The 58,393-nt window shown below is 46.8% G+C and overlaps 2 protein-coding genes across 2 annotated transcripts; one reads left to right on the top strand and one right to left on the bottom strand.

The window, feature by feature from the left end:
• Nucleotides 1-17,928: 17,928 nt before the first annotated feature.
• On the bottom strand, nucleotides 17,929-46,286 carry C7H2orf92 (chromosome 7 C2orf92 homolog). Its single transcript, XM_090336451.1, has 9 exons — nucleotides 46,124-46,286; nucleotides 36,079-36,141; nucleotides 33,500-33,601; nucleotides 31,735-31,818; nucleotides 28,496-28,597; nucleotides 26,401-26,469; nucleotides 21,725-21,862; nucleotides 20,086-20,236; nucleotides 17,929-18,312 (listed from the first exon to the last, which is right to left on the bottom strand). The coding sequence occupies exons 1-9, from the start codon at nucleotides 46,254-46,256 to the stop codon at nucleotides 18,180-18,182; spliced, it is 975 nt and encodes a 324-aa protein (XP_090192577.1). The 5' UTR covers nucleotides 46,257-46,286; the 3' UTR covers nucleotides 17,929-18,179.
• A 3,630-nt stretch (nucleotides 46,287-49,916) lies between these two features.
• Nucleotides 49,917-58,161, top strand: Actr1b (actin related protein 1B). Its single transcript, XM_090336452.1, has 11 exons — nucleotides 49,917-50,141; nucleotides 51,974-52,038; nucleotides 53,053-53,128; nucleotides 54,113-54,238; nucleotides 54,561-54,685; nucleotides 54,927-55,143; nucleotides 55,274-55,366; nucleotides 55,444-55,618; nucleotides 56,604-56,665; nucleotides 56,850-56,890; nucleotides 57,093-58,161. The coding sequence occupies exons 1-11, from the start codon at nucleotides 50,094-50,096 to the stop codon at nucleotides 57,193-57,195; spliced, it is 1,131 nt and encodes a 376-aa protein (XP_090192578.1). The 5' UTR covers nucleotides 49,917-50,093; the 3' UTR covers nucleotides 57,196-58,161.
• Nucleotides 58,162-58,393: the final 232 nt, after the last annotated feature.

Below are 58,393 nucleotides of genomic sequence, written 5' to 3'. Positions count from 1 at the left end.
TGGGCTTTCTCAAGGCTAGCACTCTATCCCTTGAGCCACAGCACCACTTCCAGCGTTTTCTGTGTATGTGGTACCGAGGAATTGAACCCAGTGCTTCCTGCACGCGAGATAAGCACTTTACCACTAGGCCACGCTCCCAGTCATAGCTACCCTTTCTTTACAGGCCTTGTAAAATTTAGGGTGCTGAAAAGACTTCTCTATGCAAGGTACTTTTTATCTGGGATGAGACAATAATGCCTAGTAGACTGAAATCATAGCATTAAAATTACATAGCCAAATGCCAGGGGCTCATGCCTGTAATCCTAGCTACTCAGGAAGCTGAGATCTGAGGATCGAAAGTTTAAAGTTCAGCTCAGGCAGGAAAGTCCATGACATTCCAATTCACCAACAACAACCACAAACAAAGCTGTGGCTCAGGTGGTAGAACTCTACCCTTGAGCACAAAAGCTCAGCGATAGTGCCCAGAGCCCTGAATGTAAGCCCTCAGACCAGCATAAAAATCAACCAATCACATCAACTACCATAGTAATAGTAGAAGTAGTACTAAATATGTCCAAACAATGTCAATTAATAACCCAGTTCTTTCAGAGAGGGTAAGTCAAGCCCAAAGCAGTAAATAACAGACGTCAAGTTGCCACACAGGATTGTCCTCAGAACCCACACAGGAGAAAACATTAGTTACAGAATAGCTTGGACGTGAGAGTAGACTCTCAGGATGCTGCTTGGCTAGCAGGCTGCCCACAGGCAGGAAGGGGAGTCAGCATTTAGGACTTGTGGGATGGGACTGATCTGGATGGGCAGGGGTTCTTAGTGTCTGGGGTCCCCTGAGCAGGGGATTCCCAGCCTCTGCAACCACTAGCCCTAGCAACCTCTGAGCCTCTTCCTGTCCCAGAGGCCACATCCTGAAACTGGAAAATATGAAGAAGCCGAAGAATGTAGTCTTTATTGAGACCTCGGGTATCTAAGATTGGTCCACAGATAAGGTCATCTGTTCCCCCACGTGAGGGAGGTGGGTGCATCTTCTAATGCTCAGGGGAAAGGGCCAACGGATGGAAACTGGGCTGGGAAAGTCCACATGCACTTGCACTGATGAGTTCAGGTAAATAGATAAAAGAACCCTGGAAGAAATTGCTGGCACACCCTCAGGCCTCCAGGTCTTACCCTAACTGAACTTTCTTCAACTACCAGACTGCTGGTCCTTTCCCAGGTCTCTGATTCAATGCAACTTCCTCCAGGAAGCCTCCTCAGTCCTCAGACTGGGCGAAGGTGGGTCTCTGTGTCCAGGTCTTCTGAAGTTGAGTGGCACAAGCTTTGCTCCCACTATTAAGGGGACCCATCTGGCCGGGTACCAGTGGCTGCAGTTCTAGCTATTTAGGGGGCTGAGATCTGAGGATCATGGTTAGAAGACAGAATGGGCAGGAAAGTCCAAGAGACTCTTATCTTCAATTAACTGCCAGAAAACCAGAAGTGGTTCTGAGGCTTCAAGCGGTAGAGCACTAGCCTTGAATGAAAAAGCTCACGGATGGTGCCCAGGCCTTGAGTCCAAGCCCCAACAAAAAAGAAGAAAAGCCAGGCCCAGTGTCTCACACCTGTAATCCTGGCTACTCAGGAGGCTGAGATCTGAGGATCATGGTTCAAAGCCAGCCTGAGCACTAAAGTCGATGAGACTCATCTCCAATGAACCACCAGAAAACAGACGGAAGTGGTGTTGTGGCACGTGTGTGTGTGTGTGTGTGTGCGTGTATGTGTGTGCGTGTGTGTGTGGTGTGGGGGAGACACATCTGGTAGGTAGACTAAGGGAGGAGGCTCTGGCCTTTCAAAGAAATGTCTCACTTCAGATGAAATGGGGATGAAAGCCTCTTCCACCCAGGGGCCCTACCAGATAACCTCCCCCACACCGAGAAACTTAACTGTCCTCCCTCAGCGGCCTCGCCCGTTGCTGCTTCCTGGTCCTTGAGGAAGTCACTTGGACTCTCTGTGTCTCCGGTTCCTCCTTTGGGAAATGGGGCGATGACAACAGTACCAACCTCAGGAGGCTGATGCCATCCTCATCCTCATCGTCTCCGACTTTCCTAATTTCTGCAGTGTGCTAGGAACTCTGCACACAGCCACTGAGTTCACAGCACTCCCCAGGGGCAGCTCTGGAGTACTGCAGTACAGCTCAGGAAGTTCTTAATTCCCGAATAAAGGGACTATCACCCTCCTCTAAAAAATCAACTCAAGCTGGCCAGGCATGGTGGCTCTTACCTGTTCAGTGTAGCTACTAAAGAGGTTGAATTTGGCAGGCCAGCTCAGGAAAAAAAGGCTCTAGAAACTTCCTCTCAACTAATATAAAGCTGTATGAAATGACATTCACCTGTCATCCCAGCTACAGGTGAAGTATAAATAGGAGGATCACTGTCCAAGCCAACCCAGACCACCCCCTCCAAAAAAAAAAAATAAGACCTTATTTGCTTTTGTAAGCCAAAAGGACATAGAGTGACTGCCTAGGAAGTGCAAGGCCCTGAGTTCAAATCCCAATACTGCCCCAAACAAAAGTTTACCCCAAGGTAGAAGCTAATCATCAGTAGCTTATACCTGGAATCCTAGCTCCTCAGACAGCAGAGACCTGAGGCTTGCTGTTCAAAGTCTGCCTAGGCAGAAAAGTCCTTGAGACTCTATCTCTAATTAACCAGCAAGATGCAAACCAGAGGGATGACTCAAATGATACAACATCAGCTGTGAGCAAAAAACCTAAATGAGAGCATGAGGCCCTGAGTTCAAGCCCTGGTATTACCCCTGGCCTCCACCCCAAATTCATTCTTACCCAAGTTGATTTAAAGCAGGTAGACTGGGTGGGGGAGGCTCCAATAGCTGGCTTCAACCTTCAAGCCTCCATTTCACCTAAGAGATGTCTGTTAGTTCGCTCTGGTCCTATGGGAGATGCTAGGGATTGTTGTGAGTACCACGTATAAAAATCCTTTCCTGCACTGACAATGTAGTGGGGACACATTCTGTCTAGCAGAGAACAGAGCCGATAGTTGCATGTTCTGAGAAGAAGCAGACACAGGAAATGAAGGGTGAGTTCTGTGAGCATGTCGTTTGGGACAGGGAGTGAAGATGTGAAGCACAACAGGGTAGCCCCTTCTTCATGCCAGTAATTCGAGCTACTTAAGCGCTTGAGATCTGAAGATCATGGTGATAAGCCAGGCAGGCTGGAAAAATCCATGAGGCTCTTATCTCCAATTAACCACCAAAAAGCCCGAAGAAGAGCTCGGACTTAAGTGGTAGATTATCAGTCTAAGGGCCATGCCCCTGAGTACCAGCCCTCTCCTCCCCCAAAACAAAAATTAAAGGAGGTACAAAACAGAGCCAAGTAGGTTTGGGTGGAAGAAGCAGTCCAGATAGGGAGTCACAACCACAAAAGCTCGAAGCAGTCAGGGCCGGGCTGTGTAGCACGCAGGAACTATCTTCTTCTGCTCTGTCCCAAGCAATTGAACATTCCTGATAGAAGCTTCAGGAATGGCTACTCTGAGCTCAGTTAGGGGCTTCTTTCTCCATCAGGTTTTCTCCTCAGGCTCCAAGACAGGGACTCAATTTTAAATCCCATGCAATTTGTAAGAACCTTGGCTCAGTTGTTCCCAGCAAAAGCCTCAATCCAGTATGACAAGTTAACAAGTTGGTGGTTTAATCTCTTGTCAGATATTGCCCTTCTCCGTGTGATGCTGTGTCTCTGAAAAAAGTCCTTGCTGGCCGGGCATTGGTGGCTCACACCTGTAATCCTAACTATTCAGGAAGCTGAGATCTGAGGATCGAGGTTCAAAGCTAGCCAGCCTGGGCAGGGAAAAGTTCATGAGCCTCTTCTCTCTAATTAACCACAAAAATCTGGAAGTGGCACTGTGGCTCAAGTGGTAGAGCACTAGCCTTGAGCTAGAGAGGTCAGGGACAGTGCCCAGGCTCAGAGTTCAAGCCCTACAACAGGCGCATGCGCACACACACACACACACACACACACACACACACACACACACACACGGATCTGCCTTGTAAACATGGGGCCTGAGTGGTCGGAATGAGAATACGATGAAGTGTTCACAGCCATTAAGAGCTGACGGGAGAATCCAATATGTATGATACGCCTACTGTATGTGCCTGCACATCTCTCATTCTAAGCTCAGACCCCAACCACCTGCTAAACAGAAGCTGTCCCACACCTTCTCCAATGTCTCCAGCACTCCGCATAGTGCAGTGCCTGGCACTCAATTAATGTGTGCTGCTGACAGAACCACCCAATAACCCTGTAAAAGGAGTCCATTTATGTTCCTCAGTTAAGGTGAGGAAGCTGAGGCTCAGAGCAGGCCAAAGCGAGATTATAATATCCCAGCCACTTTGGGAGTCCCTGAACCCTCAACAATAGAATCACCAACACTCAGTGAACCGAGCTAGGAGTCAGTTTAATAGCAGTGCAGAGGCTACTCTCCACCTTCAGACTGATAGAGAGCAGCCCTGAGCTTCAGTGGAGCTGAGCTTTTAAAGCTTAATACCTAGCTGGGTGCAATGGCTCATGCCTGTAATCCTAGCTACTCAGGAGGCTGACATCTGAGGATTGCGGTTCAAAGCCAGCCCAGGCACTAAAGTCTGTGAGACTCTTATATCCAGTTAACCACCAGAAAACCTGAAGTTGCACTGTGGCTCCAGGGTAGGGCGGTAGCCTTTTGCTGAAGAGCTCAGGGACAATACCCAGGCCCAGAGTTCAAATCCCACGGCTGACCAAAAAAAAATGATTAACACCACATGCAGGTGATCATAACTACACACAGGTGGCCAACAACGTGTGCTATCACCCTATGACGCCCACAGTCAATAACCACAAGGATACAACCACACGCAGGTGGTCCAGCAGGTTAAACATTTTGACAAAAACAAAAACCATTTGACAGCTAAGCCTGCCAGTTTATTACAAAGACCAGTACCAGAGACCAACTTGGCCCAGCTCCCTGATGCCCCAAGGTGGGTGGCATCCCAGAGAGCTGTCCCCACTCATGACCCCCTGCCGCAGCCAAGCGCTCAGAGACTGGAGGAGAATGGGACCTGGCTTTCACAGAACACCCACCCTTCCCTCTGGAACTTCTGTTTCTTTATGTGTGACATGGAAAGATCGTGTTCACAAGGAAGGGGCCAGAGCATGGATGCCAAGTAAAGGATCCGTCTCTTCCCTCTAGGCCCAATCTTCTTATGTATCTAAAGATGGAATATTTTCCATTCTCCTCCATTTTCCTCACACCACGGGCAGTCCCAAATAAGTCAGTCCAAGCAGTGGGCTCCAGGTAGGGTATACTTGTCCACTAGTGCACTATGCCTGGCGCACTGGACCTCCAATAAATGCTCATTCCAAACCCAGGTGCTGCTGGCTCCCACCTAGCACCCTAACTACTCAGGAAACTGAGATCTGAGGATTGTGACTTGAAGCCAGCCCTGGAAGGGAAAGTCTGTGAGACTCGTAACTCCAATTAACCACACTGGATCCTTCTCCTTCTTCTGCTGCCGGAAACTCAGTACAGTGTCGGGAGCAAGAGTGGAATCAAACTGTACTTTGATTTGCATCAGATAATTGCTTGATTGTCTTATTGTTTTTTGGCCTTCTCCTGTTCAATTGATCTGAGATTTACCATATGAATGTAACCCCCAACAGTTCCCTGATTAACCATCTGGATGTAACACCTGGCAGTGCCCTGGTCTCAAGAAGGGATATAAACTTTGAGTTGAGAATAAATGGCGCTGCAGTTTTTGCCTGGGCTGCAGACCTCCCGGACCCGATGTGTTTGTCTCTCTTCTAATTTTTCCAGTCCCTGCCCCCTATTTCAGGAACCCCAATTTGCTGCCGGTAGGCCCCGGCAGTACAGCTAATCAACTTCTGATCCATTATCAGCCAGAGAATCATTAAGACAAGATGCAAATGTAGTGAAAGTGATCAGAAAGTTTATTAGAAAAGAAATATGGCAGAGAAAGGTGATGACGTGGCACAAGGCCTCAGGGAGATGGCACTTCAGTTTTTCTTCAGCCATGCTCAGAACACAGCATTTGGATTAGGTAGAGGCAGAATTTGGAGCAGGGGGGCAAAGGTGTGCCTTGTTTAGGAGGCCGCGCTACAGTTCTGTTTCTCCTGGGTTCTGGGAAAGTTGTCCTCACCTGAGGGAGCAATCTGGGTTCTGTGAGGTGATCTAAGGCTTCAAACTGCAGCCAGATTATGAGTATTTATCCCATTGGAGATGATCTGTCCTGAAAGGCTCTGCAGGTCCTAAGGGGATGTTTTCTTTACTCAGATGTCAGTCCTGTCTTTCCTGGAACTCAAGGTGATTGCTAAGTGACTGTGGAGAGAATGGCTCAGAACAATGACAAACCCAAAATGGAGTCTGCGATGCCAGGCTTTTCTCCTGCTTTGATTTAATTCATAGCAGCGAAACAGTTTAAGCACAGGTTCCAAATGCACTTTCAATAGCTCCAAACCAGCTTGTCTCTAAGGTGAGAACAGCAGCATAAGCACTGGGGTTTGAGTGCTTAGTGAGACAGCCTGTGAGGAATTCCGATCCCTTAGTCTGGTATACAGACAGGGCTGAGGCCACCTGAGAGTCGGCAAGCCTTCATTATGTTTCTCTGTGACTTCACCCTCCATCCCATCACTTGTGGCTAGCTGCTATCATTCTTACTTCATCCCTTAACCCCCATATGCCTCATCCCCAACCCAACCCCACCACCAGTACCCCATCAATTCCCTCCCCTCCATTTTCCTCTCATCATAATTCTTTACCCCCCCCCCGTGCCCCCACTTCATTCTTTCCCATCATCTTTTCCACCTTATCCTTCCTCCCTTCACCCTTTCCCTTGTGTCATTCCTTCACTTCTCACAGTCTCCCTCACCCCACTCCCAAGTGGTACTCTGTCTGTCTGTCTGTCTGTCTGTCTGTCTGTCTGTCTGTGTCTCCCCCCACCTCTCTCTCTCCCTCTCCCTTTCCCTCTTCCTCTTCCTCTCCTTCTCCCTCTCCCTGGCAGACTGGACATGATAGCCAGGCTTCTAGGGAAGCATAGTCTTGGCATTTTGTAAAGACAATGAGTCTCCTTGTCTCCTTCCATGGGGTATAGGGTAGTGACACACCAGGACTTCACCTTGTGTGGCTGTGTCTCCTGGTTGGGCTAGGGGCTATAGTGACACAAAACACACTGAGTGACTGAGTAACCTGGCATTGGGGGAGCAGTGTGTGAGTTCCTGTTTGTGCTGGGGGGGGGGGTGTAGAGGGCATGATCAGGCTTTCTGTGTGTGTCTAAGCATCTGAGATTGAGTTTAGATGGGTGTGAATACATGTACGGAGGAAGACACAGCCACTAGGGTGAGGGCTGGGGACCCACAAGCAACTGCCAGGCAGTGAAAGTTGGGGAGACGCGAGGTGGCTAGAACTCTCCTAGGGCCAACAGGAGAGAGATGAACAAATATCTGAAGTGGGCAGAAGGTGCCTGAGAACCAGATCAGAATCTAGACTAGGATTCTTGCCTCTCTACCCCTCTGAATGGGAGCTGGGCGAGGCCACCCTCTGTCAGACACATTAGGACATATGTGGCTACCAGCAGAACCAAAATCCAAGATCACTAAAAGTGAAGTTTTGAACACAAAGGCCAGACTTGGTAGAAATGGATTTTCTAGGGACTAGGGTATCTTCCTGCCATCCTGTCTTCACTGATTGTCCATAGGGACAGGACTGGTGCAGGAGCACTCCCAGCCCTGGCTGGACTGCCTCTCAGCCTCCTGACTGCTGTCTCCCTGTATGTGCTACACTCGAAAGCCCAGGACATGCATAACTGATTACCACAGTGCCAAACGCTGTAGTCCTCGCTACCCACACTGCCTCACCCTGCCTTCCCCAGGGATTCCCTATTCCTGACGAGTGGCTTCGAACCTAGATGCCCTCAAGATCAAAGCATCGGAGAAAGGCCTCTTGCCTTGGCCACAGCTACTCTAATATGCTTCTAATCCTCTGTCTCCTCTAGCCATACACTTTGTCCGCAGGTCCCACTCTGGTGTGTCTGACCAGAAGAGATTTGCCGTATGAAACCTCAGCAGACCCCGGTAAGAGAACTGCTGCATGGATCCAGAGGTAAGACCTGGGCTCTGCAGACATCATCTTTTCTATTCCCAAGGCAGATCCTGGCGTATGAATGGGTTTGGGGAGATGACACTGGACCACAGCACAAGTGACTAGGATCCCCAGACTGCCCAAACAACCCGGACTGAGTATTACCTGACCCTCTAAATCGTATATTACACAGGAACCAGAAGTGATGTAGTCACACGCATCATCACGACAATGTACAGCAGAGGTTTCCACAGATTCATCAACTAATGAAGTCAGGTGCAGCTTGGTTTCTGGAAGTATACTCTTTAATGTTCATTAACAATGAAGTCAGAAGGGTCCCCGCAGCTGACCAGGCTTAGCAGTCCCGCAGGTCAAACCATCCTGTGTCAGCAGATGGGTTAGATCCCCAGTGCCTGATCCTATGATGTGGGGAGCCGGAGCAGCCAAGATGGCGCCTGTCCCCTGCCTCGCTCATTGTATACAAATTTCTTAGTTCCCCTTAGTGGGTGTGTGAGTGCAGAGCCTTTGCTCGCTCCGCTGCGTCTGCGCGTATGACGTCTGCGCGTATGACGTCAGAGGCCTGACCAATCCCGAGTTTTAAAAAGACCTTAGCAGCACAGCAGCCAATGGAAAAAGTCCCGCGTTCTTTGATTGTATATAAGCAGCTGCACTTCCCTGCCCCGCGCCCCTCTGCTTCAAGCCTTCCCTTCAAACGAGTTGCTCTTCATTAATAAAGCGTGATCGAGAAGGATCCTCGTGTGGTGTCCGTTCTTCCCTGCTGGTCAGGGGTGCCGGGCGCCGCAACTGGTGCCGAAACCCGGGACCTGCGGAGGGGCCGAAGAGGATCCAGAACTTGACACGTGAAGAGGACTCCTTCTAGGTATGTTGTTCTGAGAAGTTTTTGTCTGGGTGCTTGTTATCGTTCTTCCTCTGTGGTTTGTGTTAACTCGGTCTTTAAACATCAGTATGGGTAACTCTTCAGGAAGTGTGTGCCGTATAAGGGACTTCTGTGCCCCTTACAGGCCCTTCTTAAACAGCGTGGGCTGAGAATTTCCCGCGGCACAATACATAGAGTGTTAACAGATATTGAGATACACGCCCCATGGTTTGCGGAGTCTGGAGATCTCTCACTGGCCTGTTGGGATATATTAGGCGAGGACCTGGATAGAGCTCTAGAAAAGGGAGGGGTCTCCCGCGCCACGTTGCCCATATGGAGAATGGTGCGCGCTTGTTTGGAGGAGGGCAGAAATACTGAGATTATTAAAGAAGGGAGGAAGGTATTAATTAAGCACCAGGATAGTCTCTCGGAGTCATCGTACAAGGAAGGAGGGACCACCAAGAGTGGGGTAAAATGTAAGAGAAAACAAAAGAATGGAATTGAGGGACTGCAGCCCTCACAAAGTACAGTGCAGGAGGAGGAGAGAAGAGAAAAGAAAAAACAGGAGGGACCAAGGAGCTCCCTCTATCAGGATGCAGGAGAGTCAGATCAAAGCACAGATAATGAGGGGGAAGGGCCCCCGGAGGAACAAAGTTCAGTGGAGGAGGAGGAGTTACAGGAACAGGCTGCCAGGTATGAGGCTGACAGATACAGCCCCAGGGGAGGATTTGGTGCAGACAATGGCCAGGCTCGACCTGCCCCCTCTGCCCCGCCTCCCTACATCCCAAAGAAGGGAAGTTCCTTTATCAAAGCCCGCACCTGGTCTCGGTTGGCCTCTGCTTTTCCTGTTTTTGAAAATCCCATTACGGGACAGAGAGTTTTTGAGCCAGTTTCTTATAAAGCTTTAAAGGATCTCATGGCCGCTGTACAAAATTATGGTCATTCTGCAAATTACACCATTGCACTGGTTCGTCGATTGCAGACCGCCAGCATGACTCCAACGGACTGGTATGAGGTTGGACGTTCTTGCCTGACGCATGGCCAGTACCTTGATTATTGTGCTTCCGCAGCAGATTTGGCCGCTGCCAGACATAGGGAGAATGTACTGGCGGGCTGTCCTCACTGGTCAGCTGAAATGTTATTAGGAAAAGGCCCTTATGCAGCGGACCAGACTGGGTATCCTAACGAAGTCTATCAACAAATTAATAATATTTTTTACAGGGCTTGGAAGTCCCTTGCCAGTCGGGGGGAACGCCGTGGTAACCTTACTAAAGTTGTTCAAAAACCTACCGAGCCTTTTACAGACTTTGTTGGGCGAGTCCTAGAGACCGCAGATAAATTATTTGGGGACCTAGAGGATCACATGCTTTTTATCCAACAAATTATTTTTGAACAAAGCCTCCCTGAATGCCAAAAGGCTATTATTCCTATAAGAGACAAGCCCTTACAAGATTGGATTAGGGCCTGCCGGGAGGTGGGAGCCCCTGTGAGCTTGGATAAAATTGTTGCTGCAGTAGCTGAGACCACTAGAATTAATTCAGGACTATGCTTCAACTGTCAAAAGCCAGGACATTTTAAGAAGCAATGTCCCAATTTAAAATATTCAAAGCAGAGGCCCCCTCGCGAACCGGGACTTTGTCCACGATGTAAAAAAGGAAAACATTGGGCAAATGAGTGCAGATCAGTTAAAGATGTGAATGGACAGCCTATCCCACAACCTCAGGCCTTGGAGCCAAAAAACGGGTGGAGGGGCCCGCTGCCCCAGGGCCCGCAAAATCAGGGGATTCGGTGCCAGGAAACTTATCAGAGGCTTTCACCTCATCTCCAACAGCCATTTGTTCCCGCAGAGCAACCGCAGGATCTGCAGGGCTGGACCTCCGTGCCACCGCAGGAGTGGTCATAACGGAGGACATGGGGGCTCAACTCATAACTACTGACCTAATGGGCCCCCTCCCTGAAAATATGGTGGGAATAGTGTTGGGACGTGCTTCCAATACTATGAAAGGCCTTGTAGTGTTCCCTGGAGTTGTTGACCCTAATTACAGGGGAGCCATCCAAGTCCTCTGTTCAGTCTCTCGAGGGGTCATTTCAGTGGCTCCTGGAGATCGAGTTGCTCAATTAATCTTAGTGCCTTCCCATCATCAAGTTTCCCCGGTGCAAGAAAAGGAAAGAAGTTTAAGTACCTCAGGAGCAGACCTTGTCTGCTTGTCCATGGCCTTAAATAACCGTCCCATGTTAACATTAACAATTGAAGGAAGGACCTTTAATGGTCTGGTGGACACGGGAGCGGACCGGAGTATCGTCCAAATAACTCAGTGGCCAAAGACATGGCCCCTACAATTCTCTTCACAAACCCTGCAAGGTTTAGGTTATGCAGATACTCCTCGGGTCAGCGCAAAACAGTTGACCTGGTCCACAAAGGAGGGTCAAAAAGGAAAATTTCAGCCGTTTGTCCTCCAGGTCCCAGTTAATTTGTGGGGCCGGGATATCCAACAGCAAATGGGTTTAATTCTAACTACTGATTATTCTTCAACGGCACAGACTATATTGAAAAATCAGGGCTTTGTCCCTACTGATGGGTTAGGAAAATATTTACAGGGCCGGCATGCCCCTGTGGAGCCAGTAGCCAATAGAGATAAGCAAGGTTTGGGTTTTTCTTGGGGGTCACTGAAAATTTAGCCTCTGCCAGTCCAACACCCATACCCTGGTTAACAAATAAAGCGGTGTGGGTGCCTCAGTGGCCCCTGTCCCAAGAAAAATTGGAGGCTATAACTCAATTGGTACAGGAACAACTAAGGTTGGGACATGTGGAGCCTTCTGTTTCTCCATGGAATACCCCTATTTTTGTTATTAAAAAGGCCTCAGGCAAGTGGAGACTATTACATGATCTCAGAGCCATTAATGCTCAAATGCAAATATTAGGGTCAGTCCAACGTGGCCTCCCACTGCTTTCTGCTTTGCCCCAAAGATGGCCCATTATATCTATTGATATTAAGGACTGTTTCTTTTCTATTCCTTTGCATCCCAGGGATAGAGAACGTTTTGCCTTTACCCTGCCTTCTGTTAATCATGAACAACCTGATGCGCGATTTCAGTGGAGGGTTCTTCCACAAGGAATGGCTAATAGCCCTACAATATGCCAACTATATGTTGACACAGTTCTTTTCCCTGTGAGACAGCAATTTCCCATTGTTAGAATTCTTCATTATATGGATGATATTCTAATAGCTGCCCCTGAGCAGAATATCCTTTTTCAAGTATTTAGTAAATTGTCTAAACTCCTTGCAAAGGCAGGCTTAAACTTGGCACCAGAAAAGGTGCAATTTTCAGAAAAGGTTCAGTTTTTAGGTTCCATAATTTCTCCCACAGTTGTTACACCTCAAAAGGTGGTATTAAAAACGAAGCATTTGCATACCCTTCATGATTTTCAAAAATTAATGGGGGACGTAAATTGGGTGCGAAATTTTCTTAATGTCCCTCGCTCTGAATTGTTGCCCCTCTTTTCCTTATTGGAGGGAGATCCGGATGTTACTTCACCTAGAAAATTGACTGTTCAGGCTAAGAGTTCCATTCAGCGTCTTGAACAGGCCATAGAAAATGCACAACTCTTGCGTGTAAATCCATCAGCGCCAATCTTATTGTGCATATTTAAAACAAAAAATTATCCTACAGGAGTATTATGGCAAGAAGGCCCATTGTTATGGTTGCTTGGAAATTCTTATGGCTTAAAAACTATTCAGTATTTTCCAGAATTAGTTGCTTTGCTAGCTCTTACAGGTTGCAAGGCGTGTTTGACTCACTTTGCAAAATTTCCTGACAAATTAATTATTCCTTATACCCGGCAACAAGTACAAATATTGGCTGCCTCTGTTGACTGGTGGGCAGTTTTGGTGTGCTCCTTTCCAAATATAATTGACAATCATTATCCCAAACATCCACTGCTGAATTTTGTGTGTGAAGATTGGGTGTATTTCCCCAAAGTTACAAAAAAAACTGCCTCTGAGTAATGCCCTAATTATATTTACAGATGGGTCAAAAACAGGCCGAGGTGCCTATGTAGTTCAAGGAAAAGAGCCAGTAACTTTAAATTTTCAACCAGAAACTCCACAAGTAGTTGAATGTCTAACAGTTTTAGAAGTATTCAGGAAATTTTCTGAGCCTTTTAACCTATATTCTGATTCACAATATGTAGTTAATGCAGTGGCATCCCTGGAAGTCGCAGCCTCCATAAAAGGTAGCAGTACAGTTTCAAATATATTATCCCAACTTCAGAGTTTAATTTTACAAAGGAAAAATCCTTTTTTCATTGGTCATATTCGGGCACATACTGGCTTGCCTGGTCCCATGTCAGAGGCCAATGCCTTAGTGGATTTGACTGCCAGAGCCCTGGTGGGCCTTTCCCATAATTCTGTTCAATTAGCACGAGATTTTCATCAACTTTATCATGTTTCTGCAAAAACCCTTCGTTATAAGTTTTCCATTTCACGCCAACAGGCTAGAGAAATTGTTAAAGCTTGTCAATCCTGTGTAGTATATCATCCCTCTTTCATAATTGGAGTTAATCCTAGAGGCCTTTGCTCTAATGCCTTATGGCAAATGGATGTTACTCATGTGCCTGAATTTGGCAGGACAAAATATGTTCATGTTTCAGTGGACACTTTCTCTGGCATAATGCATGCCACGGCCCTTACAGGGGAAAGGGTGTCCAATGTTAAAGTTCATTGCTTGGAAGCATGGGCAGCATGGGGAAAACCATTAAAATTGAAAACAGATAATGGCCCTGCTTATGCCTCTGCCGGATTTCGCTCTTTTTGCACTCAAATGCAGGTAGTTCATTCTACTGGCCTTCCTTACAATCCCCAGGGTCAGGGAATTGTGGAACGCGCCAATAGAACACTTAAACAACTTTTATTTAAACAAAAGGAGGGAATAGGCCGAGATGCCTCCCCCAGAGAAAGGCTGGCCATTGCACTGTTTACCTTAAATTATGTAACAGTGGATGACAATGGACAATCAGCTGCTGATCGGCATGCTGGAAAAATGGCAATACCACCCACACAAAAAGTAATGTGGAAAAATGTTATCGATAACAAATGGTATGGACCGGATCCTGTAATTCAGAGATCCAGGGGAGCTGTTTGTGTTTTTCCACAGGGACAGGAATCCCCCCATTGGGTGCCGCAGCGCCTCGTAAGGATATTGGAGGAAAATCAAACGCCTAAAGAGGATGATGCGAAACAAAATCCTGGGAATAATCCTGTTAATAATTCTTCTGCTGCCACGACTTTGGATGAAGAGACAGAAGGGAAAAAGCAACAAAGAAAGGACGATGTGGGCAGTGATGAAGACCTTTCCATTACCAATGCCTGTGACTAATGCTTCTTCCATTTTCCCCTTTGTGCCACCAATTCTTCCTTGCAACTTCCCTAGGACTGCAAGGTTCCCTATGCCTTACCCTGTCAAAAAATCTGTCCTTCTGTGTTAGGCTGGTTTCTCAAAAATTGGGTCGCTCTGATTATTTTAAATTGTTCTGCCATAGAGTGTAAATTGAGTCAATGCTGGAGCCGTTGCCTACATTTGTTCCAGTTCCTGTGAATGTTTGTTGCAGTTTGTTTTGGGTTTTGTGTCTTTAGCCTTTGGTTGCTCTGCTGAATGAGGTCTCACAATAAGAGAGAGAGAGCAATGCTTGTTCATGCACTCACTGCCTTGGAGCAGGGACACTCCCCCAAAATTTGGCTTGCAGCTTTAAAGGCCAACTAAAACTGCCCTGTACTGCCTTTGCACCCTCGAGACCTTAGTCTATTGCACGAGGAATAGGAGTATAGGCAGCCAAGAGTTGTGAAATGTTGGACAAAGTACCACTCCTGATCCTAACAGGTCAGGGAGAGCATGTGCGTCAGCATATGGGTCTGCGCCCCTAGCCCATCTCCACAAAGGGAAAAGAGGACCTGGAGGGGAGGGATCCAGGGTTGGCCGCCTGGGTCACTCCTCTAGAGTAGGACCTCAAGTTTTACTTTGGAGGACAGCACCTCTACTCTCTTCACAACAGGTATGTTGGCCTGCTGCGTTAAAACAGAAAGGGGGAGATGTGGGGAGCCGGAGCAGCCAAGATGGCGCCTGTCCCCTGCCTCGCTCATTGTATACAAATTTCTTAGTTCCCCTTAGTGGGTGTGTGAGTGCAGAGCCTTTGCTCGCTCCGCTGCGTCTGCGCGTATGACGTCAGAGGCCTGACCAATCCCGAGTTTTAAAAAGACCTTAGCAGCACAGCAGCCAATGGAAAAAGTCCCGCGTTCTTTGATTGTATATAAGCAGCTGCACTTCCCTGCCCCGCGCCCCTCTGCTTCAAGCCTTCCCTTCAAACGAGTTGCTCTTCATTAATAAAGCATGATCGAGAAGGATCCTCGTGTGGTGTCCGTTCTTCCCTGCTGGTCAGGGGTGCCGGGCGCCGCACTATGATTTCACTGGGTTGCCATTATTCTTCTGGTTAGTGAGTAGAAAAGGAAAATATTCAGGTCTGAGTTACAAGTGATTCTACAAAACCTGCAAGCCCCAGATAGAAGTGGGCAGAAATTTATAGCAGGCTCAATGAGGAGGAGCCTTAAATGACAATGACAAGGGACATTGCAGTAAAGCTGTCCAGGAGCAAACCAGCCAGGGGCTCAGCCTCAGCACTACTGACCCTAAGCTGGATAATTCCTAATTCCTTGCTGGGTCAGTCTGCTCCTGTGCATCCTAAGATGAGTAACAGCCTGGCATGGTGGCTCACGCCTGTAATCCTAGCTACTCAGGAGGCTGAGATCTGAGGATCAAATTCAAAGCCAGTCCGGACATGACAGTCTGTGAGACTCTCGTCTCCATTTAACCACCAGAAAACCAGAAGTGGCTCTGTGGCTCAAGGGGTAGGGCAGTAGCCTTGGACTGACTGAAGAGCTCAGGGACAGCACCCAGGCCCAGAGTTCAAGTCCCACGACTGACAAAAAAAAAAAACTCACCAAGGGTTTGCTATGTACACCCAAGCCACAGGAATAGACAAGAGAATCAGCAATAGAAGCCTCTGCCCATCTAGCACCTGGTAACCAACACCACTGCGATTACTGCTTTGATTTTGATATTGAAAATCTCTCCACAAAGTTCATATGTTGAAAGTCAGGGTTCTGGCATGGCAATGCTGATATGGTGAAACATGAGAGGAAGAGGTTACAGCATTGACTGATCCTTCTCCCCTAAGGGAAACTGGGTTGATAAGTCTGTGAAGAGTCAGGAAGACCCGATCTAGATCCCAGAGATTCAGGAGGGGCACAAAAGTATCATAGCCAAGGGTCCATTGTCAACAGAAAACTGCAGCAAACTTTCCCCTTCCCCTATCTCCCCAACCAAAAAAAGAGAGGACTGGAACATTCCCCCAGGAAGTGAAGCCTGTGTGGCCAAAGTGCTGGAAGGCAGAGCAGCATGGGGTGGGCAGGGGCAACACAGAAGCAGGACTATAGCACTGTGTCATGCGCACTTGCCTCTCTCGGTTCCCCACAGGAAAAGTCATGCAATGGTGAGTGCTCTAAATTTCAGGCTGACCTCACTCTTCCATGGCATGTAGCTCTTAGGACTTATATTTGTCACTTGTGAGAGATAGAGCATGCAATTTTTCATTCATAAAAAAAGGACAGATGCCAGACGCCGGTGATTCATGCCTGAAATCCTAGCTACTCAGGAGGCTGAAATCTGAGGATCATGGTTCAAAATCCAGCCCGGGCATGAAAGTCTGTGAGACTCTTCTCCCCAATTAACCAGCAGAAAACGGGAAGTGGTGCTGTAGCTCAATGTGTAGAGCAGTAGCCTTGAGCTGGAGAGCTCAGGAGAACACCCAGGCCTACAGTTCAAGCCCCATGACGGTCCACCAAAGTGATGACTGTGCTAGGTATTTTCAGTTTGCCCTCCCCTCCCCTCCCCACCTGGTCTGTGTCTACTTGCCAAATGGATTCCAGTGACTTCTTTCTCCACCCTGAGTGTGGAGTGGGGAGTCCCCTGACCTCCATGTTGGGTTGTTACAATCCACTCACATTCCTCCCACAAAGGGCACAGCGTGTCAGAGACTGCCTCTTACCTCCTTTCGTTCTCAGCATTGGAGATGGAAGCCAGGGCCTCATGAAGGCCGGTGCTCCACCTTTGACTTAATCCCTAGCCCTCTTGGGTCTTTGCTTCACCCTTAAGGCTAACAGCTTCTCAGGCTGGCTTGCTCCAGGATGCTTCTCCGTTCTTCGGTGGTTTCCTCTTTCTGCCCATACATTTATCAATAAACCCCCTTCTTTTCATTCCCAATTACCCTATGTACTTTTCTTGTTAAAACTCTCCTGACCCAAGGCTGGGTGCTGGTGACGCATACCTATAATTCTTGCCACTTAGGGGGCTCAGATCTGAGGATCATGACTTGAAACCAGCCTGGACAGGAAAGTCCATGAGACCCTATCTCTAATTAACCACCAAAAAGCCAGAAGTAGAGGTGTGGCTCAAGTGGTGGCACATCAGACTTGAGCAAAATAATTCTGGGGCAGTGTCAACATCCTGCATTTAAGCTATAATACTGACACACAAAAAACTAAACCCTCCTGATCCTTTAAGTAGAAAATGCCCTCCATTGGTGAGTTCTCAAAATTCTTCCCAGTCATATGTTCTGACTGCAAAAGGATAGAAGAAGATATTTGGTCAGATCTTGTTCTCATTCCACTCCCATAGTGTGATTTTTTTTTTCTTTTGGTGGTACTAAGGTTTGAACTCAGGACCTCAATTCTCACTAGGCAGGCACTTACCACTTGAATTTCATCCCCAGCACAATACTGGAATCTTCCATAGGACAGAAACCATATCTGATTCATCTATAGTTCCCTCATATTTTGATATCTGTATATCAATTGTTCAATCAACATGTGTGCAATGAATGACTGAATAAATGAGTCCGTGCTTTATTAAATGCATAAATCCCCTTGTTAGGTTTGTCTTTGGGTAATGTGCTAAGTTCCCTACAACACCTGTGACACCATAAGCATCCATTGGCAAAGTGTTCTTTCTTGGGCCATTCAAATTTGGGAAAACATTTTCGTAGAGTCCACTTCACAGCCTGAATTGGCCTCTCTATAATGTCTGGGTCGAGTTTTGGCTCCCATTTCTGTTGTGAGGCCTGGACGGATTGGTCCCCTCCACTTGGCTTAGACACAGGAACAGTTCCTCAGCCTTTTCAGTTTTCCCCTAAATTTTTTGAGAGTCTTGTCCTCAGACTTTTGCCACCAAGTCTTTCCATTCATTATAAAAATATTGTATGTCATATTTGCTGGAGGACACCTAAAATAGAGCAACAACAACAACAACAAAGACACTTCTCACTACATACAGGAGTTCCCAGTACATATATGTTGGGCTGTGGAAGAGACTAGATATTTCCAGAGGATTCGCGTTCTCCTCTCGAGTTGTCAAATACAGAATCTATTTTGTCTCCCTCCCCACTTTCTCGTAACTAACTTAGGCTCTCCAAAGCTTTGATTTTGCTCTTTCAGATGGAACCACCATCTTTCTTTCAGTACATGAAGGGCTTTGAGGGAAGACACTGGGCCCAAATTGTGAGGTGGGCCAGCCTTGTTTTCAAGAGTACGTAAATCCTCGGTCCCCAATTTCTACCATACACAAGCTGCTCTCCCCCTTTGCTTCCCATTCCTGAGTCAGAGGAGGCAAATGGATGTAAGTCCTGGATGACCAGGAAAAGCAATTTCATTCTTTTTCATTTTTTTTCTTTGTTCTCTCTCTGTTTCTCTGTCCCTCTGTGTGTGTGTGTGTGTGTGTGTGTGTGTGTGTGTGTGTGTGTGTGTGTGTTCCTGCTAGTATGAGGGCTCTGACTCAGCACTTAGGTGCTATCCCTTAGCTTTTTCTGCTCGTCTAGTGCTCTGCCATTTGGGCTACAGTTCCATTTCTTTTTGCTGGTTAATTGGAGATGAGTCTCAAACTTTCCTGCTGAAGGTAATTTGGAGGCAATTCTCAGATCTCAGCTTCTTGAGTAGCTAGGATTATAGGCCTGAACCACTGGTATCCAGAGCAATGCCTTTAAAAAAAAAAATCAGCCCTGGGACTTAAACTCAGAGCTGGGCACTGTTCCTGAGCTTTATTGCTCAAAGCTGGTGCTTTTCCACTTGATCTATAGCTCCACTTTTGGCTTTTTGGTGGTTAATTGGAGACAAGAGTCTCATGGACTTTTCTGCCTTGCCTGGTTTTGAACTGCAGTCCTCAGATCTCAGCTTTCTGAGTAACTGGGCTTGCAGTCATGAGACACTTGAGCTTGGCTCAGCAATGCATTCCTATAAAGAAATGCAAACATTGTAGCTTCAGAACCAGAAGGAGACATATAAGTAGGAAATGGACAACATCCCTCATCATATAACTGATCCCCTTTTCCCTGTTCAACCCAGTGTGGGGCAAAAGCTGAGAGGCCTGAGGAAGCCTGTTCTTTCCTCTCTGTCCAGGAGGATAATCAGAATATTTGACATGGGAAGCGGAAGCCAAGTGGCCACAATTGCAATTTTATCTCTTAAGGGCCCTACTATGCGAAGCAGAGGATTATGGGAATTTCCCAGTCCCTGGGAAGTTACAGAAAGTGGCTGATGAACAATCAGCAACACTTGTCTTCTACAGTTTAACAACTAGTGCAGCTAACCCAGGAAGAACAACTGCATTTCCGCCCTATTCTCCTCTTTCCTCCCTCTCCTATCGAGGCAGGCAGCCTTTCTTTTCTATACCCATATTCCAATCTTTCAGCCAGAGGTTCTGCCATCAATTCCTGAGTAACCTTCAATATGGGGAGAGGGTGATCAAACCATTAGTGGCCGAAGGAGACCACCTTAGCTGGAGCCAGATTTCCCCAAACCTGGGTGAGCACCAGAATCACCAGGTGATGCCCAAAATCTATTGTTCCGGCATGGGAGCAGGTCAGGTGCTAAAGCACAAACGGAACGTGGTGACCGCTGCTCTCCTCCTCCAAGATCTGGACTCCCCAGGCAACTCTGGGGGCAGCTTTAGTCCAAGTACCCCTGTGTTCTTGGAAGAAAGGGAGTGTGAAGAGCCACTCACACGGGGCGTTTCCTCCTGAGGTATGCAGAGAGCATGAGCAGCAGCAGCACCACGATGGCCAGAATGCAAGCCACTGCAATGGCAGCTGTAATGATGTTCTTCCGCAGGAAGTGCAGCAGGGGCCCGCATGGCTGGCTCTTAGATAGAGCCTCTAAAGAAGAAGGGACAGGGCAGAACAGGCTGAGGGCTGACCCATGTACATCCCTGCCCGCCCACCCACAAGCAGGAGCAGACACAAAGACAACCTGCTGGCTAAATAGCACCGCAACTGCTAGCTGCAGAAAGGACTGGCATGGCTTGGCCCCCAGATGCTGTCCAGAGGTGAAGTGAGATGCCAAGACTATGTGTGACAATCAACCAAGCAGCCAAAAAGAAGGTGCTGGGGACTCCCCTGTCATCCTAACTACTCAGGAAGCTGAGATCGGAGACTCAGAGTTGAAGCAGTCTGGACAGGAAAATCCAAGAGACTCTTATCTCCAATTAACTACCAAAAAGCTGGAAGTGGAGCTGTAGCTCAAGTGGTAGAGTGCTAGCTAGCCTTGAGCAAAAGGATAGCATCCAGGACCTAAGTTCAAGCTCTAGTACTGATACAAAAAAAAGAAAGAAAGAAAGAAAGAAAGAAAGAAAGAAAGAAAGAAAGAAAGAAAGAAAGAAAGAAAAAAGAAGGAGGAGGAGGAGGAGAAGGAAGAAGAGGAGGAGAAGGGGGTAGTGGTTCAATAAATCACAATTTTTAGGAGGTAAGGCCAGAAGAGTTTCCCCTGACATGCATAATGATCTGAGTTCTATCCTCAGCACCCTGAAAAAATAAATAAAACCAAACCAACTCTTCCTTGCCTCCCCCCTCCTCTGCCCCACCAGCTCCAGTAAATTCTATTATATCTACAGTACACATTAGTACACATTGTTGGGATGGATGTATGAATGTAATTATCAACTTGATTGGGCTGAGAGATGTCTAAGAGATTAGTTAATCACATCTCTGGGTACTGAAAACAACCTTGTCTGTGTAGAAACAACATAGAAATAGCATCTTTTTGAAAAAATGGTCAAAATGCTAGAGTTTATTTATTTCATATTTTGTGTGTATGTGTGTACCAACACTGGGACTTGATCTCAGAACCTAGGCACTGTCCCTTAGCTTTTTCTAGATCCACTTCTATCTTTTCACTGATTAACTGAAAAAGAGTCAAACAGGCTGAGCCCTGGTGGCCCACACCTGTAATCCTAGCTACTCAGGAGGCAGAGATCTGAGGATCTTGGTTCAAAAAAGTCCCTGTGAGACTCCTATCCTCAATTAACCACTCACAAACCACTCAAAAACTTAGAGCTCTAAGTGGTAGAGTGCTAGCCTCGAGCAAAAGAACTCAGGGACAGCACCCAGGCCATGAAGTCAAGCCCGGTGAAAAGAAGAGTCAAGCAGGCTTTCCTGCTACCCTGGCTTCAAACCACTATTCTCAGATTGCAGTCTTCCAATAGTTTAGGATTACAGGAGTAAGCCACATACACCCAACTTAATAAGTTTAACTGCAGGCAATATGCGTTTGTATGTCAATCGAAGACTTGCTGATGTCTCCTGGGGTAAAATATTGTGCAAGGTATCAGGCATTCTGCAATCATCTGTACTGCTAAGGATGATTACCTGGATTAACTGCTTCTTGAAACGTTTCTCTAGTTTGAGTAGTTAATTCATCTTTGTCATCTTTTTCATCTTTGTCGACTTTTACATCTCTGTCAAAGAGAGAGAATTCCTTATCCCTTGTCTCTTCTGAAATGTGATCTACAAAAGGCAAAAAAAAAAAAAGTAGTATGTTGCTGTCATTTATACCCTAAAAACTCCTGGCCTGCAGAGTGCTTCTATAGAACAGTGTTGGGTACTTTAAGAAGCAAGGGCTAATGGGTGGTATTTAGACCACTGGGGCAGGCCCTTGAAGAGGATTGTGAAACACCAGCCCACACTTCTCTCTTTTACTTCTCAGACATGAGCTGAGCAAAACTCCCACCATGATGCATCACAGGCCCAAAACAACAGAGTCAACCAATCATGAGCTAGAACCTCCAAAACTGTGGGCAAAATCAGTCCTGTATAAGTTGATTAAACTCAGATATTTCATTATAGAGACAGAAAGCTAACTACCACATCCATGGTCATATGCAACCAACCACAGGCCTGTGACTAATTTCATCTTTTATAAATTGCTTCTAGAGTCAACATGAACAGTGGAGGATTTTTGGAGCACTGATATACTACAGCCTATCTGTGGTTTAGATTTTTTTCTTTTTGCCAGTCCTTAGGCTTAAACTCAGGGCCTGAGCACTGTCCTTGGGCTTTCTCAGACTAAAGCTCTACCACTTGAGCCACAGCACCTCTTCCGGCTTTCCTATGTATGTGGTAATGAGGAATTGAACCCTGGTCTTCATACATGATAGGCAAGCACTCTAGCACTAGGCCAAACTCCCAGCCTACACATATATACATATATATATATATATATATATATATATATTATAACCAATCTGTGGATAACAAGTGGCCTGTGGCTAAGAGCAGTGGTAGAGTCATTGAAGAATGGCTTCATAGAAAGAAGACAGTGCTGGAACATAGCTCAATGATTGTAATAATTGGTACAAACCTTGGACTCTCCTAGCAGAGGATTACAATAGCTCAAACCCCAGATACATAAGGCCATATAGGATGAGGCCAAATGAAAGGACCTCCAGGATATGGAAACAAGAGCTATATAATGTGAGATTGTTGTTTTTAATGTACTATGTTATTTCTCATCTCTTTTGTTGTCCCTTGGTTATTCTCATATTGTTACAGTATCTTATCTTGTAATCTGGTATATTGTATATACGTTTGTTTATTTGAAATAGGAAAGGAAGGGGGGAAAACAAGATGAGGGGAAGGGGTGGGGAGAGGGAAATGGGGACAAAAACATGAGAAGTGGTATCTATATATGTGAAGTAATGTCCTTCTATCTGGCAAATATAATTGTAACCCCTCTATTAATTACAATTACAAATTTTTACAAGGACAGTGTTGGGGCCGAGAGTTTTGCCTAGTGGTAAGAGTGCTTACCTAGCATGCATGAAGACCCATGTTGAATTCCTCAGTACCACATACATAGAAAAAAGTGGTGCTGTGACTCAAGTGGTAGAGCTCTAGCCTTGAGGAAAGCCCAAGGACAGTGCTCAGGCCCTGAGTTCAGGCCCCAGAACTGGGGGGGAGGAGGAGGAGGAGGAGGAGGAGGACGAGGACGAGGAGGACGAGGAGGAGGAGGAGGAGGAAGAGGAGGAGGAGGAGAAGACAGTGTTAAAATGATAACTATTCGCCATTGGCTATCTTTGTCTTATTTCAGTAGGGGACCCAGCAAAGGGCCTGAGCAAGTTTGACATAGAAAACCAGGAGAGTTGTCTTTGTCAGACATAGAAATAGCCCTGGGAAAAGGCTGAGATGTTCTAAGAGATTCTAGGTAGCAAACTAACACTGATGGGTGAGAGCTCTAAGGAGATTTGTTTGAATTATTAGCAATTAAAAAAGCTCCCAAAGAAGAATGGAGGAGACTGAGAAACAGTGACCCTTCCATTCCCAGAAGACTTCATTGTCAGGATACCATAGCTATACATCCATGTTTACTGCAACCATGTTTACCATTGCCAAGTTCTAGGGTCAACCTAGGTGTCCATCGAAGGACAAATGGAGGAAGAAAATGTGGTATAAAGACTAGAATTGCCACTGACAGCAAAACTGGAACTGGAGAACATTATATTAAGCAAAATGAGCCAGATTCAGAAAGACAAATACTGAATATGTTCTCTCAGGTAGAATCTAGATTTTTTTAAGAATGCATGAAAGTAGAAGAGGGACTATTTATGGGGAGGGAATCCATAGCCTAGGAAGAGATGAGAGAGGATGATAAGGGATAAATATGACTAAAGAACCATAAATGCATATATGAATATATCGTAACAAAATTCATTATTTTAACTGAGTACTGGTAGCTCATACCTGTAATCCTAGATACTCAGAAGGCTGAGCTCTGAGGATCACAGTTCAAAGCCAGCCTTTGCAGAAAAGTCTGTGAGACTATTATCTCTAACAAATTACTCAGAAAAAGCTGGAAGTGGTGCTGTGGCTCAAGCACTAGAACACTAGCCTTGAGCACAAAGAGGCTCAGGGACAGCACCTAAGTCCTGAGTTCAAGTCCCAGGACCAACAAAAAAGAAAAAAGAAAAAGAGAAAGCCAAGTGATAGTGCAAGGCCTTGCGTTTGAGTCCCTGTACCACACACACACACACACACACACACACACACACACACACACACACACACACACCTTCGGTTGGAAGTGTAGCTCAGTGGTAAATATGAGGTCCTGGATTTGATCTCTAACCCTGCCCCACAAACACACACAAAAGCAAAGAGACCTGTCTCTCTTTTGTTCTCCCAAAGCTCAGGCAGATACAACCAAAGCATTTTCTAAATACTAATACAGTTTGACATATTAATATTTAATCATTGTTTATTGATTAGATTGATTATATTTAGCTGTGAGCTGTCAAGAGGACAAAAATGGTCATTTCCCTTTTAGCTTCCAGCACAATGCCTATGACCAAGTAGGAGGAATCAGCAGGAAGATCTTAAAAGTGAGAGAATAAATCCTGAAGAATCCTTTTTTTTTGTCAGTCTCAGGACTTGAACTCAGGGCTTGAGCACTGTCCTTGGACTTTCTCAAGGCTAAAGCTCTACCACTTGAGCCACAGCACCTCTTCCAGCTTTTTTCTATCTATGTGATACTGAGGAATTGAACCCAGATCTTTGTGAATGCTAGGCAAGCACTCTACCACTAAGTCAAATTCTAGGCCCCTTACCTCTTTTCTTTGTGTCACTAACTACTCATCCCTGGGATACAATCTGGGATTGTGTTATGATTTGCCTCGTGGACATTTCAATGCACAGACTACAATGATAGCAGTAAATATAAAGTGGGGAGCCGACAGATCAAGAAATGGGGGAAAGGCTTTAATTAGAAAATATTATTTTGTTTTGTTTTGTTTTGTTTTTAAAAAAAGGAAAGGGCTAGGATATAGCTCAGGGTAGCATGCACAAAACCCTTGGTTCAAACCATTGGGGGGGAAAAAGAGGGAGATTATAAATTAATACTAGAGTTAAAGAAAGTTTTGTTTCCTGGAGGCATAATAGAAGTTGGAAAGTAAGTTTATTCAAAAGTAATCAAATAGGGGCCGGGAGTTTGGCCTAGTGGTAGAGTGCTTGCCTAGCATGCATGAAGACCTGGGTTCAATTTTTTGGTACCACATACTTAGAAAAAAAAGCCAGAAGTGGTGCTGAGGCTCAAGTGGTAGAGCTCTAGCCTTGAGAAAGTCCAAGGACAGTGCTCAGGCCCTGAGCTCAAGCCCAGGACTGGCAAAAAAAAAAAAAAAAAAAAAAGTAATCAAATAGGGGCCAGGAGTTTGGCCTAGTGTTAAAGTATTTGCCTAGCATGCATGAAGACTCAAGTTCAATTCCTCGGTACCACATACATAGAAAAAGGCAGAAGTGGTGCTGCAGCAAGTGGTAGAGCTGCAGCCTTGAGAAAACCCAAGGACAGTGCTCCTGGCCTGAGCTCAAGCCCGGGACTGGCAAAAACAACAACAACCAAAACAATTATTTGATTACTTTTCTTTTTTCTTTTTGTCAGTCCTAAGAATCATCTAAGTCAATGTTTCCATTGGGTCCCTGGCTGAATTCAGGACTCACCCCGGGAGTGTGCACAAACGAGCAGCCTCCTGGCCTTCACTTACAGAACTGACAATCAGACCAGAGAACCAGTGTCCGTCCCTGTGCTTGTAGCTAGAAAGAACCTGTCTTTTCCAGCTTAAACAGTAACAGCGTTACAAAAGGAGAAACACCACCAGTTCCTCGCGGCGGGAGGGCCAAATTCACAAAATCAGGTCTTGTGGGCAGAGCCTTCCCCCGGCTCAGAAGGCTGCGATTCCACAGCCTTCCTCGAGGAGGCGCTGCCGGACTGCGCTCAGCCCCTCGCAAGCCCAACCCCGGGAACTGCAGCGTTTCCCCTGCCCTCTTGGCATGCCAAGGCCAGACGTGGGTCTGCTCACTTTACAGAAGCACATTTTCACCGGATGTCCCAGCTCCCTCAACCTGACCAGGGATTTCACACTCACCCCCAGGGCCCCCATCTGCCAGAGGACCCAGGGCCACAGCCTCATAATTGGTTCTGAACTTACAAGAGGGGGAAAAAAAAGGATAATTATTATGAATTGACCCCAATCCTAATTTCATCCATGTGTGTTTACCATTTCTCATTTCATCCACTGAGTCAAGAAAAGATTCTGGTTCTGGAGAGTTCCTGGTGACACTGATTCCTTTGATAAAAACACATGGAAAAGATTTTTGTCAGCTCATAGATATAAGCATTTTGCCTGCCACATTTTTCTATTTCTCTTTCTTTTTCATTTTTTTCTTTTCTCCCCCCCCCCACCCGCTCCTGGGGCTTGAACTCAAAGTGAAGGTTTTTTGTTCAAATGCTACCATTTCCATCTTTTTGTTGCTTAACTAGAAATGAGAGTCTCAACAGACTTTTCTGCTTGGACTGGCTTCCAACTGTGATCCTCAGACCACAGGCTCCTGAGTAGCTAGGATTACAGGCATGAGCTTGTAGCCAAGTTTAAATGCTTACCTAGAATCCCACTTATATATGGAAATGTGGGTTTGGAACGTAATAATGTAGAGAGATTGCACCCAACTGCTGATCGCAATGAAGCCTGGGCAGAGGTAATGAAATACAGGAAGGCACAACATACCAATGCTGCCACCAGAAACTCTTTTTCTCACTCTTGACAGCTGGCAATATATTACATAATTCCATCATAATCACTTGTTAACCACTGGGCTGTCTTAATTCTCTCTTTCACCCTCCCTTCCCCCTCACCTCTCTCTCTCCCCTTTAATCGGGGGACTTGAACTCTGGGCCTGATGGCTGTCCCTGAGCGCTATCACCCTACCCCTTGAGCCACAGCACCACTTCCAGTTTTCTGGTGGTTAGTTGAAGATTAGAGTTTCACACACTTTTTAGTGCCAGGTCTGGCTTTTGAACCACGATCCTTAGATCTCAGCCTCCTGAGTAGTTAGGATTATAGGCGTGAGCCATTGCGCCTGCCTCCTTGAGCTTTCTGTCTTGAGGGTAGCACTCTATCACTTGAGCCACAGCACCAGTTCCAGATTTTCTGTGTATGTGGTTCCGAGGAATTGAACCCAGGGCTTCTTGCATGCTAGGCAAGCACTCTACCACTAGGACACACTCCAGGACCCATCACCTTTGTTGTTTGGTTGGGGGCCTTGAACTCTAGTCCTAGGCACTGTCCCTGCGCTCTGGTAGTTAATTAGAGATAAGAGTCTCACAGACAAATATCAAAAAAAAAAAAAGAGTCTCACAGACTTTCATGCTCTGGCTGGCTTTGAACTGAAATCCTCAGATTTCAGCCTCCTGAGTAGCTAGGATTACAGGCGTGAGCCACTGGTGCCCAGCTCTTTATTTTTTAAGGTGGAAATAAACGTCTCACATACTTAGCTTCCCTGGGCCAAGTTCAAACTATCATCCTCAGATCTCAACCTCCTGAGTGGCTGGAATTACAAGCTTGAGCCACCTGTGCTCGGCTCGCGGTTCTCTTTTTTGAGGGTATGAAGCTGTTCTTTTCTTCATTTTTGACATTTCTCTGGGTATGCCCAGGGCAAGTCACTGATGTTTTCATTGTCCTTTGAAGGATGAAGGTATTAATGACTGCATGCGGCTCTCAACCCACTTCATGCTCAGGGAAATACAAAGCATATTGCAGGGGAAAAAATATTCTGCTACTTAAGGGTTCATGTGACCCAGGGAAATGAGAGCCACTTGCAAATCAGGTGCCTGTCCTCTGATCAATATGTAGAATGGCCCATCTCACCTGACCCTGCCATAGGGAATCACCCCCAAATATAGGGATAGCCATCTGACCCCCATAGTTAATGGAAAGTTGTAAAAAGGATTTTAAGCCAGGAACCAGGGGCTCTCCCCTGTAATCCTAGCTACTCAGGAGGCTGTAATCTGAAGATCATGATCCAAAGCCAGTCCAGGCACAGAAAACCAAGAAACTCTTTATCTCCAGTTAACTTCCAGAAAACAGGAAGTGGCACTGTGGCTCAGAGTGTTAGAACACTAGCCCTGAGTAAAAGAGCTCAGGGACAGTGTCCAGACCCAGAGTTCAAGCTCTATGACTGGGGCGCAGGGGGAAACATTTTAGATGTTTTTTTCCCTCCATATGTCAATATCTAGATGGTTTCCAGAATGCTGAAATGATAGCACTGCACACCTAATACATATGAGCATTTCCTGTGTCAACAATATGTACTTACCCTCATTCATGTTTCTCTTTGTAATCAGTCGGCCTGCTGTTCTGGCTTCATTGTTTAGCATGTGGTATGGATCTTTGGGAAACACCTGCAGTAGAATCTCATCTCAATGAAGCAAACAAAGACATGTTAATAATACCAGCAACGCAACACTGGTATATTTTGCTAAGTATCTACAGAGCAGTCCATGAAAAAGCAGGTATTCTTTTCAATCCTGAGTTTCATTCCAAAGACCTGTAAGAAGGGTATTATGAAGAAATTTCAAGCCAGGCACCAGTGGCTCACGCCTGTAATCTTAGCTACTCAGGAGGCTGAGATCTGAGGGACAGTTCCAAGCCAAAGTGAGACTTTTCTCTCCAATAAATTACTCAGAACAAGCTGGAAGTGAAGCTGTGACTCAAGTGGTAGCATGCTAGTCTTGAGCAAAAGAATCTCAGGGACAGGGCACAGGCCCTGTGTTCAAGCCCCAGGACTAGCAAAGAAACATTTTTTAAAAATGTTATCCTGGGGCCGGGAGTTTGGCCTAGTGGTAGAGTGCTTGCCTAGCAAGCATGAAGAGCTGGGTTCGATTCCTTGGTACCAAATACTTAGAAAAAGGTGGAAGTGGTGCTGAGGCTCAAGTGGTAGAGTTCTAGCCTTGGGAAAAATCCAAGGACAGTGCTCAGGCCCTGAGCTCAAGCCCAGGAATGGCAATATATATATAATCCTGTGCTTTATTTTTCATCAATTAAGTTAATCATATAGGGGTTTTCTTCATTCTTTTTTTTTCTTTTTGTCAGTCCTGAGACTTGAAATCAGGGCCTGAGCACTGTCCTTGGCTTTCTCAAGGCTAGTGCTTTTCCACTTAAGGCACAGCAGCACTTCCAGCTTTTTTTCCCTGTGTACGTGGCACTGAGGAATTGGACCCAAGGCTTCATTCGTGCTGGGCAAGCACTCTTCCACTAGGCCATGCTCCCAGCCCTTTCTTCATTCTTTTAATGTAGTATTCTGCATATACAGATTTTTGTGTGTTGACCCATTCTTAAATTCCAAGAATAAATCCCCAAATGTCTATTGTGCTAATATATTGTTGTAGATAGTTACATATCTGTTTACAAAGACATGCATTTTTTGTTTTCTTATGGTGTTTATGTGCTTGGTATCCGGCTTCTTAAAGTGAGTGAGGTACCAGTGGCTCATGACTGTAGAACTAGCTACTCAGGAAGATGAGATCTGAGGAGCATGGTTCAAAGCCAGCCGAGGCAGGCAAGTCCATGAAACTCTTATTTCCAAGTAACCAGCAAAACAGACAGAAGTGGAGCTGTGGCTCTCAAGTGGTAGACCAGCAACACTGAGTGGAAAAGCTAAGAGACAACACACACACACACACACACACACACACACACACACACACATACACCTACTGGCATCACGGTCTTGGGTCTGATATCCCTTTAACCAACACTGGGTACATATTACAGTATAAATAAGAACTCAAGGAAAATAAATACATCAGTTCCTCTGAGGTTAGACATAGTGTAGCCTGCAGGTTGTAGGAGCCATAGGGATGAGTGGGGAGCTTATACTGGGAGGGTAGGTGGATGGGTGGGTGGGTGATGAAGAAGCTGGCTCAGGAGCAGGCATTTGACCTAAAATAAAGCCACCTTGCAGGAGGGACACTGAACTCTCCCCTGTCCCCATCCATTTGCTCCTGGTCTCTTCTTGGCTGTGTGTGTGTGTGTGTGTGTGTGTGTGTGTGTGTGTGTGTGTGTGTGTGTGTGTCCTATTGCTGATATCAGATGTCAGTACTGCAGGAGAGTATTTTGTCTTTTCTGCCACAATGATTTCCTTGGTTGGTATTCCCATGTGAGCAGGTATACAGACAGGTATCAGTTCAAAGTTCTGTGCACAAAGTCAGCATGAAATTGGTTGAAATTGCTTTTGTTGTAGACAGGCAATCCTATCTATAAAAATCTGCCATCTTCAGTTTGCTCTGTTACCACCTCAGCCACAACCAGTACTGCTCAGATGTGGCCACACAGTCTCTTTTTTATTTTTCTTGCCAGTCCTGGGTCTTGAACTGAGGGTCTGGCACCACTGTCTCTGAGCTGCTTTTGCTCAAGAATAGTGGTCTACCCTTTGAGCCACAGCACCACTTTTGGCCTTTTCTGTTTATGTGGTACTGAGGAATTAAACCTTGCGCTTCATGCATGCTTATGCTCTATCACTGATCCATATGCCCAGCCCCTCTCCTTTTTATTCTTAAAGATAAGAATTTGTTAGAAGCCAGATGCCTGTGACTCGCACCTGTAATCCAAGCTGCTCTGGAGCCTAAGATCTAAGAATTGAGGTTTGAAAATCTACCAGGGCAGAAAAATCCTGCAACTCTTACCTCCAATGAACAACCCAAACCAGGAGTAGGGCTGTGGTTCAAGTGGTAGAGCACCAGGCTTAAGTGAAGTCAAGGGAGAACATAAGGCCCCGAGTTCAAGCCTTAGTACCAAGATACATACACACACAAAAAATTAACTTGTTAGTTTTATCTCCAAACGGGGAGGTCCTTTTTAATCCCCTTAACAATGGTAAGGGGATATGGACTGCTATCCAACCAAGTTGCCTGCTTCAGGGCTTGGGGATAGAAAATGGTACCTGAAGTTCACCAGGAATATACTAACCTCTTCATTCAGCTCACAAGTCTCCAGTGTTCCAGAATGATGGTTTACCATCGTTGATGCCAGTTCAACTGTTGTTTTGGTAAAGAGACCGATTCCCGGAGCTTCCCTACCCTACCTCCCCACCGCACACCCCACTTCCATCTGGATCTTAGTTTTTCTCAAGTACTAAAAGAGAGTTTTGGATTCAGTCAATGAAGCACAGCTAAGAATCCCCAGAGGGCTTTAAAAATTATTGATGTAAAGGTCTCCCGCACACACCACAGGGTCTGGTGGCTGTGGGAAGGATGGAACGGCTCATTTTAATTGTCCTCCAGAGAATTCTCGGGCTCCTAGAAGATGGCCCAGCATGCCCCTGCTTCTATTGGCTGCCGCAGCCACCACTGCTCCACTCTGAGAAGCAGGGCCAGAATCCTCCATATGTTTATCTTCTTGTATTTCACTTCATTTCTCAGAACTTAGAGGATCTGATTTTAGCCCCCAAAACAAGGCATTTATCTCACCCCCTCCCAAAGCAACAGGAGCGGATGGCCTGGGAGACAACTAAGGACAAGTCTTGAAATAGAGGTTTTACAAGAAGGGATGACTTACCAAATATTTTAGCCAAATGCTCCTCTCGCTTAACTGCACTTGATGCAACGTCAGAATTGTTTAAGCCACTAGTCTGGAAGTGACCTAGGGAATGAAATTTTGTGAAGAATCTGCAAGTGTTCCTGTGAAATCATATTCTTCTGCAAGGAATGTTAAGTGGAGCAGGCCACCTCTTCCAAATGACACAGAGCAGCTATGCATCTGTAAGCATCTCATTTCCAGCACAAAGCTCATGTTCATGTAGTTTCCCACTGGCCACATGCATAACAACCCAGTAATTTGTGCTCATGGCACTGTTAGCTCTACAAGAAAACTGGTAGAAGGATCTGTACAGAGAATGCCAAATGACGTCAAGTACAAATGCTTTGCTCAAATAAATGACAAAGGCACCGTTCCCTATTAATGAGACACTGACAAATCATTTGGAATAGCTCCTCTTAATTCTGCAAGCACTTAGCTAAAAAATGAGTTCCATATTGTGTTATCCAAGGGAACATAATAACACATAGTGTGGCACAAGCCAGCAAGATTATGCAGCCAAATATATTTCTTTGTCTTCAACAAATAGCTTCTGAAATGCATTGACAGGATCCTTAGTTATAAAATGGCTTTGGTCTTGTAATTTTAATACAGCACATCTGGTTTGTCCTGATAAGTAATACCCTATTTCCAAATTTCTTTATAATTTAAACAGCTTCTCTGCTATTTATGTCATTTGGAGCTAATAGACATGGGGGAGGGGGTAAGTTTGTTTTCATTAGTTTGTTTGCATATGGGGCCAGCTGCTTCACTCTGAGCACGAGTGTTGAAGGAAAAAACATCTCAACTGCCTTGGCCAAATAGTTTACAAAGGCTAAAGCAAAGGTGTGGATGAGGAGGAGGAATGTGAAAAGACCCTGGTTTCCCAGGCTGGTGAGTGCTACCTTCACAGGGCAGTAAACTATAAAGAACTGATGGGCCGGGGAGTTTGGCCTAGGGGTAGAGTACTTGCCTAGCATACTTGAAGACATGGGTTTGATTCCTCAGTACCACACACATAGAAAAAGCCAGCTCAAGTGGCAGAGTCTTGAGAAAGCCCAAGGACAATGCTCAGGCCCTGAGTTTAGACCCCAGGAGTGGGAAAAGAAAAAAAAAGAACTGATGGAAAGCAAGTTATTTCTCTGCATAAAGTTTGTGTAATAAAGAAATGATTAGTTGGGCACCAGTAGCTCACGCCTGTAATCCTAGCTACGCAGGAGGCTGAGATCTGAGGATCCCAATTCAAAGCCAGCCCAGGCACAAAAGTCCATGAGACTTTCATCTCCAATTAACCACCAGAAGATCAGAAGTAGCGCTGTGACTCAAAAAGTGGTAGCGCATTAGCCTTGAGCTGAAGAGCTCAGAGACAGTGCCCATGCTCAAGCCCCACAACCAACAAAAAAGAAAAAAGAAAAAAGGGGGGGGGGGAGAAAAAAAGAATGATAAGTCACTTCCAAATCAGGTGCCTGGTTCTCTGATCAGCATGGGGGATGACAGAACGCCCTCTCCCCCGACCCTGCACACCAGGGATCACCCCTAAAATGCAGGATAGCCAGAGGACTCCAGAGGTCATGGAAGATTATAAAAAGGATGTCAGACAATTCCTTCCTTTATACGTCAATCTGGACTTGCCCTATCACTAGCCAATTTTCGGAATGCTAAAATGGTAGCCATCACACACACACTTCATACAGTACACGGGCCTGTGCAATCCTGACCCCGCCAGTGCCAGCAAGCATAGACTTGCCTTCCGTCGTGTCGCTTCTTGTCATCAGCCTGCCTGCTGTTCTGGCTTCGTATTTGGATGTGTCATAGGGATCACTGGGAAACACCTGCAGCAGAATCTCATCTCAAGTGAAGCAAACAAAGACATGTCAATACCAGCAACACAGGACTGGTCCACTTTACCTTCTAAGCGCCTCCAGTACCCTGTGAGTGTGTGAATAAGTGTGGTAAGTCCATGAGAATGGAGTGCTGTGCTCTCAGATGCCCTGGAAACTCCAAATGCTTAATTCATTACTGAAAATTTGGGATTGCATTAGATAGTCTGTGCAGGTAACTTTTCCCACCAGAGATGTACTGCTGTGCCAAATTTCATGATAGCTAGGGCTGGATTTCCTCCTCCTTCTTCCTGATGGCCTTCTGACTCACCTCTAAAACTATCTGAAGCTGTCCCTATAGATGAACGCTTTTTCTCATTGTTATCTTTAGTGTGTGTGTGTGTGTGTGTGTGTGTGTGGTGTGCCAGTACTCGTGTTTGAACTTGGGGGCCTCAGTATTGTCCCTTAGTTTTTTCACAGAAGCCTGGCACTCTACTGCTTGAGCCAACCTCCATTTCAGGCTTTTTGTTGGTTAATTGCATATCAGAGTCTCACAGGTTCTCTTTCTTGTTCTGGCTTCTAATTTCAATCCTCAGATCTCAGCCTCTTGAATAGCTAATTATAACCATCAGCCGCCAGCGCCTAGCTCCTTTTTCTTGTTTCTATAAGATACTTATTATTTCTTCCTATAAGATCTTATTGCCTGTCTTAGGAGAGGCTAAATTTTTTGGCAGAATTGCCAAAATGTTGACTTTGTTGCTTGCAGAAACATGATCTTTCACAAGTGACTTCCCCTCTTTGATCTTCTCTCTAGCAGGATGAGGAGGCTATTATTTAGCTCAGAAGGCTTTTGTGGAAATTGAGTATAATGATATCTATAAAACATTTAACACAATGCCAGTGTGACTCTTACGCTTAAGGCGAAATGTCTCATCATCATCTTTCTTATAACAATAATCCCCAGATCAGCTAGTAAACCTTCCTAGCTGTCTACTCACTGGAGCCCTGCCCAAGTGGATATGTGTGTAAGGAAGAAGGAAGACATACAAGACAAAGAAAACAAAGATGTCACTAATGTAGAACAGAAAAATGAAGCCTCCACCACAGCCTCTGTGCGGTTCCAGCCCAAGGTTCTCCCACCAATGTATATGGCTGCTTGTGAGGGGCTCACCAGGGCAAGGCCAACAGAGGCACCACACATGGCTGCCTTAGGAGGCATCCTCTCCACAACCAGGCCCATGCCCACCTCCAGAGCACTCCCTCCCCTCTATTCCCTCCCCTCCACTCCCATGGGCCTGGGTGTGCACACTGAAGAGAACTCAGCTTCCTAGACAGTAACACTGGAGGGCAGCCCTGGCGGGCTAGAGGAGCTGGTTGGGTCATCTGCCATCAGGATGGCAGTGCAGGTGGACAGAGGCCACTTGGATAGCGCATTGGCAAGAGGAGCAAATCCTGAGCTCCTGCTACAGACAGCTCCTGGAACAGGGGTCTTTCACGTGCTGGGTGAAATAGGCAGGGCAGGCACTAGGCTGTTAGCTGAGCTCCTGTCTTATTTGTTCATTTGTTTCTCTCTCCCTTCCTTCTTCCCTCTTTCCCTTTCACTCCATTCCCCTTCACCTCTTATCTTCCCTTCCTTTCCCTTCTCTTCCCTTTCTTTTCCTTCCTTCCTCCCTCCCTCTCTTCCTTCCTTCCTTCCTTCTTCTTTCCCTCCCTTCTTTCCTCCTCCCTCCCTTCCTTCCTTTCTTCCTTCCTTTCTCATGGTACTGCAGTTTGAACTCAAGGCCTCACACCTGCTAGGCAGGTGCTCTATCACTTAGGTGACACCCTCCGCCTCTTGCTTTGCTTACTTTTTATTATTATAAAGGTGATGTACAGGGGGGTTGCAATTACATAAGTCAAGTAATGAGTTTATTTCTTTTGCTCTCTCCTCGTTTTTTCATTATTTCTTTTAAGTAGGATCTCAAATTCGTACCCAGAACTTGCCTCCTACCAATGTCTCCTGAATAGCTGGGATCACAGAGACACACCACCAAACCCTCTGGTGGTTAAGATGGGGCCTTGCTAATCTTTTGCACAAACTGAGGTGCACACTGAGGAGGACCTCAAACTGAGGTCCAATCTCTGCGTCTCAGGTAACTGGAACTGCAAGTGTCAACTACCATGCCTGTTCAGCTGGCTGTCTTTCTCAGTTCGGGCTGACATTCCTGGACACTCAACCTATGGGCCTCCCCATCTCTAATGAACAGAATTGTCCAAGCAGGTGTTTTGTAGCTGGTCTGATGTGGGTTCTGACACAGTTCGGATGGTGGGCCTGCTCTAACTCCTTCTGTGAAGCATCATCGCCTCCCGATGTTGGTCTTCCATGTTTTGCTTATTCTCTCAGGGCTTTGATACAGGAACTAATTTTAACCACAAGTCAAGTGCTTGCCTTCCCCTCAAAGCAGTAGGAAACAAACCACAAGGAGTTGACTCTTCAAATAAGATTTCACAGAAAAAAGTAACTTACCAAATATTTTCTCCAAATCTTCATCCAGATTATTTGAACTTGAGGAAAGCTTATGAACTGAACCTGTGGAAAAAATAAGCCTTGGTAGTGATTCTTTTACTAGAGGTATTCTTAGGGTCAACCCACTTATCTGTGAGGGGTCTATTCTAAGACCACCTCCTCCCCCAGTGCCTGAATCTGTTAATGTCTTGCTTTGATTTAGAATGTGTTTTGGGCCTTGAGTTTGGGAGGGGTTTTGGTTCCAGTCCTGGGGTTTGAATTTAGAGCCTACACACTCACCTGAGTGTCTTTGCTCAAGCTAGCACTCTACCACTTCAACCACACCTCCATATCTGATTTTTTGTGTGTGTGGGTGGTTCATTGGAAACAAGAGTCTCACTGACTTTCCTGTCTGGGCTTGGTTTTATGAAACAGGATGTTGCTATGGAGTTCAAGCTGACTTCAAACTCTCAATCCTCTTGCCTCAGGCTCCCAAGTGCTAGGATTACAGGTGTGTTCCACTATACTGAGCTCGTTTTACTTTATATGTACGTAAATATAATGGCTTTTTTTTTTCATTTAACTAAGTACCTAGCCATTATTGTGGGCTTATGTTTTGCCTTTTGCTGTACCGTAGCAAAATTAGTGAGAGGAGAAAAAGAGCTTAATGAGATAATCAAGACAAAGGCCCCTTCCATAAGGGTTCTGCATCCCTCACCATGGTCTTGAGCAGTCTCACATGCAGGCCCCTAAATATCCTATTACCATGGCTTTGAACAATTGCCCAAGCAGGCCCCTGGGCATCAAGTCATGGCCCAACACCCCTGAAAGACTTGCCCATGAACAACAGACTGACCCATCCCCAGAAGAGATCCATGCTGGAACAGGTGTCTAGCCAGAGAGCCTCAAAGTCCCATGGAGCACTCCTGCAGGCTGTGTGGAGCCTCTGATTGGGTCTGGGAATTCTTACGAAGGCCGCTCCTGGAGACAGCCCAGTAACCTCTATACAACAGGCCCTAGGCAGTGCCCTCTCCTAGAACCCCTCATATCTAGCAGGAGCTCTACTGACCCTTTTCTTCAATAAATCTTTACCATTTTACTTCTTCTGTGTCTGTGGATTCATTCTTTGAGACCATAGAGACCAAGGACCTGATCCTGGCATCCCAGTCTTGCTTCATCACTAGGCACCCATGCTCATCCCTAGAATCCTACTCAGAAGGCTGAGACTGAAGGGCTGGGGTTCAAGGCAAGCCTGAGAAGGAAAGTCTGCTAGATTCCATTTCCAGGTGGAGCACATACTTGACATCCTCAAAAGCCCAGAGTTCAATCCCAGTATCAAGTAATAGTAATATAGACTAGAGGCATGGCTCAAGACATTGCTAGGAGTCTGCCTAGCAAGCACGAGGCCCTGAGTTAAAACTCCAAATCTGTCCAAAACTCTAAATATATAAATACGTATGGCCATTTTTTTGCCAGTCCGTGGACTTGAATTCAAGGTCTGAGCCCTGTCCTTGAGCTTTCTCAGGGCCAGAGCTCTACCACTTGAGCCTCAGCACCACTTCCAGCTTTTTCTATGTATGTGGTACCGAGGAATCAAACCCTGGTCTTTGTGCATGCTAAGCAAACACTCAACCACTAGGCCAAACCCCCGGCCCTGTAGACCCATTTTTGTAAACAAAAATTTTAAATTTCTTTTTAACCATTGATCGTATAACCTTAACATATAATTCTTTCCTTATGGACAAGAACTTTCTGTTTTTCACTTAAAGGAAGGACTTCCTGTCTTCCTTCGGCCTACTTGAATTGCCAGCTCACTGTGCTTTGGGACCATCACTAGAAGTATAAGGGCTACTTATGCCCTGAGATACCGTGACTGGGGATCTGACTCCCAAAATGGCTCCTGTGTGTGATTTACTGGCAGGTATATACAATGCAGACACCAGACAGTGGAATGACTCCTTTCTAGGCAGAATGGAGGAAGATGGCACTGAATTTCATCCAGCCATATAGAATAGTATGCAAATTTAAAAGTTACAAACTATTTCTGGAACTTTCCATTGAACATTTTCAGACCACTGCTGACCACAGAAAGCAAAACCATATGGTAAAGAAGACTGCTGCGTTCTCTGTAACTCGGTAGTCTCTTGGTCTAGGTTTTACGGGTGTTGAGGGTTGAACTAAGGGACTGAGGCATGCTAATCACCTACCGTAGCACTGAAAGACCCCCAGCCCTGTGTGGTATTTTGAGAGGAGGCCTGCTCAAGGAGAACTTTAACTCCCAAGGAGCTAGGATTACCTGTGTGTGCTGCACTTGGAACATTTTGGAATTTTTTTCTTTTCTCTTTCTTTCTTCTTATTTTTTTAAATATTTGCCAGTTCTGGGGCTTGAACTCAGGGCCTGGGTACTGTCCTGTCCTTGAGCTTTCTCAAGGCTAGTGCTCCACCACTTGAGCTACCAGTTCTGCCTTTTTCTGTGTATGTGATACCAAGGAATCAAACCCAGCGCTTCGTGCATGCTAGGAAAGCACTCTACCACTAGACCACGCTCCAGGCCATGGAATTTTAAAAGAGAATGTTTCCTCAGGTGCAGTGGCTCACATCTGTAATCCTAGCTCCTTAGAAGGCTGAGATTTGAAGAGCTGGATTCAAAGTAAGCCTGAACAGCAAGCCCATGAGATACTATCTCCAATTCATCACAGAAAAGGCTGGAAGTGGAGCTGTGGCTCAAGTGGTAGAGCACTAATCTTGAGCAAAAGGAGAGAGAGAGAGAGAGAGGAACTTTTTAGCCAGGTGCTGATAGCTCACTCCTATAATTTTAGCTACCCAAGAGGCTGAAATTTGTAGATCATGGTTTGAAGTCAGCCCAGGCAAGAAAGTTATGAGACTTTTTTTTTTGCCAGTCCTGGGCTTGAGCTCAGGGCCTGAGCACTGTCCTTGGACTTTCTCAAGGCTAGAGCTCTACCACTTGAGCCTCAGCACCACTTTGCTTTTTCTATGTATGTGGTACTGAGGAATCGAACCTGGGTCTTCATGCATGTTAGGCAAGCACTTTAACCACTAGGCCAAATTCCCGGCCAGTTATGAGACTTTTATCTCCAGTCAACCACCAAAAGGCCAGAAGTAGAGGTGTGGCTCGAGTGGTAGAGTACCAGTCTTGAATGAAAAAGCTAAGATACAGTATCCAGGCCTTGAATTCAAGCCCTGGAACTAGCAAATAATTAGAATAGAATAGAATATTCTCGTCTCTCCTAAAGAAGGATGCACTAGCTGGGCGCAGTGGCTCACGCCTGTAATCCCGGCTACTCAGGAGGCTGAGATCTGAGGATCGAGGTTCAAAGCCAGCCCAGGCACTAAAATCCATGAGAAATGACTAGCAAAGGGGAAGTGGTACTGTGACTCTAGTGGTAGGGCTGTAGCCTTGAGCTGATGAGCTCAGGGATAGTGTCCAGGCCCAGAGTTCAAGCCCCATAACTGAGAAAAAAGAAGAAGAAGGAGGAGGAGGAGGAGAAGGAGGAGGAAGAGGAGGAGGAGGAGGAGGAGGAGGAGGAGGAGGAGGAGGAGGAGGAGGAGGAGGAGGTGGTGGTGGCTTTGGGAAGCCAGAAGTCAGTGGCTCATACCGTAACCCTAGCCACTTAGGAAGCAGAGGTCTGAGAATCATGGTTCAGCATATAAATATGAGAGACTCATCTCTCATTAACTAGCAAGAATGAAAAAGACAGAAATAGAGGTATGGCTCAAGTGGTAGAACACCAGCCATGAACAAAAAAACCAGAGCAAGAGTATAAGACCCAGAGTTGAGCTGGGCACCAGTGGCTCACATTTATAAACCTAGTTACTCAGGAGACTGAGATCTGAGGATCATGGTTCAAAACCAAAGAAAGAGAGAAAGACATTACTAGGTGCAGTGGCTCAAGCTTGTAATCTTAACTATGCAAGAGGTAGAGATCAAGAGGTTCAAGGTCAGAGGTCAGCTTGGGTGAAAGTTAGCTAGACTCCAACTCAGATAAAGTAGTACACAGCCGCAGTGCCGGTTACTCGGGAGGCCATAGGAGGAAGAATCTTGGTCTAGACAGGGCCAGGCAAATGTACAAGACCATATGAACAATAATTAAAATAATAAAAAAAGGGTTAAGGGCACAGCTTAAGTGCAGAGTGTTTTACTAGCAAGTGCAAGAACCTGAGTTCAAACCCTGAGCAAAAAAGAATGAAAAATGATGCCACTAAAACATAGCTCTGATCACTTTAAAATATGTTACCTTCTCATTTGGAGAAGGCAAATACTATCACACACTCTGCCCTCATACACACTGTGGGTCTGTGCTTGGAGGATCCTCAGATGGGCTAAGGTTGTCTCTTCTTAGACTTTCTGCTGAAATACAAGGAATCCCTGATGTCATTAATAAACGAAGAAGTCAAGTTATTCATGAAAGTGAGTTGTAGCAACCTGTAGAGATTTTGAGCTGTAATTGCAGACTTTTAATGATTATAGATAATTGGTGCTCGGTGATGAACCCAGGACCCTAGGCATGCTTAATTACGTGTTCTACTATGCTCCAAGGGCTACATCCCCAGCCTTGAACCTTGTTTGGTTTAAGGTGTGAGGACTATGTTTTATTTTCTTTCTTTTTCCCTTTTCTTGGGGGTGTGAGTACACACGTACTGACTCTTGGATTTAAACTCAAAGCCTCATACTTTGGCTTAGGTTTGTCACTCAGGATTGGTACTCCAACACTTGAACCACATCTCTACCTCCTCTTGGTTTCTTTTGTGTAACTTTTTTTTGTGAGTCCTGGGGCTTGAACTCAGGGCCTGGGCACTGTCCCTGGGCTTTCTCAAGGTTAGCACTCTGCCACTCGAGCCACAGTGCTACTTTTGGCTTTTTCTGTGTATGCCGTGCTGAGGAATTGAACCCAGAACTTCATGTGTGCTAGGCTAGCACTCTACCACTAAGCCACAGTCCCAGTCCCAAGTGGATGGTTTTTATAATGCAGTTCTGGCCATCAACTCAGGATCTCACAGTCTTGCTCAGCATACTAACTTGCAGCTGGTTATGATGGCGCAAACCAAAATCCTAGCTATATCTTGTAGAGGACACTCTATCTCTTGATTCATTCCTCCATTTTGTTAGTTCAGTGGAGAAGGAATCCTGGGGACTGTTCTGCCCAGGCTAGCTTTGAAACTCCAATCTCAGATCTCATCCTCCTGAGTAAAGATTACAGATGTGTGCCACTGGTGTCCAGCTTCATGTTTTCTTGATTCAAGGTCAAGGCCAGGTTTTTATCCTTTTAGGAAGGAGAAACCTGTCTATGGTCAAACAGTTGGCCAGGTCACATATTCTCAATGTCAGAGCACATCCAAGAAGACACGGACAGCTGGATTTGTGCTGAACACAGCAATCTCAAAGCTAGTGCTAGCCAGGTGAGGTAGCTCATGCCTATAATTCTAGCTACTAGGAAGTTGAGATCTAAGGATCGAGCCCAGACACTAAAGTCTATGAGACTCATCTCCAATTAACCACCAGAAAACCAGAAGTGGCACTGCGGCTCAAGGGGTAGGGCAGTAGCCTTAAGCTGAAGAGCTCAGGGATAGCGCGCAAGCCTAGAGTTCAAGCCCTGGAACTAACATACACAAAGCTAGTACTTCCAACTCTTTTAGTAGTTAATTGCAAGTAAGAGTCTTGTGGTCTTTCCTACCTACTCTGGCTTCAAATCATGGTCCTCAGATTACAACTTCTTGAGTAGCTGAGATTACAGCCACTGGCATCCAGCTTATTTGTGAATCTTCAGATGTGATAAGGCAGGGGCTGGGAGTTTGGACTAGTGGTAGAGTACTTGCCTAGCATACATGAAGACCTGGATTCACTTCCTTGGTCCCACATACATAGAAAAAAGCCAGAAGTGGTGCTGTGGCTCCAGTGGTAGAGCTCTAGCCTTGAGAAAACCCAAGGGCAGTGCTCATGCCCTGAACCCAAGCCCAGGACTGGCAAAAAAAAAAAAAAAAAAAAAAAGAATTGATAAGGCAGGCTGGAAGTTTGGCCTAGTGGCAAAGTGCTTGCCTATCATACATGAAGACCCAGACATAGAAAAAAGCTGGAAGTGGTGCTGTGGCTCCAATGGTATGTAAAGTTCTAGCCTTGAGAAAGCCCAAGGACAGTGCTCAGGCCAGGAGTTCAAGCCTAGGACCCGGGTGGGGGGCGGGTATAGAATTGATAAGGCAACTGTAAGTCACAGCTCATGAAGAAACATAACAAAGAATACCTTGGAATTTTAGGTGTCCTGACAAGAATATTTGTGTTTCCTTCTATCAGTCTAAGTGACTGACTCACCATTTAAGATGTTGCAACCTGTGAGCTTTATAACACTTAATGGCCCCCTTTCAATGTTTTCATAATATAGATGAACTCCATGTCAAGTGATACTGTTTAATTGCCAGTAAACTATACTGGAGCTTCATCGACCACAAGATTTGTATTTATAGCTTTTTGTCTGTCGTGGGGCTTGGACGCTGGGCCTGGGCACTGTCCCTGAGTCTGAATCTTCAGCTCAAGGCTACCTCCCTACCTTTGGAGCCACAGCCCCACTTCCATTTTTTAGTGGTTAATTGGAGATCAGAATCTCGTGTTCTTTAGTACCTAGGTTGGCTTTGAACCTTGATCCTCAGATCTCGGCCTCCTGAGTAGCTAGGATTACAGGCCTGAGACACCATGCCTGGTTTAGCTTTTCCTTTCTTTATAGACCCAATAACCTAGCCAGGCACCTGTGGCTCATCCCTAGCCACTCAGGAGTCTGAGACCTGAAGATCACATTTCAAAGCCAGCTTAGGCAGAAAAGTTCATGAAACTCTTATTTCTAATTACCATTATTAGTTAACTCTAACAAACTCTTATCTCTTTTTTTATTTACGCCAGAAGTAGAGCTGGGATTCAAGTGGTAGGGCATCAGTCTTGAACAAAAGAGTCAAATGAGAATAGAAGGCTCTAGAGTTAAAACCCAGTATTGACACTGACGGATAATTGCCCATTGAGATAATTTCATGGAATGTAGTCCATCAGCCAGTTTTTGAATAGCAATAGTGATTCTAATTATAGGACATCTAAAATATAGAGGAAGGAAACCTGAAAAAAGCGATGTTCATAACACCAGTATTCATAATACCAAAATGTCCATCAGCTAAGAACCAGATGAACAAAATGTAGTATAGCCAGACAATGGGATATTAGTCAGCCATAAAAAGAAATTTAGTGTTGGGTGCCAGTGACTCACACCTGTAATCCTAGCTACACAGGTGGCTGAGAGCTGAGGGTCACAGTTCAAAGCCAACCCAGGCTGAAAAGTGAGACTTTTATTTCCAATTAACCACTGAAAAATCGGAAGTGGAGCTGTGGCTCAAAGCAGTAGGGCACTAGCCTTGAGCAAAAGAGCTCACTGACAGCCCCCAGGTTCTGAGTTCAAGCCTCTCAACCAATCAAAAACAAAGTGTGTGTGTGTGTGTGTGTGTGTGTGTGTGTGTGTGTGTGTGTGTTATAAGCTGAATGGATGAAGCTGATAAGCATAGTAAGTGAAGATGCTACTCACAGACCACATTTTACAGGGTTCCACTTACATAACTGTCTAGGCTAGACAATCCGGGGAACAGCCTGGGGGGTGTGGAAGGCTCGGGAAAGGGGGAATTGGGAAATAATCATCAGTATGAGGCTGGATTTTGGAGTGGTAAAAAATGTTCTAAAATTATGGTCATGGTGATTCACAACTTTGTGAATCTACTAAGAACTTCAGGATTTATTTATTTTTATCGGTCGTGGGACTTGAACTCTGGGCCTGGGAGTTGTCCCTGAGTCTGAATCTTCAGCTCAAGGCTACCACCCTACCTCTTGAGCCACAGTGCCATTTCCAGTTTCTGGTGGTTAATTGGAGATAAGAGTCTCATGGACTTTAGGACTTTAGTGCCTGGGCTGGCTTTGAACTGTGATGATCTGATCTCAGTCTCCTGAGTAGCTAAGATTACAGGCATGAGCCATCACGCCCCACTAGAATTATATACTTTAGAAGGATGAATTTTTGTCAGGAGTAGCTCAGAACTCAGGCAGGGGCATGGAACTTGAAGATTTGTCTGTGCTACATATTAACACCGTGTCCCAATTTTTTAAGAAAGGTGATTTTTTTTTGGTTTGTATGTTGACTTTTTGGGGTTTTTTTGTTTTGTTTTGGTTTTTTGTTTTTTTGCCAGTCCTGGGCTTGGGCTCAGGGCTTGAGCACTGTCCTTGGACTTTCTCAAGGCTAGCACTCTGCCACTTGAGCCTCAGCACCACTTCCGGCTTTTTGCTATATATATGGTACCGAGGAATCGAACCCGGGTCTTCGTGCATGCTAGGCAAACACTCTACCACTAGGCCAAACTCCCGGCATCTTTTTAGGGTTTTTTAAAAGGATTTTTTAGGTTTCTTCTCAAACTTATAGACTTAAGTAAACCTCATAAATAGGTTGATTTTTTTTCCTTTTTCTTTTCTTTTTTGCCAATCCTGGGACTTGAACTCAGAACCTAGGTGATGTCTCTGAGCCTCTTTGTGCTCAAGGGTAGTGCTCTATCACTTGAACCATGATGCCACTTCCATCGCTTTCTGAATAGTTAATTGACGATAAGAGTCTCATGGACTTTGAACTATGATCCTTAGATCTCAGTCTCCTGAGTAGCTAGGATTATAGGCATGAGACACCAGTGCTCAGCTAATAGGTAGATTTTTCTATCTCCATAAAGCTGTCATTTAAAATATGGGGTGTGTGTGTGTGTGTGTGTGTGTGTCTGTGTGTCTGTGTGTGTAAGGTTGAAGTGACTGGCACATGAAAGTTCTTTAGACCAATCTTTTTACTTTTGTATATGATTGATTTTGTATTTTTAATTTTTTTTGACAGTCTAAGGCTTAAACTCAGGGTCTCAGGGTCTCATTCTCTTAGCTTTTTTGGATCAAGGTTCTACCACTTCAGCCATGCTCTGGCCTCTGATTTTTGCTGGTTAATTAGAGATTAAAAGTCTGAAGGAAGTGGTGCTATAGCTCAAGTGGTAAAGTGCTAACCTTGAGCACAGAGAGTTCAAGCCATGAGTTCAAGCCCACAAATGGCAAAAACAAAAGCAAGGACAAAAACATGAGGAAGGGTAGCAATGTTTGTGAAGTAATGCACCTTCTATCTGGTGAATATAATGTAACCCTTCTATTAATTACAATAAAAATATATATTAAAAATTTTATGTCCATAAAGCTGTTATTTAGAATATCGTATGTATATGGAGGGTGTGGGTGTGTAAGTGACTATGGGTGTGGGTATGTGGGTGCGTGTAAGATTGGGATGATTGGCACACAAAAGTTCTTTAGATCAATCTTTTTGCTTTTGCATCTGTCTGATTTTGTATTTCTAAATTTTTTAACAGTCTAGGGCTTGAACCCAGGGTCTCGTAGTTTTCTCTTGGATTTTTCTACCACTTGAGCCATACCTCCACTTCTGGGATTGTTTGTTTTGGGGGGGGTTGTTTTGTTGTTGTTTTTGTTGGTTAATTGGAGATTAAAAGCCTGAAGGACTTGTCTGCTTGGGCTGTTTTTTTGTTTATTTTGTTTTGCCAGTCCTGGGGCTTGAACTTAGGGCCAAGGCACTCTCCTTGAGCTGTCTCAAGGCTAGCACTCTACCCCTGAGCCGCAGCACCCCTTCCAGCTTTTATTATGTATGTTGTACCAAGGAATCAAACACATTAGGCCACATTCCTAGCTCCCTGGGCTGGTTTTGAACCATCATTCTCAGATCTCAGTCAGTTGATTAGCTAGGATATAGGCATGCGTCATCAACACCTGCCTTTCAAAACTTTTTGGAATGAAGTTTCAATGTGCACATACGCTATCTTTCTATGGAGGTCTGGGTTTTGAGGAACATCCAAGCAACTCCCTTCTCTCAAACAATCCACGCTCCCGGTGAAGTTAGGAAGACAGAGAAGGTAGGGCAGAAGGACACCTGTGGTTATCACCCTAGCACATGGGAAGAACCACCATCCCAGCCCCATTTGGGTTTCCCACAAGTCTCACACTCCTCCAGCTGCCACGGCAGTGTACTTGTGATGGTACCTTCATTCGTGGGGAGCGGATGGGGCTCTGCCCCCAACCAAGAGTCCAGGAAGAGAACAAAGGAGAGGAACACAACTCCACTCATCTTTGTCATAACCTGTGTACCAACAGGGAGGAGCCAAGCTTCTGAAGGTCTTTCTGAACTCCAGCATACTGCAGAATCCATGTCTGTGACGTCACATTCAGTGGGGTGGGGGGGAGGGAAGGAGACCTGGGTCTATTCTATAGGTAGGGACAGAGTAGAATCCGGTGTTCCTGCAGTAGCCTCTCTACCCACTTCTCCTGGCTCTCTGGTGCCTTCCTCCATCCTGCTTGTCCTGCTGACACAGATAGCGAGGGCTCTTGTCTCCTTAGGCCACTGGACCAGAGTTGAGCATGGTTAAGAGAACTGGTATATTATTAAAGCACCAGTCATGTTAATTATAAGCCTTTGGTGTATGTAGTTTATACACATTTCCCTGAGACCTCCACTGTCAAGCAGGAAGTGACTGCCTCCGCACCAGTGCCAGCTGTTCAGAATGCTCCATGAATGCTTTGAGAAAGCTACATGACAACTATAGCTTATTGCCACCACGCAGATCTGGCTCCTGAAGGCATTGTCTCAGCAAAAAGCTTGCATAGGCCTTCACCATCCCCAGCCTGGGTGAACTCAAGGGAGGAGGTGTAGGGAAAGGAGAGGGAAGAGAAGAGAGTCAGAGTAGTTCCACATCAACTAAAGAAGTTGAGTTTGTAGATCATAATCTACAACCACAAACAAACCCACCTCAAGCCAGGCGATGGTGGTGCATGCCCATTATTCTATCTGCTCAAGAGGTTGAGATCTGAGGATCAAGTTTCATCAGTCTAGATGGGAAAAGTGGTGACTTTTTTTTTTTTTTGCCAGTCCTGGGCTTGACCTTAGGGCCTGAGCACTGTCCTTGGGCTTTCTGAAGGCTAGAGCTCTACCACTTGAGCCTCAGCACCACTTCTGCCTTTTTTCTATGTATGTGGTACTGAGGAATCGAACCCAGGTCTTTGTGCATGCTAGGCAAGCACTCTACCTCTAGGCCAAACTCCCAGCAAATGGTGACTCTTATCTCAAATTAACCAGCAAAAAGCTGGGAGTGAAGGTATGGCTTAAGTGATAGAGTGCCAGCCTTGAGAGAAAAAGGCAAGAAAAAGCACAGGACCCTAAGTTTAAGCCCCACCACTGGAAAAAAAAGGAAGAAGGAAGAAAAGAAAGAAAGAAAGAAAGAAAGAAAGAAAGAAAGAAAGAAAGAAAGAAAGAAAGAAAGAAAGGAAGGAAGGAAGGAAGGAAGAAAAGAGTTTAAAAATAAAAAAAATAAGATGAGAGTGTAAACTTATTCATCTACTCTGGAAAGCAGTATGGTGATTCCTCAAAAGACTAAACATAGAGCTCCCCTATGACCCAGCAATCCCACTTCTTGGCATTTATCCAACTGTCCAAAAACAAGGTCATACTAAAGCTACTAGCACAATGATGTTCATTGCAGCATTATTTACCGTAGTGAAGATATGGAATCAACCCAGATGCCCCTCAGTAGATAATTAGATCAAGATGTGGTACTTATACACAATGGAATTCTATGCTGCCATCAGAATGACTGGCCCATTCATAAGGAAATGGGAAGACCTGGAAAAAAATCATATAGAGTAAGCCAGACCTAAAGAAGCACAGGCTCCATGGTTTCCCTCATTTGTAATAATTAGTATACATCTAGGATTCTCCTTGCAGAGGATCACAATAGCTCAAAAGATATGTACGTATGGTCATACAGGATGAGACTAAACAAAATGAACTCTACATTATGGAAACGGACTTTATTTTTGTGATTGTTGTTCTTAATGTACTATGTGAAGTTATTTCTTTTCTCTTTTGTTTTCCACTGATAGTTAATCTCATGTGGTTACTGTATCTGACTTTGTACCTGGCATGTTGTATATATGCTTATTTGTTTATTTGAAATACGGAAGGGAAGAGGGAAAACAAGATAATTGGGAGAGAGTGGGGAAAGAGAAAAGGGGCAAGAACATGAGAAGGGTATCAAGGTTTGAGAAATAATGTACCCATTACCTGACAAATGTAACTGTAATCTCTCTATACATTATCCTGACCTTAAAATACAATAAAAATAATATAAATAAAAAATAAGCTGGGTGCTGGTGGCTCACACCTATAATCCTAGCTATTCAGGAGGCTAAAATCTGAGGATTGCAGTTCAAAGCCAGCATGGGCATGAACACCTGTAAGGTCTTATCTCCAATTAACTGGAAATGGTGCTGTGGCTTAAGTGGTAGAGCACTAGCCTTGAGTTAAAGAGCTCAGGGACAGCGCCCAAGCCCAGAGTTCAAGTCCCATGACCGACCAAAATAAATAAAATAAAATAAAATAAAATCCAGGTGGAATGGCTTATGCCTATAATGCTAGTAAATGAGATTCAGAAGGCTTCAATACTGGACCAGCTTGGGCAGAAAAATCCAAAAGACTCCATCTCCAAAATAAACAGCAAAAAGCCATATGTGTGTGTGGGGGTGTAGTGTGTATATGTGTGGCTGTGTGGCTCAAGTGAGCAAGCATCAAGTCCAGAGTTCAAACTTTCATATAAGCAAAACAAAAAAGCAAAATAAATAAATAAAGACAGTAAACAAATAAATAAAAGCAATAGTAAATGGAACAACTTGAACTCTCATCTACATGAGAATAAAAAATGATAGTTTGTAAAAGTTTAATATTCTCTTAAAATGTTAAATATGCATAGTGAGGAGCCAGTGGCTCCCAGCTGTATCCTAGCTACTCAGGAGACTCATATCTGAGAATCGTGATTCAGCGCCAAGCAAGATGGGAAAGTCTGGGAGACACTTCCCCCCACCAAAAAGAAAAGTCAGAAGTGCAGCTGTAGCTCAAGTAGTAGAGCAGTAGCCTTGAGCACACAAGCTCAGGGATAGCATCCAGGCCCTGAGTTCAAGCCCTAAGACTGGCATGCGCAGGCATGTGTGCACACACATACACAGAGAGAGAGCTAGGAGCTGGTGGTTTACACCAGTAATACTAGCAACTTAGGAAGCAGAGACCTGAGGATCATGGTTCAAAGCCAGCCTAGGCAGGAAAGTCAGTGAGACTCCAATAAATCACCAGAAAACCAGAAGTGGTGCTGTGGCCCAAAGTTGTATAGTGCAAGTTTTGAGCCGAAAAATCCTCAGGGACAGTGCCCAGGCCCTGAGTTCAAGCCCCAGGACCAGCCCCCCCAAAATGGATTTGGTGCCTGGTGACAAGTGGCTCATGCCTAATAATCATAGCTACTCAAGAGGCTGAAATCTGAGGATACAGATTCGAAATCATCCCAGGCAGGAAAGTCCATGAAACTCATATTTTCAATTAACCAGCAAAAAGCTGGAAGTAGTAGAGCACAAGCTTGAGCAAAAAAAGCCCAGGGCTAGTGCCCAGGTCCTGAGTTCAAGTCCCAGGACACACACACACATATCCAGTGCTTCAGTGTTCACAAAGAAGCGTGGTCGCTGGAAACAGAGAAGACATCTTTTCGGGACAGGTGATCTAAGCAGAGCCCAACCTAGCCTGAGGACCAGGCCCCGTCCCCTTTAAGAGCTAAGCTATGACATCATCCCCGTCCCCGCGCAGCCTACCTTGGCAACGCAGCGTCTCTTCCCCAGGGCTGCTTCCATTGGCTGGCCAGTCCTCGGAGGCCCCGCCCCTTCCTCCGCAGCCGGCCCCGGCGCCCGCTGTCAGTTGGGACCGGCGAGGGCGGTGATTGGCCGCGGTGCCCCCGCAGCTCCCCCGGGGCTTGCGTAGGCTGCGCACTCTGGGGGAAGGGGTGCGGCGCCGCGTCGGGAGTCACGGAGGTCCCCGTCCGCCCGCCCGCCCGCCGGTCCCTCCTGCTGCCCGCCTGGTGGGCAGGGCCGGCCCGGCCCGGCCATGGAGTCCTACGACATCATCGCCAATCAGCCCGTGGTCATCGACAACGTGAGGCCCTGCTGGCAGGGGGAGGACGGGCGCCCTGTCCCCGGGGAGGCGCGCGGCGGCGCGGGGAGGGTCCCCAGCCGGACTGGGGCTCGTCCTCCGCGGGCCCGCCAGGCTCCAAGGCCAGGCCTGAAGGGCCGGATGTAGGGGAACGTTTTTTTAAAGGCCAGCTGGTCCTTTTGCCCCGGCCCCGGGCCTGGCCTCCGGGACCGGCCCCTGCTCCAGCCCCGCCCCGCGCCCCGAAAGGCCGGGAGATGGCGAGCCCGCGGACGCTTTTAACCTTTCTGGGTTGAGAGTAAAATCACTGAGGTTTCAGCCCCAGCCCCGTTGCTCATCCTTTTGGGGCTGTGTCTCTGGCCACCCGGTGAAGGTGGGCTGGCGTTTGCCCTTGCACACAGCTGGCCCCCAGTCTTTTGGAGGGGTTTGCCTTGGTGGTCTTGGCAAACTGTTCTGCAACTGGATTGCACCCAGGGGCAAAAATATGCAAGTTCTCTACCGGCCGTACATCCATCGCTACCTGGTTGCCTTCTCTGACCCTGTCTCCTTAAATGTCCTCTTTGTGAGAAGAAATTCCACAGCCAGCCAGGCAGTGCAGAGCTTAGAGCCACTCTTCCCCAAAACAAGTAGTTTGGGGATAATTGTTTTCAAGCGTAAGGGAAAAGACGTCTGGTTTCATGTGACTTATACTTTCAGCACTGAGATTGCACTGACTTCAGCTGCCCTAGCAGGATTTCTGGCCTCAGAGTCCTAACTGGAGAGCATAAGGGCCGTGGTCCATGTGTGTGCACTTGGATGTGCAGGCCTTGGAGTTTTTGACAGTGACTCACTAATGCTGAGTCCTTCCCACGTGACCCTGGTGGCATCCTTTAAATGGCTGCCTTGTTTTTTGAGTACTTGGGGGGGTGGGGGGAGAGGGAGAGACTCTCCTGATGTTTGACTAAAAGGTTGGACCTGGGCTTGGGGATTTACTATCAGACCAGTAGGCTTTCCTTCATGGTGGGCAGACAGTTCACATCAGCTAATCCACAGAGGCCAGCTGCCTAAGCTCTCTGGGTTTCCAAACTCTGCTCCAGAATTTAGAGATTTTTATTTCTACACTGCAGTCCTGGAGGGTTGTGATGAAGATGGGAGGAGGGGAGATGGGTTGAGAAGCCAATTTCCTTCTGTGGTGGGAGTTTTCTGGCTGTCAATTTCTTTTGGAGGTTCTAGGTCCAGCTTCAAGGCTGAAAGCGAGGACCAAGGTCTCCAAGTAGTCACTGGGGAAGTCACTTGAAGAGAGGTGCTGTTTTCTGTGTACTCAGTGATCCTCTCTGGCAGGTCCAGTGTGTGGTCTACCACTCCTGGGAAATGGGGAGTGCCAGACTCTTAAAGTACTCTGGGAGATTATTTCCAGTTGTCTTGGGAGTGGTTGGTGCCTCTGATTCTTCCAGTCCGGAACTGGAAAATTTACAGAGGATATACTTTATCCTGTGTTCATGAGAACTCTCAGCTTCTGCACTCCTGACCGACTGGGCTGGGTAATCGTTGGTCTTGGAGATGGCCTATGCACTGTAGCATGTTTACAGCATCCAACCCGTAGGATGCCACTGTCATCCTGCTCTTAGCTTCCCTTTCAGTTGCTAAGCACTATCAGATGTTTCTAGGGCAAGGGATGGAAAATCAGGATATCCCCAGTTTTGAGCCACTGATGTACTTGTAAATGATTTCGTCCTCTGGGCAGGGTCTCTGCTTCCTACCCCCACCCTCTCAGCCCATTGCTGCTGCAGCCAGTTCACTGCAGGGCACTCTTCATCTGCAGGTGAATGTCAGAAGCTTAACATTGCTTTTCCTTGCAGGGTTCAGGGGTAATCAAGGCTGGCTTTGCAGGAGACCAGATTCCTAAATACTGTTTTCCAAACTAGTAAGTGTTGCTTGGGCAGCAGCCTTCCCTCTCCCCTCTTTGTTTGCGCTCTGGGACAACATTGGTGGGGAGTCCCAGCCCTCTCTGAGGATAACTCCAACACCGTATTTATGGGATTGGCATTCTCCAGGGAGCTCTAAAAGGACAAGCCCTGTGGATTTCCCTTGCTTTAGAATCTCACTTTTGTCTTTCCCTGAGCCGGGGAAGAAAAGAGGCACCCTCCATTGCCCTTGGGATGAGTTGTGGCGGAGGCAGCCAGCATAAAAGGGAGTTCTCTCCAGGGGAAGAGCTAAACTGCAGAAAAGGAGGATCAGGTGCACTGATCTACCTTCCTCCCTGGAAATGCTTTTTATTTTGGTGCAAGAGATTGAAACCAGAGCCTCCTTAATGCTAAGCACATGCTCTGAGCACCCATAGAACCCCTGGGAATGTTTTCCTGAGGCCTTGTGTGGTGCTGGGGGTGGCAGGGTGGCATGGTTGCCATCCTAGAGGGAGTCCAGGGACCCTGGAGACTTTTAGAATTAGTGGCCTCCAGACAACTTCCTGGTGCCCAGAGTAGCTGGCTGCAGAGTGATAACCCCAGACCTAGTGTGGTGACAGAGCCAGACAAACACCACAGAGGACCTCAGGTTTCCTTCCAGAACTCCACAAATAGAAGGGTGTGGGGGAAGGCTCCTGTTGGTGTGTGGAGATCAGGGTTGCTCATGAGATTTCATGGTTTCCGGGAATCTGTTCCAGAATTCCTGGTAGTGGGGCAAGGCAGCCTGGATGGAGTGGGAGTGGTGGACAGGGGAGCCACCACCTAGCTTCCTGGGGCTGTCCTCCTTGTCTTCAGACTGGCAACCCCTGCCTGCTGAAGTCAAAGCTCCCCTCTCTGGGAGGGGACCCATGCCATCAAACCCTGAGCTTCCCTCCTGCCAAGGCTTGTGTCACACAGACCCAGGCTTGAACCTCTGGCTAATGTACCAGCCCAGGCTTGCTTAGTCCACAGATGCTATCTATGTGTCCTTGCAGTGTTGGGCGGCCTAAACACATGCGGGTAATGGCCGGAGCCCTAGAGGGGGACCTCTTCATCGGACCAAAAGCAGAGGTAACACAATGGGGCTTGCCTTTCCTAGATTTGGGACCCATAGTCACAGAAGTGCTGCTGCTCGGGGGTCCTGTTCTGAGGCCCTCTGCTGGTGTGCCCCTATCTCCACATGCCAGCAGTGAAGTGCTAGTAAATGTGGGACATCCAGTCTGTGAAGTATTGTGTGACACTCCTGAGGAACAAAGTTAGACCCTCTCCTGTCATACCTCGACGAAGCTATTAGAAACTACAGAGGAAAAAAAAAGAGTTAGAATCACAGCTGGGCATGGTAGTACACACCTGTAATCCATTGCAGCACTCAGTAGGTAGAGGCAGGAAGATGGCAAGTTCTAGGTATAGGGAAGACCTGTTCCCCAAAAGATTTTTAAAAAGAGAGAATCACTTAGATTTGATAGCTGCTCTGACTGGGGCTATGGGACCACCTCTTGCACTCTTATTTAGGGGGATCCCCCTATAGAATGAATATCAGAGATGGTGTGGGGAAAAGAGCCAGCCCAGCTCCCAGAGACACAGTGTGGAACTCTGGGGAGTGAAGCCCTGCACCCAGAGGGCAGATGTGGGACTCCTAGGAGATGAGAGCAGTAGCAGCCATGGTTATGGATAAGAGAAGCTAACTGGTGCATGATGAGGAAGAGCACAGGGGCTGGGGGTCAGGTCAGGCAGGGACCAGGTATAGGAAAGAGGCCAAAGCCCCAGCAGTGCCATAGAGGAGTGGTGGGTACAAGGACACCGGAGGGGCATGCTGAGGAAGCTCTGAGAGAACAAGAGGTGTGTTGGCAGTGAGTAGAGGCAGGAGGAAGACAGTCGAAACTATCTGAGCTCAGAGTCCAAGATGCTGTTGATCAGATGAGGGTGTTGTGAGTTGTGGACCTGCAAGGTCCTGGCAGGGAGACAGCCAGTGGGCAGCGGTGGCTCTGTTGAGGGCAGAGGATGGGGAGAAGCTGTTGAGTGAGCTGAAGCTCCACATGGCCTTCCCCTCCCCAGGAGCACCGGGGGCTGCTGGCCATCCGATACCCCATGGAGCATGGTGTGGTGCGAGACTGGAACGACATGGAGCGCATCTGGCAGTATGTCTATTCCAAGGATCAGCTGCAGACCTTCTCTGAGGAGGTGTGGTAGCCAGCCTCTCCCTCCAAGCCCTGATTTTCCTAGCTGTACCCCTCCCTCTGCTTCCCACCTGAGCAGGGTTCCCAGGCCCTGTCTGCATATTGATAGTGCCTACTGCCTTCCCGCTTGAGTCTGTGTGTGCTGACCCAGCCAGTGACAGCCAAGCTGTGTTTTCCAAGGAGAGCTGGATCTTTGCAAGAGAAATTGCCAGCAAGCAATGGGATGAGGCCCTTAGGAAGGATAGCAGGCTGAGGCTTGGGAGTGACTCTTTTAGGACCTAGTTTGTCACCTCTGTGCACACCTATGACTCTCGAATCTCTTGTAGCATCCTGTTCTTCTAACGGAGGCCCCACTCAACCCCAGTAAAAACCGGGAGAAAGCTGCAGAGGTGTTCTTTGAGACCTTCAACGTACCAGCCCTGTTTATCTCCATGCAGGCCGTGCTCAGCCTGTGAGTGGCCCTTGAGTCCATATCCTCCCTGGGGCTGTCCTTTTGATTTCCCTGGAGAAACAGCCCCTCAGTTCCCCCAGTGACGTTTCTGATGTTTCCTCTCGCAAGCCTCTCCTGTCCTTTCTCAGAGGCGATCATACAAATATCCCAGGGTCCACCCTCCCTCCCCTCCCCCGCCCCCAGGGTGAGATGGTCCCCAGGCCTCAGTGGATGAGGTGAAGGGATGCTGACTCGGTGACAGGTACGCAACAGGACGCACCACAGGAGTGGTTTTAGACTCGGGGGATGGGGTCACTCACGCTGTCCCCATCTATGAGGGCTTTGCCATGCCACACTCCATCATGCGCGTGGATATTGCTGGCCGGGATGTCTCTCGCTATCTTCGGCTACTGCTGCGCAAGGAAGGAGCCGACTTCCACACCTCAGCTGAGTTTGAGGTTGTCCGGACCATCAAAGAGGTGACAAGGGGCAGGAGTGGGTGGGCATGGCCTGGGGCAGGGAGGGACCTGGAATTAAGGTGTAAGGTCAAGCCCTGACTGCAGGTGTCCCTGCTGCAGCTTTCTGAAGGTTGTGTCCCTGCCCCCACAGCGAGCCTGCTACCTGTCCATCAACCCACAGAAGGATGAGGCTCTGGAGATGGAGAAGGTGCAGTATACCTTGCCAGATGGCAGCACACTTGATGTAAGTGGCAGCTGATTCTGGGCCTGGGAAAAGGGGAGGCCTGGCTTCTTTGTCTGCCTAAATCCTGCCCTCCACAGGTGGGCCCTGCACGTTTCCGGGCCCCCGAGCTGCTATTCCAGCCAGACCTGATAGGGGATGAGAGTGAGGGGCTCCATGAAGTGCTGGCCTTTGCCATCCACAAGTCAGACATGGACCTTCGCAGGACACTGTTTGCCAACATTGTGCTCTCGGGTGGCTCAACACTTTTCAAAGGTACTGTGCTAGGGGCGCTGGCAAGACCAGAGGCCCAGGGCAGCTAGGCCCTCAAAGACTATGTCCATGCCTTAGTCAGGAGCATAGCCATTTGTATGCTGTCCTTCATCCTCCCCTTATTCCCTCCCTCCTTTCCTTCTTCCCCACCCCGATCAGTCCCAGCAAAGTTAAGAGACAAAATACAAACATTCCCTTATTCCTAGCTATTCAGGAAGCAGAGATCTGAGGACCCCAGTTCAAAACTATCCCAGGCAGAGAAATTAGTGAGATGGGCCAGGTACTAGTAGTTTACATCGGTAATCCTAGCCACTCGGGAGGCTGAGACCTGAGGATCACAGTTCATAGCCAGCCTGGGCAGGAAAGTTTGTGAGACTCTATCTCCAGTTAACCCCCAAAAAGGCGGAAGTAGAGTTGTAGCCCAAGTGGTAGAGCACTAGCCTTGAGCAGGAAAGCTCAGGGACAGTACTCGGCCTCTGACTCAAAAACCCAGAAACAGCGCACACATCCGTGAGACTTAGCTCCAATTACCCAGCAGTAAGCTAGAAGTGGAAGTGTGCCTCAAGTAGTAGAACACCAGCCTTGAGAGAAAAAAGCCAAGGGAGAGCTCAAGGCTCTGACTAAGTTCAAGCCCCAGTACAGGCACACAAAAAGAGACTCAAAATACAAAGAAAGGAACTAGAGTGTGGTTTGAGTAGAATGCTTGCCTACAGTCATTTCACACTTAATTGAAGTAATACACTTACAGTAGAGTATTCCATCAGGAAGGGTGTGGGGTTGAGGCAGAGCCATGTTCTTTGAGATCTCATCTCATATCACCTCTTTGAGGAAGCCACAACTTCTACCCATAGCCAGGGTGCTGACTCTCTCTCCCTTCCCCTTCTAAAAGATGAGTGGCAGCAGATAGGCTCATTGGAAGTTCAGTATGGGAAGGAAGTGGCAAAGAAATCAGATGCAGACTGCAGATTCTACCCTCCTTGATTCACAGGCTTTGGTGACCGGTTACTAAGTGAAGTAAAGAAGCTTGCCCCAAAGGATGTTAAAATCAAGGTAAGATTTGAGAGATTCCCCTGGGCAGGGGCCACCTTCAAACCTCCTCCCACCCAGCCTTCCCCTGCTTGTCCAGTTGCTTTCTCTCCTACCTTTCATCCCTTGTTGCCTGCCCTTGGCCCTGGGTAGAAGGGCAGGCACTCTGTGAAGATGGGACATTTACATGACCTTTTGATCCTTTTAGATCTCAGCTCCTCAGGAACGGTTGTACTCCACGTGGATCGGGTGAGGAGGGTGCAAGGGGAGGGCTCTTGGAAGAGATCATTTTGCCCTAGATACCTCTCCCAGGGTTGGCCCAGGCTAGGTGGAGGTGGGTAGATTTCTCTCCCAGGTAAGGGTGGGTGTAGGAACTCCCAAGTACCCAGGGAGGGGAGTTAGCCTTGCCCACCGGCCCACAAGGACACCATCTTTGCCTCCATCTTTGCAGTGGTTCCATCCTGGCCTCGCTGGATACTTTTAAGAAGATGTGGGTATCCAAAAAGGAGTATGAAGAAGACGGCTCCCGTGCTATTCATCGCAAAACCTTCTAATGCCCAAAGAGGATGGAACATGTTGGAGGGGGCAGGAAGAAAGGGGAACCTGAGCCTTTGCCCTTTAGATCTGGGCTCACATGCTAGGCTGAGGCTCCTGCATGCCCCGAGCCCTGGGCAGGTGGTACAGAAGGGCACTCCTGCAGCCCTCTCTCCACATGCGTGCACGCACACATACACAGAAACATTTAACTGCATGGATGGCAGTCTAGAGCTGAAGCACAGGGATTGAGAAGTCCAGTGTTAGGTGTTCCCTTCAGCAGGCTCTATTAGGCCTGTCCTTCCTTGCTCTAACCCTCAGAGCTGCTTCCCCAAGCTCCAAGGCCAGACACCTCAATGCCCTATTTTGTCTGACAAGTTCTCACTCAGGGCTGGAGTCCGGAGTGTCTGGGGAGCAGGCTGAAGGAGGAGCATCCAGCTCTCCCGCAGGCACAGTGACACATATCAGTGTGTCTCATGCCACTTCTTCCTGACCCAAGGGCCATTCAGACCGTTTTGCATACCCTGTTCCCCCCCTCTCCCCGCCAGGGTCTTGATGGGCAAATCCCTTTATATAGGACTGAATACTGGGCAATCCTACATCCCCAGCAAGGTGGTGTGGCCCAGGGTCAGAGCATCAGAGCCATGCACAGCCACAGCCAGCCATAGCTTGTGGTTTGTTACTCTTCCCTTCAAAGCATTTCATTGACTTGCTGCTCCTCCTCTTTACCCTAGTGCCCTGGGTGGGAAAAGGTTGACCATCTTCCTTTGTTGAGGGAAAGCCACTACTAATCATGAGTCAGTCCGGAGGGAGGAAGCATTTCTTTCTTTCCTCTTATCAAGAAAAGGGTCTTTACTGTGGCCAGGGCCCCACCACCCTCTCCCAGATATGTACAATAATTTAACACAGTTGCCTGAAGAGAACCTTTTTTTGTAAATCATTAATTATAGTAATAATTATGAACAAGGCCCAACATGTGACTGTTTTGTTGTGGCTCTGTGTGCTGTTTGTTCACCTGTCCCTGGGGTCTTTGAATGGCTGAGAGGGAACACAGCAAAGCACTGGCTTGGGAGAATGAGGCCTTCAGTGGTTGGCAGGGCAATGCAGCCTGGGAGGCCCCAGGAGAGGCTCACCCTGGAGCTGAATTCCCCACTCTTACCTCCTTGTTGGCACTCACCAGGGAAAACCAAGAATAAGGCTGCCTTCCTCCTGGACAGG

Source organism: Megascapheus bottae, chromosome 7 (genome assembly GCF_031878675.1).
Source record: "Megascapheus bottae isolate mThoBot1 chromosome 7, mThoBot2.hap1, whole genome shotgun sequence".
NCBI lineage: Eukaryota > Metazoa > Chordata > Mammalia > Rodentia > Geomyidae > Megascapheus > Megascapheus bottae.
The sequence above is the reverse complement of the archived record's forward strand: the minus strand, read 5'-3'. Positions and strand labels throughout refer to the sequence as shown.

Bases quoted from the DNA above. Each gene is read 5' to 3' on its own strand.
- C7H2orf92 (XM_090336451.1), bottom strand. From the start codon at position 46,256: ATGACAAAGATGAGTGGAGTTGTGTTCCTCTCCTTTGTTCTCTTCCTG. The intron at 33,602-36,078 runs GTAAGTTACTTT...GCTTCACTTGAG, and splicing joins AGATTTGGAGAAAATATTTG to ATGAGATTCTGCTGCAGGTG. The intron at 21,863-26,400 runs GTAAACACACAT...TGCCTTTTGTAG, and splicing joins AGTGGATGAAATGAGAAATG to ATCACATTTCAGAAGAGACA.
- Actr1b (XM_090336452.1), top strand. From the start codon at position 50,094: ATGGAGTCCTACGACATCATCGCCAATCAGCCCGTGGTCATCGACAAC. The intron at 54,239-54,560 runs GTGTGGTAGCCA...AATCTCTTGTAG, and splicing joins TGCAGACCTTCTCTGAGGAG to CATCCTGTTCTTCTAACGGA. The intron at 56,666-56,849 runs GTAAGATTTGAG...TGATCCTTTTAG, and splicing joins CAAAGGATGTTAAAATCAAG to ATCTCAGCTCCTCAGGAACG.